Source organism: Saccostrea echinata, unplaced genomic scaffold, assembly GCF_033153115.1.
Source record: "Saccostrea echinata isolate AGI-Se365-2 ecotype Australia unplaced genomic scaffold, CSIRO_AGI_Sech_v1 ptg000001l, whole genome shotgun sequence".
Classification (NCBI taxonomy): domain Eukaryota; kingdom Metazoa; phylum Mollusca; class Bivalvia; order Ostreida; family Ostreidae; genus Saccostrea; species Saccostrea echinata.
In genome coordinates this window covers 6,117,286-6,189,374 of record NW_026889750.1, presented here as the reverse complement: position 1 = coordinate 6,189,374, position 72,089 = coordinate 6,117,286, and the positions used below count along the sequence as shown (strand labels likewise).

Below are 72,089 nucleotides of genomic sequence, written 5' to 3'. Positions count from 1 at the left end.
ACGTCTTTTTCAAGTAAAATATCCAAATATGAAACAGATGTGTCAGACTCTGTGGTATCTTTTATCTCAAGCTCACCGGGATATATCGTATCGACATAAGAATGGAAATAGCCATTGTTAATTGACAATACGTCGTCGATATATCTAAATGTCGAGTTGAAGGCCACAGCAAGTATTTTCTTCTTTTCATGTATAAGATTTTGGACAGATTCTGCTTCTTATAAATACAAAAAAGGTCTGCTAATAACGGGGCGCAATTGGTACCCATGGGAATTCCAATAGATTGTTGGAAGACCTGGTCTCCAAAAACCACATAGATATTGTCAATCAGAAACCCAAGCATCTTTTTAATGTCAACTTCAGAGTACTAGTGTGCACAATCAGAATGTTTTTTAACAAAATAATTTTGCAAATGACGAATGGCAAGGTAAGTATATTTACGAGTTCCATTTTTATTGAAAAAGCAGCTGTCAATGATATCAAAAAGCCTGGACTTTAATTTATCGTGGGGAATGGTTGTGTATAAAGTTGAAAAGTCGTAAGTTCTTAAGCTGTTGATTTTGGTAAAATCTTGTGATTTCAAATTTTCCAAAAGATCCTTGGAATTTTTAAGTATCCACATTTGATTTACACCACTTCTCGACTATATTGTTGCACAGTACTCTTGAAGTTTCTCCTTCACTACTGTTAATATCTTAGTGAGGAGTAAAGAAAGAGGCTTGGTTGAACATTTACTGGAACCCGCTATGTATCTTTGTAAGGATTTTTATGAAGTTTCGGAATCCAATGTAAATATGTTAATTCAAATTCATTTTGGTTGTTTGGAATATTAAAAATATTCAAAACTGACATACATGTATGATTTTGAAGAATGTCTTCCTTAGAAAGGGAACTATGAGTATAAGTTGGATTACCACTTGTAGAATTAAATTCAAGTTCCTCTAAAATACATTTAGTATAATGAGCCTTACAAATAAAGACAATGTTGTTACCTGCTTTGTCAGCAGGGACCAGTACGTACTGATCATGTAATCTATCTAATTCTTTTTTCACTTCTGGATTACTGAATACAGAAGGATAGATGGTTCTCATATTGCCCCTCAATCTTTTAATTCATGATTTTAACATACATCTGATACATTCTCATTATTTCCACATTTAGTTTTTAAAATAAATCCTTTACAAGATACGAAGGATCATGAAGATTGTGTTTGTGTTGAATTTTCTAAAACTGAGTCAGACAATACTTTTTAGATATATATCAGTATAAATTGCTCAAAAATAAAGTAAGATGCCTGTGATAAAGATGAATGTTCCTTTCAATTTAAATGTTAGATGTGTTATTATTGTAGTAAAATTTGGCCCCTACCATTGATAAACAGAACAAAGTTTGTTATTTCAAATAGAATCGCGTCTTTTTGTCATACAGCACTGTAACAACAATTTTTACATTTTCACAAATAGATATAGTCGCTCCACCGGCAAGTGGTGGCGTCTTCATCACTTATTTTGCACTATCTTACACTCTTTATGAATGAAAAATTCTCCTTGCAGCTAACAGCCAAATCAAGGAATGCCGCGAACGACGCAGACCCCTGGAAAAAACCAGGGCGACATCCACAATAAAACAATTAAAAGCGCGCATTGCTAGGTATGCAGAATGATGCAGAGTTAACTGCGGCTGACAGCTAAAATTTACTCGCATTGAGTCATGTTTTATTTCCGGTAATTAAGTACGCGTAAACTCTAGATGCTTAAGTTGAAAAAACAAATATGACAAAAATACAATTAAAAAATCCTATATATAATCTTGTTGTCATAAATTATTTTATATTGTTCATAAAATCAATTTTATGCCAACCAATGTACTTCTACATTATAAACAGCCAGAGTCCGAGCTTGTTTTGCGTAAAATAGACATTACTCAAATTATTGAATATTATATAATTAGCATTTCAATTATAAAACAATTTATTATTCGGTATATATGTACTGCAAAAAAATTGTTAAATAATTAGATAAGTAACATCATCGAACTTTTTAAAGTTATATAAATATATTTTAACCTGCTTAACTTGATTAGCTTAAATTATGAACTACAGACGTTAGTATACATACTTTTCATCTTTGATAATTAAACATATCATTCTAACTTACAATAAATTTTATATACATCTGCTGGTTAGAGTTTTCCACCATGTAAATTTCTGCAATGAGTCTTACGGCAGCCCATTTAGGTACTTTCAACAAATATTTTTGAATTCGTTATAACGAATTCGAGAATTCGTTATTACATACGAAAGCCGGATAGGCTCATTTTGATAAGATAAAAGAAAGTATTTAACTCGTTATAACGAGATAATCATCTTCAAAAATTTGCTCTAACAAATGAAATTTGTTTAAACAAATTCTTAAAACAGCTATATTATTTTTTAAAAATTCTTTCAAAGAAATAAAATTCATTATAACAAATTTTTGAATTCGTTAGAATAAATTCAACAAATTTGTTATAACAAATGAAATTCGATTTAACGAATCCAAAAAAAATAATATAACGATTAACAAATATGACAAAAATTCGTTTTCAAATTTGAAAATACTTTTGATATGTCCTCAAAGGGCTTCTGTACGAATTTAAGAATTTGCATGTTCATTTTGCTTATTAAACTTTTAAACCTCTGTAACTCTGCACCATGCATCAAAATTGAGGAAATCCTGTCCCAGTCTAAGACGAAGAGTGGGAACTCTCTGAATTAACACTTTGACTAATTAAATTATAGGATTTTAATTATAGGATTGACTATATAAATTATTTTGTTAGTCGAGAAATGAATCTAAAAAACGAATCACGATTCGTTTTTTAGATTCATTTCTAGATGAAAAAATAATTTTTATAGTCAATGCTTATAATTCAATTTCAGCGAAAAACATGTTACTTTTCATGTACATATTCATTATTTACCTAACTCAAAAATTGTGCACGAAATTTACATGCCGACAGCTGCGTAGAAATATATCGATTGGAAAATTACACGATTCTTGGGAGCGGATCTAAAAGCCTGTATAGTACACAAGGCGGGTATAATTTTCTTTCAAATGTTATAGAAAGAAAGAATTCCCCGGTATGTTTTATTGTCTTTATAATGATTTACTAAGTTATCGATTACGTAAGTTATGAAAATCTGCACGTGCAATTTTTAAAAGCGATTACACATAAAGCAGACAGAAACTTGCTTTGTAGTAAGCAAACGGTCAACGATAACACGTCGAGTGGTGTGCAGTGGAATATTAGAAAGATCTTCAGATTAAAAAATATCTAGAAATAAACTTGCTTGTCGATACACCATAATACACTTACAACTTGATTGACAATTAACATGGTTTATACCCTGTATAAAGTTGATGTGCAGACGAAATACGTGAGAATGTGATAATAACACTCACATCAGGAAAACTTAGTCTAAGGTCCTTCTTGTCATATAAGTTTTATAACCTACATAATATTTTTTTTTTCTAGTTTGGTTTTCAATTTGTATTAAATTCAATGAAAATTCTTTCTTTACAAATAAAAAACGCAAAACACGTGATTCTTTACAGGGTAATATCCCTTGCCATCCCCAGCAGGGAGAGAAACAAAAGATTTACAGAAGCTGAAATTAAATCATGAAAAGAACATTGTCATACGTTTTAGAGAATATTAGTTTATAACACAGTCGCGTTCTCATAATTATTGGTATGACAAACACTGAGAAAAATTATCAAAATGAATACTGAAAAGTAGTTCGGTTACTAAAATTGACATTACATTCATCGGAAAATGAACAGAAAAACTTCTCCGTAGAAATACATTAGTTAAAAGTGATGAAAGTAAGGAAAATTGAATTATATGAGGATTAGTTTAAAACACGACAAAAGCAAACGTCATTATAAAAACAATCTTTCTTAATCTTGAAATAAATAGAGAACAAATGTTTAATTAATTACCCAATCGAGTTCTTTATTTGTTGATGACATTCAGCAAACTGAAGTCTATAAAAAAAGGACCGGTTAGACAAATGAAATCACGATACTATTTAAATGAATGTATTTCTAGTTTATGTGATTTCTAGGAATTCAGCTCATTCTATTTAATCGTATTTATCACATTATGTCAACATCTTTCACCAAAGATCTTAAGTTGGGTCAAGTTTTTAGTAAATAAATTAGACAATTTTTGATACGCAAAGATAAAATGAAGTACCTGTTTAATTTCGTAATGTCAATTGTGTTCCTACATGTTCGTATCTAAATTAGACTATCATTATTTTTATTAGCATTTACCCACCCACCCCCGAGATTGATAAACACGCAATAGTTATGTTAGACACTTTCTTCAATCATTCTTGTGTATTTCCAATACATTTGACTTTTTTTAACATCAACACATCGAAAAGTTGGGTTCCATGCACCGCCTCTTGACAAAAGGGCATAAGATGTGTTCCAAAATTATCATCATGTAACCCAAACCTAAGTACAAGCCTAAGTGTTTATTTTTTTTTAATCTTAAGATTACGAGGAAACCCTTTTTACCTTTACCCCCTCTTAAAGAAGGTGAACGATCGACAAAACCCAACCCTCGTCAAATATTACATTTTGTTGGTATTTCTAATAGGAATCGAGTCTTCTTCTTCTTCTCATACCACTGTAACAGTTATTTTACTGAAACACATCGAAAAGAACGTTTACAAGTAGGTATGAATTAACTACTAAAATATTTACCTTGAGAAACAAAAATGCAAATATGATTTGGTTATTATTTTATATGAAAAAAGTATGAAGATGAAAATTAGGTTTCCAGAAAGATGCACATTTTCTTAAATTCAAATTGCCATATATATTTGTATTCAGTAAATTGCGCTAAAATAAATGCATTTTTCAGGTTGCATTTGATCTGTTCTTTCGAATTTTTATCAGCGATCTTGATATAAAATTACAGAACCATTGCCTTTAAAAAATAATGCAAGGTGAAGGAGACTATAACTTGATTTATATACGAAAGAATTTGTTTTCGTTCTATATTTATATCCTTTAAGATATTCAATTTTTTTATAAGGTGCAAATGTTACGTTTGTTCAAAATTCAGTTTGAAGCATTATTTTGTAAACTTTATAAAAAATTATTTCAAATAATTTAATATTAATAAAAAAAACATTTAAAAAAAGAATACTTAATCCCATTTCTATTAATTTTAGTATAAACGATATGTACAAACTTTGTCATTTTTAAATTTGATAATACATTCAAACTTTGTTGTTCTGGTTAAAATAAACTGTAGATTTTTCTCTTAACAAAACATTGAAATTGCGTAAATTCAGCAAAATAATTTACTTATATCGTGTAAGAAATGTCAGCAGAGTTTATCGTAAAAGTTTTTATTTCAAACAAACTCTCTCTAAAAGTAACTTGTAATTGATTTAATTATATAATTTAGTTGTATGGAAAAGTATTATTAAGCCTTAATTCATTTCATTCAACCATTATCAATGCGGACTATATAAGATGCTTTCATACTTCTCAATTTAATATATTTTTTTTACATTTGTTACAATATTGTATTCATTCGATTTAGAAATTTACAGGAGTCATTTGGAAACATACAAACAATGGTTCATTTGGAAAATTCCATGTTGATATTTTTACATAAACATACGAGGGGTGATCAAAAAGTTCGCGAACTATCTCCATATTTACAAAACCACAATTAAGAACAGAATGAAATTTGGCACACATATAGTCATACATGTGTTTTATAAATAACAGATGTTATATGATGTTTTGCTTCGTGTTTGTGACGTCACAAAGTGAAAATGACGTCAATATGTAAGTGACTTGTGACAAAAAATGGTTGACTCAGTCGTACACGAGAAACGAACGGCTGTAAAGTTTAACGTATATCTTGGAAATTCCTTTGCAGTAGAATATGATAATTTGTACAAGGTTTATGAAGACAAAAGACTTACCAGAAGTTCAATCATTAATTGGATTGATTGTTTTAGTGAAGGCAGAGAGATGGTCAAAAATAATGTTTGTTCTATTGCCAAACGAAAGCAAGCCAGGGGAAAGACGTGTCCTTAGTTGAGCAATTTGTTATGAAACCTCGCCAACTTACGATTAGAAAAATACTTAAATATCTTGACAATAATATAATTATTAAATCCCTAAAATATCGTTTACTTTAGACTTTAAACATACGAGATATGATAAAAAGAATGCGCCCATACTTTATCCACGTTGGATAAACGACGCTCCCGAGACAGAGGACTCGGGTTGTGGTGGTCACCATGCTAATTCTTCGAAGGGATATCCTTATCCACCTATCCTATTGCCGAGATTTTGCCATTTCTGACAGGTGGTCTGTTCTTGTTATAAAAAATAACTTGCATGGTAAGAAATATAAAACGGGGAAAAATCTTTTAGCTTCTGTGAACAGACCGCTCCGGAGCATGTCACGTGACCGCCTTGATCACGTGATTCGCGCATGTGCAGAACAATGGCAGATGTGCATTAAAATCAGAGAGGATCACTTTAAAAAATAATAAACACTGAAACCTCATTTTATTTCTTTTAAGGAAGTTATTCAATTAGTTCGCGAACTTTTTGATCACCCCTCGTACACATACAATCTCATGCTTTCAAAATTGAAAGTATCACGTAATAAAATCTAAAACCAAGAAACCTCCCAAAAGGCTTAGGACTGAAACCTTTTTTTTTTTTTTTGACAATGACATTGAAAGCAATTAAATGTGGGTAAATTTACTTTTGAAATTAATACTTCCTGAAAAGTACTTCATGAAACTGATATTTACATACATGTTACTATTCTTTTTATTTAAAAAGAAGTATATTCTTTATCAAAGAAGATGAGTCAATATACACATGTATATGATAAAGTAAAAAATTGGACTTTAACTAAGGTATCAGCAATCCCTTTGTACTCCCTGTCAACGACAGGAAATTCATGACAGGCGGGGCTTGCATGTTTATACAAAATAATGCAGTCATTAACAAGTATATATTTTATCAGTTGAATTGGATTTCTTATGACTAAAGTACTGTTTCAGTTCGAGGCATGTCTTTAAAGTTGGAGTCAGGGCCGGATTTAAATACTCGATTATAAAAATAGACTTTTATGCTAGGTTGGCATTTTTAGGAGAAAAATTAAACCGTAGTTTACTTTTTGGGGATTGAAATTGATAATTTAAAATAAATTATTGAATCTTTTGCTTATATTGCAATACAGATTAAATATCAATGGAGGTTTATATCTTTTAAAGTTAATGTTTATATTGATGAAAACTAAAACATAACCAAAATGAAAAACAAAGACAATTGGCCAAGAAGCAAAGAGAAACTAGAAAGTCTTACATTGCATCAAGCATTTTACATACAAAAATCATTTTGTTCAATACACTCAGTACAAATAGTTTGCACATTTCCAGTTTACAGATCTCCATCTAAGGCAAATTAATCTCTCTCTCTCTCTCTCTCTCTCTCTCTCTCTCTCTCTCTCTCTCTCTCTGTGTGTGTGTGTGTGTGTGTGTGTGTGTGTGAGGGTGTGTGTGTGTGTGTGTGAATTTTAAATATAATTACTATATTCAAGGATTATATAGACAATCTAGTATACTGCTTCTTACTGTCATCACATCATGTCAGATTAAAATTATAAGTTTCAGGGAATATCTATAAGCATTAGGGATGGCAATTTGTAATCGGTTAACCGGTTACGCGATCGGAACGATGGTAATCGGTTAGAAAATCAGTACTCGATTATTCGGAAAAAAATTAAGATATGTGTAACAGTTTCCTGAATATTCAATTCCAAAAATACAAATAAAAATATCTGAAATTAATCATTTTCACCTATCTATTTAAGCTCATTCGGAGATAATTAAGGCTCTCCGGATTGACATCGTGGGGGTAATTAGTCGGTTTTCGAGATGTTAATTGCTGTTTAAACGCCACGTGGTTACCCAGCCTGTCCTGTGTTTTTTTAATGATTTTAATTAAATGATCATTGAGAACTATGAACTGATTATAATGTGTACCTTACCTCTTCTATCCTTTGCAGTTACCTACCAAATTATATTATTAAACATTGTAAATTAAGCTATACTTCAGACTTTTTTTATTTTGGTTTACAATGCAGAATGAACTGAAGCGTGATATCGCTTCTGAGAATTTTTTGACGCATCTGATACTTCAGGCATGTTTCATGGCCTTCTTATTTTTTTCCTATTAAAATTGAAATAGAATAAATATAGTGTACTGATCAAATATAAACATAACATTACTTCATGTAACATCAAACTAGTCTTGTTTATTTGAGTAGAGCTTATAAAGATGAAATATGTTGAGAATGTTTGATACGACTAACCGATTAATCGGTCGGAACGTCTTGCGGGTAACCGATTGGCAAATCTGTATTCGATTGCCATCCCTCATAAGCATATAAATATCTGTTGTTTTACTATTATTATTCAAGGCTTGTTCAATAAGCAATGCACACGGTTTATCATACCAAACATAGAAGGATCTGAGTTGCGGAAGTGTGTTTCAATTTTAGGTACCTCTGTTAAATCAAAGATGTCCATGTGTTAATGGTAATTAATAGAAAAGAAAGGAAAAACTCAATAAATTAGTTTATTATTTTAGAAAAAGTATCAGGCCATTCCAAGTTTTTTCTATATTTAGCGTCCGAGTGCGCCTTGGTTTTTGACACCACATAGCAGAAAAAAATCAAAAGCCCTAAAATTGATTATTCCGGTCAAAATCTTTTAAATTCTCTTAATTATATCAATTTCTGTAAATATTTTCCTGCAATATATCATATTATATTTATTTTAAGCATTTAATACCTTGATTTTGCTAAAGAAAAGAACTTTCTTAGAGAAAATTAGATTAACGAAATCAAATGCTTTGAATGACGTCATTTTTAAGACTATAAAGTCTGTGTTTTATTTTTTGGCTTGTGTGTTTTTTGTAAATAGGTAGGTAGGTTTTTGAAAGATAGGTGGACGCTAAACAGAGAAAAAACTTGGAATGGCATAATGGAAAATTTATCCTTACATTTTTTCAATAGTGGGGTTATTTCAAAAAGGTTTGCAATGTGGTTTTGGTATTGAAATTATTGTCAGCAATTATTAAAATCACTATTGAAATCATTATTTCAATCACTATTGAAATCATTATTTCAATCACTATTAAAATCATTATTTTAATCACTATTGAAATCATTATTTCAATCGTTAATAAAAGTTTTATTTCAGTAATGAATATTAATTTAATAGTAGTTGCAACCTGGTTTAGGTTTTCAAATGCATTCAAAACCTCTAATGAAATTGTTTTAAAAGTGAACGCCATTTCAATAGTGGTTGCAACCTGTGTTTGGATTCGAAAAGCATTTTCAGCCACTATTGAAATAATTATTTCAATAGTGGTTAAAACCTGTGTTTGGTTTTGAAATATATACTCTCAACCACTATTGAAATAATTATTTCAATAGTTGTCGTTCTTTCAATAGCGGCTGCAACACTGGTGTCCAGATGTATTGAGAAATTCGAAAATAGAAAAAAGGAGGATAAAAAGATGGCAGTTGACCTAGTTGATTAGAATTTGTGGAGACACAGAAAATATTCCATTCTGAGTTGCTTAATTCTTAACGTTCCAGATTTATAGTGAAAGACATTGCTAATGCACTAAACATTTCATCACCAATAAACATCATATCTTTCTGACAAGGGAAATGAATCGATAATATATTCCTGCCAGATGGTTGTCCCATCTTCTTATAGATGCTTAAAAGAAAACACGCGTTAAAATTGTCAAGGAAATAATTTTCTTAAAAAATACATATATATACATTGCAACAAAAGAAAGTATTATAAGCATTATAATATGACAAGCATGGATAAACTTTTTTGAGCCAAAAAAGAAAATCAATTATCAATGTAACACCAGAAAGAAAGCTGTCATCCTGTTATAGCTAAGAGCAGCCAGAGCTCCAGAAGTCCTTGCATAGTTATTTTTTCGAGAGGTCAGTCAAGTGATAGATGTACCTAAACCCAAAAAAGGACCATCAATATTATGTTAGAAAAAGTAAGGCCATTCCAACTCAAAAATGATGGATGGCTAAACATCGCGGTCATCGGTCTTTTTCAACGATGCTGCAAACAAGCAAAGAAATGTAAAGGATATTTTGAAGAAAGAAACTGATAAAGAGAGTAGCCATTCCCTATATTCACCAGGATTCAGTCATTGTGACTTCCTTTTATTTCCAAAACTGAAAATATCATCAAAGAGAGACACTCTGTCCTGTGGAGTGACATCTATTAGTGTCTCTTTGAGCACTAAAAGGAGTATGCTGAAGTGTTCTGGTCGTGGGTAAAGAGACCTGAGATATGCGTAAAGGTTGACAGAAAATACCTTGAGGGATAAAAAATATAAAGAAACTGCTTTCCGTGTTTTTCTTAAATATTGGTGCATTTTGCCTTATTTATTGAAGGTTCTTTGTATATATAAATGTTTAAATAGCATGACTGGAAACAATATACGTCATCCAACTCATGCATAATTATGCATACGATAGACATTAGTATCTTTTATCGTAATTAGAAAATCCACATAAAAATATGCTATTCTTTCTTTCAGACTTTGATTCCTGCGATTGTAATCTAAGATGGCATTGTTTGGGGAAGTTTCTAAAGTCTTCATCATCGGATTCGTTCTACAAATCATTGCGTTGGTTATTGACATTATTGGTTTTGCTTCACCCTACTGGATTAGTGGAGAATCAAATGAATATGGGTCTAAGGTACAAACGCATTTAGGGTTGTGGAAAATTTGCTCTACCTCCACAGCAATCCTTTCTGATCAAGATTTCACCAACTGCTTTCAGATCACGAATAGTGCAGGTAAAAAACAGATTTTTTTTTTTTGGATATGCTTAACAGTACAGAGCGTCTCATACAATGTCACTTTTACCCAATTTTTTTTTATTTTTTGAAAGGTTCATTCAAGGCAGTACAAGCTTTTGCATGCTTAGGATTTATTTGCCTGCTGACTGCTGTTGTCGCATCGGCGATTAAACTTCGTCTGAACAAAACCTCACTTCTCCATTGTTCTGCTGGGTTAACATTCGCAGGAGGTACATTTTATTTATAAATTTTCCTTATATATAAAATAAGCATCTCGATTACGGACGTTAAATATGTAAAATCATACCTCAGCAAAGAAAACTACTTTGTACTCATTTAATTCAAGTTCATGTCTTTCTTTCAGCGGCTTGCATTTTGATATCCATCGCTATTTTTGCCGCTAAGAAAGACGAGACCGTAGCAACTGGTCACTTTCACTTTGCCTTTGCTTTCTGCATCATAGCCATGATTCTAGCAATACCAGCTGGGATTTTAATAATAACTGGAGGATCAAAATAATACAAAACACAATTTTTGTTGCTGTAGATGGGTTTAAAATCCATATTAAGTAAATTATTGAAAAAGTTATTGAAAAATAAAACCCTAAAATGAAACTCTTTATGAAAACTTAGTTATTTGATAAATTGATATGCTACACTTTTTTCATTATTTCAATTGACTCCAAGGTTATCACATTCAGTACTTTTAAACCTATTTTGTTTGTTGAAAATGTTACCTGTTACCTATCTACACATTATGGAATATTTGATGTGAACATTGGTTTTTGTTAAGTCAGACTGAGAAATTAAAATACTAGTAAATCGGTAGTTTCGTTTTTCCTTTGATTCTGTTGTACTCGGAGGAATACTAGTATGACAACCCAACTTTTGAGATATTTGCTTTTGATTCCAAAAGCTCATCGATTCTGAAATCTCAACAAAAATAACATGTTAAATATGTATCACAATTGGAATAACGTTCCCTTGCAGTAAACAGAAGAACAGCATAGAGAACGAGCATATGATTTATTGTAGACCTCGCAAGGAACATCTGCACACATCCACAGGTTCATTCATTGATTTTTCTGTCTGTAATCAGTAACAGAATTTTGATAATCAACATTAACTTTTTTGTTCACTGCAGCAAGGTTGATATCGATATAGCAAAATTTCGAAAATTAACATGAACGTTTTTGTTCACTGCAGCAAGGCAAATATTGTAGTTAAACAATAATAGCTGCAAAGTATGGCATTTGCATTAGTTATAACCCAGAAATCCCTTATAATGATCACTGCTGAAATAAATTTACACTGATTAATAAATCAAACTGTAGCAGCGGTCCACATACCTCGTGACATGGAAGATATCAAGCTCAACATGCTCAATATTCAATATTCAAAACCTAGTGTCAACTTTTTATTTATTAAGAATTATAAAACTATTCTCCAAGGAAAATATAAACATAGATAATCAGAGATTACAGAGCTCACCTCAATTTACGAATGTTGTCTTTAAGTAAGGCAAAGTCCCACATGCACTAAAGTAATAATATAGTAGTGTGCATTCCTAGATGCAATATTTATACAATTATGGTCTGATAGGGCTTGCAGTTACTTGGGAATGGACTTATCTAAAAACTTTAAACTAGTCACTCATCCAGAAACTGTTAGTCAAATCCAGCATCTGAAGCAAGTTTGAGAGTGTTCGTCCCTTGATGCATCATCAAGCAAATTTGGTTCGGTTAGGCCTTATAGTTACTTGGAAATGAGATCTGCTCCAAAAACTTTAACCTGGTCACTCATCTGGAAAATGTAGGTCAGATCCAGCATCCAAAGCAAGTCCAGTACTGTGCATCCTCAGATGTATCATGCAAGTTTGGTCAATATAGGGCTTATAGTTACTTGGAAATGAGATCTGCTCCAAAACTTTAACCTGGTCACTCATCCGGAAAATATAGGTCAGATCCAGCATCTGAAGCAATTCCAGTGGTGTGCATCGTTAGATGTATCATCCATGCAAGTTTGGTCAATATAGGGCCTATAGTTACTTGGAAATGAGACCTGCTCCAAAAACTTTAACCTGCTCCAAAGTCATTAACCTGGTCATTCTTTATCTGAAATACAGCATCTAAATCCTTGACTGGTACAATGAAACACACTAGAAGCATCCTCCATGCATCTCTGACTAATATAGGCCATAGAAGTACTTGAAAAGAAAACTGCTCCAAAAACTTTAACCTGGGGCGCCAATGCCGACACCGACACGGACGCCGAGGGTATTACATCAGCTCCCCCAACTTCGTTGAGGTGAGCTAAAACGGAAACAAAAGTTACGCAAGTATTAATTCTCATCAGGATCGATATGCTTTTTTGTGAGGGAATGCTCCGCTTTGCGACGCCCTTGTTATTTTTGGAAAACTTCGATAAAAATTTGCTTGAGAAAGCAGTTTTTAACTCTGTATGATCAATTTCAGTGACGTGTTTAATTCTTCTAAAGGCCATAATTATAGAACATATAACTATAAGACATCCTTTCGTCTAGAAAAATATTTAAAGTCATTGCCTAGCAGGTGTTAGTTTAGAACTTGTAATGTAATCTACCTGTTGAAGTTCAGAGAGTGGCTTAATGTACCAAAAGAAAAGGAATTGGTAGTGAGTAATAAACAATTGTTTTTAAGGGTAAGGGGACAGAGAAAATGTTATTGACTAGCCAAAAAATAAAATTTCTGGAAAAACTTATAAACACTAAAAGACACTATGTCCACTGAGGACTAGTAGCCTGTCCCCGCGAGAGTAAGGATACATGATCCATGTTCTCTTATGGGAAACTGTCGGCTTACCTATAAACCTCTGTAGCATCTGAAGCCAAACCAAACACTGCAGGTGCTGACGTTTATATACCCTTAGAGCGGAAGTCAGCGTAACTTGTCAACTAATGGCGCCAAATTCAAATTTAGTAACACCATTTACATTATAATTGTTTTTCCTCTTATTTTGAATAGTTTTATTATCTCATCTTAGCACGTAACATGTACAATCGTTTGTAATTTTATTATGGTTTAAAATTTGGCCATATACGGTATAATAAAAATACACCAAATTTTAAACCAAAAACACAGTGTAAGAAGCAGAATCAAGACTTCGTCATAGATACTTTGTGGGAACCGTCACTAAAGGAAGGCCAAAGCAACAGAACCAACAACAATATGGAGAGGGGCTTTAGCCAGAGAGAGAGAGGAATGACTAGTCCAGCAGGAGATACAGCAACAGGAAGAAGAAGAGAAATACGTCCAGGCATTTGAGATGGGAAGTCAAGGAAATTGGGCCACAGAAAACTAAGAAGAGAGTGCTGAAATGTGATATATGGAAGTACCATCTTTCGAGCACCAGATCCTACAATTTGCGCAACTTAGCCTCCTTAACTTTCGTCATCATCATCATCTCCATCATTATTATCATCATCATTATCTCATTATGTACAGTAAGGGTACGCATATTTTGTCGCCAGCGACAATATGTACATCCGGCGACAAAATATACAGACAGACGACAATATGTGCAGTTATGGGTTGTACACAATGTGATGACGACAATATGTACGAGGGTTGTTCAGAAAGTTCGTGGACTACCGTCATAACTTTTTTACTTAACGTCATATTATATCCAAATTTGGAAGAAATATTTCAACAGTAAATTCACATGATGTGTATTAAAAATTTTTAAAATATCGTGGTTTATTTCAAACTTATTTAGACTTAAAAAATGCGAAAATCGGATCACGGAGCAGCTCAAAATTTTGTAATTTACAATCAAGACACTAAATAATGTCTGAAGTCATATCCTCTGTAAAATGAGATCAAAAAAGGGAAAAATTCTACATGTTCAAATTGTTTCATCGTTTCTGATTCCAAATTATGACGTAATATTTTGCTTCGTTGAAAAGAAATGTTTCAAAAGATAGGTATTCCTCATTGAAAAAGGCAACAAAGATGACGTCGTAGAACGTCACTGAGCAGCAGTTAACCACACAATTTTGTGCTGTACTCTGGAAAACTCCAGAAAAAAACTTCTGAAAATACCGGAGGAAGTAGGTAATGTGTCAAATGCGAGCCATGCATGTGTGTGTATATGGTACAAGCGGTATTTGAATGATAAACTACTCTGCTTAGACGATGGTGATCTGTGAGAAAACGGATAATCTGTAAAAAAAAAAAAAAAAAAAAAAAAAAAAAAAAAAAAACCTTATCGAAAACATTGGGTAGAGTCTATTACTTAACCAGTCAAGCAGTTCGGGTGATGCTACTGGAACGACTGTTACAACGCACTTTGAAAAATTACGCACTTTCAAAAAAAATTTCAAAGTGCGTTAATTTTGGGACAACGTTAACGCACTTTGAAAAAAAAAATATTTCTTTTCAAAGTGCGTTAATATCGACCATATTAACGCACTTTGAAAAAAAATGTGCACAGCTTGGTCAATATTCTTGCAAATTTTCGGTATGATAAATAATTTTTTGAACCTGGTTGGACAACTTTTCGGTGGTGACGTCAGGATCTGAGATATAGACGTTTTAAATATATTTTTAGGAGTTGTCTTGATTCCAAAGGTTCTCGTAACTGTTTTAAAAGGGAAATGGGTCTTAGAAATAATGGAGGAATGATTGTTTAATAGCACAGTTTCGTTTCTTTTTTTCTTTTCTTTTTTAAATTTTATCCAGTCTCTAATAAGTTCGGTAGATGTAGGTGTCGATAAGTGACTTAAAGCATCGCATTTTTCTTTGGGAAAAGGGAGCAATTATGATTTTTCCATACCATGAAAATTCTCTCTCTCTCTCTCTCTCTCTCTCTCTCTCTCTCTCTCTCATATCTATTTTTCTATCATATCCATCTATCTATCTATTGTGAATATATATGAAATAATGAATGACCCATTTATTTGATAGTAAGAAAATAAACCTTAGCCACATTACTCACTCGACTGAAATTTTTACCTCGTTCACTATAGTAACTTTTTCTCAAAAAAGTTAGGAGTCATATTACTTCTAAATCTGTAATTTGATATCATAAAATTGCTAGACATGTCAAATAGCATGTTTTAATTACCATGTTAATGCATTTTTTTATATCTGAAGAATCATTATGGATACATTTTGAATAAAGGTTATGCGGCTCTCTTCTTTAATATAATAGGGTGCGTATTTTTTTTTTCAGGAAAGCTTATTTCAATTTTTTCATCTATTTTACGTTAACTCAAATTTATTGAGAGAAATAATATCAATGCCATACCAGTTATGCAAATACATATATTTGTGTAGGAAAGATAGGGAGTTGGGCTGAGGGACTTTCTACCTGTCTTCTCTTTGTTCTCGATGAGGGTATATCAATTCATCAGTTTTTCGGAAGAAATATTACAAATTAATGCTATCTATTATTAAAATATAGGTCCAGAATTTTTGTTTTATACGTACTTTTTCAAAGCGCGTTAAGCGTCTCCATGGTAAAAAATGTTGATGTACACTCTTAACGCACTTTGAAATTGACCAACCAACAGCAGAATCTACCCAACAACCTATATCCTACCAATATCTGACAGCATGAAGAAACTATAATAATAGGTCATAGTGCACTGGGAGATTTGATATCAAGAGGTTCACGAATGCATACGTGCAAAATATAACAATTTAATGACTGATTGCAGGTAACTAGGATGGATCTTCCCATTAGAATTGGAGTTACGAGGTTTCCCAGCAGCATCATGTTTGAGGGTGATGACTGCAATTTGATCGAGTGGAAGGAGGAAAAAGGGCAGTTGACAGCATGCAGCGGCAGACCAGATGGTATTGGGGTGGTAGTGGCTAAGAAGGGACGACAGTAGCTGTAAGCCTACCTGTCCGAGGGGGGGGGGGGGGGGTAGAAGACTAGCTTAGGTTGTCCCAAAATACCAAGGATGTTCAAATTCTATGATAGTTTTATGCAGTTAGTGATCTGATCTAAGATGTTAGATAGAAGAATGGCAATTGACAGAGAATGACACAAATTATGGTAGATTATTCTTAAGGAATCTCTATACACTGATAAAATCTTTATTGAACTTTGAGAAAATTATATAGCATAAAGGCATACCTGTCTAATCCAACATGCACTGGGAGACAATTTTGTCGGGACAGACAGAGTTTTGGATTACACAGTGTGAAGAACATGGAAAATGGGAATGAAAATAAAGGTTGAAATTCACAGTACAACGGATTGTACAGGTGTTGGATTAGACAGTTTTACTGTAAACATTAAATTTATCTAGTTGCATGCATCCTATGTCATAGGATGCATGCCCCTTTTACTCAGGAAAAAGCTTCAAAGAAAACAAACTACTGATAAAGACAAGAGGCCCAATTGCTTGAGAACATGTAGTAAAACCTACACATTGCATCACACATTTGCCTCTCTTGGTATTTGAATAGATCAATTATAGAGCCACGCCTTAACTCCAGAACCCCTGACCCAGGGGCCGTGAATTTCAAAATTTTGGTAAAGGACTCAATGCTTATTGCAATTATGCCAACAGTTTAAATGTTTGATGTCCAGGAGTAAAGATGATTTTTTTTTTAAGAATACATCAATTTTGATGGTTTTAGCCCCACCCTTCAGGCCCCAGGGGGTGGGGATCCATAAATTCATTAATTTTGTCCCCTTCACCCATAGATGTCATGCTAAAATTGGCTGTTCAAAATTAGATCAGTGTTTCCAGAGAAGAAGCTGAAAATGTGCAAATGTTAACGCACAATGCGGTCAAAAACGGAGAGCAATGGGTCACCTAAATATCGTGTTTGCTTACTCAATTGGGGAAATATAGGCAAATAAAGTTTTCAGTTACCCTATCTTGGTCTAATATAATGTTTAAAATACCTAAGGTTTTCCATCGCTAAAAGGACCTAACTCTCTATCCTTAAATATTCATCACGTATATAATACTCTGATATTAATTCAAAGCATTTTACAGTAGTAAAGGATTTACCAAGAGAAAGTTTCAAAGATGTAATTAACTAAGCAGTAATTAATTAACAGAAATTGCATTGAAGTCTATGGAGACAAGCGATTTTTTTTAAAATAAAAATTCAAATATTAAGAATGTCAATAAATACTGTTGTGGAAAGATGCATTAAATCATTAGAAACAGAATGACAATTGAAAACATTTTTTTTACCGTATAGATTTTTAAAAATTGATTTTTATGCCCCCGTATCGAAGATTCGGGGGTATATAGTTTTTGCCCTGTCCGTCCGTCTGTCTTTCTGTCTGTCTAGCTGTCTGTTTGTAAGCAAAAAATTTAACCTTGCCCATAACTTTTGATTGGTTGGAGCTATGGCTTTCATATTTCACATGTGTATTCCTTGTGACAAGACCTTCCTTTGGGTACCACCATTTTTTACCTTGACCTTGGAGTTTGACCCAGTTTTGCAAAATTTTACAAAACTAATACCTTGGCCATAACTTTTGAACGGTTGGTGCTAGGCCTTCCATATTTCACATGTGTAATCCTTGTGACAAGACCTTCCTATGGATACCAACAACTTTGGCCCTTTGACCTTGGAGTATGACTTACTTTTGAAAAACTTTGACCTTGGCCATAACTTTTGAACGGTTGGTGCCAGGGCTTTCATACTTCACGTATGTAATCCTTGTGACAAGACCTTTTTTAGGATACCAACAACTTTTACCTTTGACCTTGAAGTTTGACCTACTTTTGAAAAACTTTAAACTTGGCCATAACTTTTGAACGGTTGGTGCTAGGGCTTTCATATTTCACATGTGACAAGACCTTCATTGGATTCCAACAACTTTGACCCTTTGTCCTTGACCTTGGAGTTTGACCTACTTTTGGAAAACTTTAACCTTGGCCATAACTTTTGAACGGTTGGTGCTATTGCTCTCATACTTCAAATATGTTATCTTTGTGACAAGACCTTTCTTTGGATACCAACAACTTTTACCTTTGACCTTGGAGTTTGACCTACTTTTGGAAAACTAACCTTGGTCATAACTTTTGAACGATTGGTGCCTCTGCTTTCATACTTCACCTGTGTATTTCATGGGAGAAGGCCTTTCCTTGGGTACTGTTAATTTTGAGCATTTGACCTTGATATTTGACATACTTTTGAAAAAAAAAAACTTTAATCTTTTCCATATCTATTAAATGGTTCCTGCTAGGGCTTTCATATTTCACAGGTTTATTCCTCAAGACAAGACCTTACTTTGGGTACCAACATGTTTGATTTGCATTTGAGAAAGTTTAACCTTTGCTATAAGTTGCCATACGGGGGCATCAGTGTTTCACAAACACATCTTGCTATTACTTATAAAAAGAGGGAGATAACTCTTCAAAAGGTCAAGATCATAAATTAGGTCACGTTCCATTCTTACATGCTAATACATGTAGTAATAAATGGGAATTGTCTAAATATACTGAGTATTCCACCAGTACACATCTGTTATGTATTCAAATTCATTGAATCTGAGGCTATTAGGGATGAAATACCTTAATTACAAATTATGTAATACAGTGCATATTTTAATTTATTCCTTTTTAGATCAAATGGTGAATCAGTCTAACTACACAGAAGTACCCTGTAATTAATGTGCAGTGTAGAGAGGATCCTTAATATTTTATTAGACCACTGTGAGTTAGGTAATTGAATACATAATTTGAATTTATTTTCCCAATACATGTACATCATTGATACTTCACAATCTTTGATTTATTTTTCCTAGGAAAATATGGAAGGTACCCTATGTAGAAAATAAACTAGAACAACTCAATAAGTACACTTTAGAATGTTTTATTTTCTGTATAACAGCACAAGGTAAACTATTTTTGTGGATACACTCTGATACAAAAACTGCATTCTTGTTTACAATTATGCATACATGTATATAAGGCTAACAAAAACTCTTTCAAAATACAAACAAAAACAAAAGCACAATAAACAATGTATTACTAATAGGCTACAATTGAAAAATGTAACATATACAAAGCTTAACTGAGTATAAAATATAAAATTTAAAGCAAGAAAAGTTGAAATTATATAAATGTAATGATTGAATGACAGAATATCTATTATGCATGCTGTTATCAAAAAGAGAAAGTTGATGTTTTACAATTATTGCTGTTTTTGAGGTCAATACGGTGATTTAGATACCTGATGAGTACAATATTCCCCGAGCCCTAAGGGCAAGGTGAATATTGTTACATTGAAGGTGGCTAAATCATCGTATTGACTAGTAAAAAACAGCAATAATTGTTTTATTTCATGATTCAATGATTAAATGATATAAACTCGTTAAGCAGTTCATGCCATCGTACTTGTTTTCATTTGCTGAACACCTGTCCAAATGTAATGGAAGAAGCAGGTTAAAATAAAAACATAACCAAATGTATTAATTTGGAATTATTTAATCTACTTAAAGTGTAATGGAGAAAAAATTAATCTCACACATGTCGGATAGATTTTGAAATAGAGGACATTACAGGAAAAAAAATAACTGACAACTTACCTGAAAAAAAATTTGACTCCCCCACCCCCATTCCCAAAATAGAATTTTCCAAACTCCAAAAATTTATTTTCTTTTGGGGAGGAGGGGGAGGGGAATGTTAGGATCTATTAATGGGGAACAAGCTTTTCAATGAACATTTTCATATCAAGGTAAATATACAAATTTATGTTTAGAAAAAAGTAAGGGCAAGGGACAGACCCCCTCCAAATCACTATTTTAAATGTACATATCAGGTATCAATATAGCTTTTGAGAAATTTTTATACCTGCCTCTGATACTGATCAAGTTCTGCAAGTTTAAATCAATATGACATTTAGCAAAATAAGGCCATTGGCAAGGTTCCTGATTTTCTTAAAGAATTTTTAAAGAACTCTTTCAAAGGTGTAATGGTACCAGACATGCTATATGCTGGTACTTTGAATCCACCAGGCCATCGTATCTTTTTAGATTTTGTCAAATAAATGTTTTTTTACAATTCTCAATGCATAAACAATTCTCAATGAATAAACACAATAAATTACTAGTAATCATATGAGGTTTCTGTGGTTTGCCATTTTTAATTACATGTATGTTCTTTTAAAAATGATAATCCTCCCTTAATTAAAATACAGTCAAACCTTGTTATCTTGAAATAGTTGGGGCTGAGAAAAAAACTTTAAAACATCCGAGGCTTTGGGATATTGAGGGTAAAATACTTAAAGAATAAGTGGTTGGGACTTCCAATTTACTTCCACATATCCATGGTATTTGAGGTGTAGGTGTTCGAGATACCCAAGTTCAACTGTATGTGTAATAGTATAAGCAGCTGCCAGACTGAGTGTTCAGGCCATCTTTAAAAAATTGTTTGGTTGCCCTTTCCTGACTGACTGACTGAAAATGGCCAGACTCAAAATTTTTTTTAACCCCCAGGAAGCAATTATTTCTTATGCATTTTGGAAAATGAATTTTAAAAATTCAGCATTGAAATTGAAATTTTCTGAGGAAAAAATTTGACTGTAAATTCTTAATTCTAATCAAAGTATATGGAATACTGCTGAAAAGCACCGCTGCATGTTGAATTCCATATACTGTATCAGGGTAGTTACAGTGTAGGAAATATGGCACTCTGACTCCTTACTATAATTCATTGAAACATATTTAATATGTTCTATCTATGAATTTTTTTTTACATATACAAGTTACAATGATAACAAGATACATGTAAAAACACACATACCACATGTAAATGCAAAAAAACCCCTCAGATCTACTTTATTTTCCCTGATTGAAAGTAAAATGTTTATGCTGTACAATAATATTGGATACCTAAACAATGTGAGGAATGATTTCAAGTAACATGTATTATGAATAATCAATACACAATTTTGCGGAGATCTACATCCACCTCTAAAAACTTTAATACTTCAAATAAACTAAAAGAAAACAATAACTGTAAATTGATTACTTTGTGGAAAAAATGCTTGAGATTCCTCTTTGACAAGATAAAACCAGCAAACCTCATCAATTAAGGAAGAGGAGGGAAACTGACTGTAACAAAAGTTTGAAAACAATATCAAGTCAACTTTTTATATCTATTTCTTAAAAACTTTTCGCATGTCACTCTAGACATATCAAAAAAAAATTTCCAAATATCTATATTAAATTCCAAGTTTTTTTTAGAAAACTTTGGGTGATATAAAATCCTAGCATTCTTTGTCTCAAACAATCCCAGCATCCTTTGCCAGCTGATAAAACAAGCTGTCAGTTTTTTGTAGCAATGCTTGGGGACTATCAAATTCTCTTACTACACCCTGCTCCAGTACCATAATCCTAAACCAAAAAGAAAAGAATTAAATCAATATTCTTTTTCAATAGGAATGCTTCTTTACAAAAGAACAAGAGGCTCATGGGCCTTGAATCGCTCTTCTGATAAACTGTACAACCTATCACTTCTATTTGAAGCCTCGAAGTATCCTGTATATTTACATAAACCCTTGAAATTCCAATTCACACTCTGAGAACCCAAGATGATTCTAAGCCAATTAGTACCTGAGAGTTGGTCATGGTGACCTACTTATCACTTGTCATTCTCTGAGGACCCATCAACTAAGTTTGATGATTCTAAGCCAATTAATACCTAAAATATTTTTTAAAATTATAATCATAAAATTTTATAAGTAGGTCAAAGTGACCTACTTTTCAATTGTTTTACTCCAAGGACCCAAGATGCATCAACTGACAAAGTTTGATGATTCTAAGCCAATTAGTACCTGTAATATTTAATTAAAGCCATAAATTTTCAAAAGTAGGTCACCGTGACCTACTTTTCAGTTGCTGTACTCTGAGGACCAAAGATACACGGACTGACAAAGTTTGATGATTCTAGCCAATAAGTACCCAAAATATTTAATTACAGCCATAAATTTTCAAAAGTAGGTCACAGTGACCTACTTTTCAGTCAACCTACTCCGAGGACCAAAGATACATCAACTGACAAATTTTGACGATTCTAAGCCAAATAATTCCTGAAAATATTAAATACAGCCATAAAATTTCAAAAGTAGGTCACCGTGACCTACTTTTCAGTTGTTGTACTCCGAGGACCCAAGACGCATCAACTGACAAAGTTTAATGATTCTAAGCCAATTAGTACCCGAAATATTTGATTAAAGCCATAAATTTTCAAAAGTAGGTCACGGTGACCTACTTTTCAGTTGTTGTACTCCGAGGACCCATGACGCCTAAACTGACAAAGTTTTATGATTCTATGCCAATTAGTACCCGAAATATTTTATTAAAGCCATAAATTTTCCGAAAGTAGGTCACGGTGACCTACTTTTTAGTCAACCTACTCCGAAGACCCATGACGCATCAACTGACAAAGTTTGATGATTCTAAGCCAATTAGTACCCGAAATATTTAATTAAAGCCATAAATTTTCAAAAGTAGGTCACTGTGACCTACTTTTTAGTCGACCTACTCCGAAGACCCAAGATGCATCAACTGACAAAGTTTGATGATTCTAAGCCAATTAGTACCTGAAATATTTAATTAACGCCATAAATTTTCAAAAGTAGGTCACTATGACCTACTTTTTAGTCGACCTACTCCGAAGACCCAAGATGCATCAACTGACAAAGTTTGATGATTCTAAGCCAATTAGTACCTGAAATATTTAATTATAGTCATAAAAATTGAAAAGTAGGTCACAGTGACCTACTTTTCAGTTGACCTTTTTTGAGGACCCAAGATGCATCAACTTACAAAGTTTTATGATCATAGGACTTAAAATGTCCAAATTATGCCTCTAAAACGCTTTGAAATCGAATGCCTGCAAAGTTCAAAAAGTAGGTCACTGTGACCTACTTTTTAATAAATATGTTTTATGGCCCCAAGATGCATCATCTTACAAGATTTAATTATTCTAAGCCTCCCCGTATTCGAATTAATGACCTTAATTGTTTTAAAAAAGATTAGCCATAAAATTCAAAAAGTAGGTCAAGGTGACCTACTTTTTAGTCGACGTACTTTGAGGACCCAAGATGCATCAACTGACAAAGTTTGATGATCATAGGCCTTAAATTGTTCAAAATATGCCTCTAAATCATTTTGAAAAAGAATGGCCACAAAATTTAAAAAGTAGGTCACCGTGACCTACTTTTGAGTCAACATGATATGAGGTCCTTAGATGCACCAACTGACAAGATTTGATGATCCTAGTCCTTATAGTAAGCAAAATATCAACATTTTCATAAAATGTAATTTTTGGTCAACTTTGAAGTGACCTTGAGACCACGCCCTTTGCCCCAGGGTAAATCCCCGTGCAAATTTTAATCTACAACATATCCTTATCCTTTTGTGTAAGTTTGGTGATAATCTGCCCAGTGGTTCTTGAGAAGAAGATTTTTTAGAAACCAGTACTTTTGTTTCTATTTTCCTAATTATCTCCCCTTGTTAAAGGGTCACAACCCCAGTTTTAGTATAAAAGGGAGCCCTTGGGCCAAGGATACCCTGTGACAAATTTGACAATAATTGGCCAAGGGGTTCTTGAGTTATGGCCCATATTCTAAAAAGTTTACGCACACCGCACACCGCACAAATGGCCATAGCATTAGCTCTTTGAGCCTTTGGCTCAGAAGAGCTAAAAATCGACAGAATTACAAAAAGTATAAGTAAAACAAGAGGCCCATGGGCCACATACTCACCTGAATCACTTTGCTGTTCTTCATCATCAGATTTTTTCCCTTACATATTCCTACGTAAAAGTTCACCTATTGTGGCCCCACCCTATCCCTTGGATCATGATTTAATTGAACAAACTTGAATCAACACTACTTGAGGATGCTTCCATATAAATACATGACTAATCATGGCATTGCTGTTCTTAAGAAGTAAGAAGATTTTTAAAGATCTTTTCCAATATATTCCCATGTAAAGCCAAAAAATTTAATAGTTTCTCAGGCCAAAAATTTCAAAATCCAATGTGGCAGGCAGGTTCTTTTTTTTTTGGGGGGGGGGGGGTCTTTGGGGTTTTTTTTTCTTTGTTTTTTTAGTCCCCTACCGGTGAAAACAGAGGGGACTATAGGTTTCCTCTGAGTCTGTCTGTCTGTCTAGCTGTCTGTCCGTCTGTCTGTCTGTCTGTCCCACTTGGTTTTCCGCATTTTTTTCCTAAACGCTTGCAGATATTGAGCTGATTTTTGGTATGTGAGTGTATCTTGATGAGTTACAGATCAAGTTTGCATTTCGTTCCGCTTCATTGATTTTTGACAGAATTACAGCCTTTTCAACTTTTAAGGGTTTTCCGCAATTTTCTTCTAAACGCTTGTAGATATTGAGCTGATTTTTGGTATGTGGCTTTACCTTGATTAGTTATAGATCAAGTTTGCATTTCGCCCTGCTTCATTAATTTTTGATGGATTTATGGCATTTTCAATTCTTAACTGGAACGGAACCAGATTACACTTGCCGGTAGGGGACTAGTATTGCTAATGCAATACTCTCAGAATGCTTGTTTTTGTTTTTGTTTTTTGTTTTATTTTTTTGTTTTGGAAGCAGGTGTTTTACTATTTTTTTCATGTCAGTCATTCAACAAATTGATGATATCCACTGATTCTTACCTTTTTTGTTCTCTTACCTTAATTACTGTATTCAACTTTAATTAATATTATTCCAAACATTTATTTAAAAGTTATATCATAAAATACCACATTAACAAGAAATAATATTGCTTATCTAACTAGTAATATGTCCATAAGACATGAATTCCATGCCCAAGGTATATAAGTAATGCAACATGAAAATTTGTATTAGTATATGGCGTTTGATGAGAATACATAAAATTGAAATTGAAATCTAAAAAAAAAAATGGATATAGATGGTAATTTTCTCAAGTGTTGAGATACTGAGCCGATTTTGGGTACATGAGTGTACCTTGATGAGTTACAGATTAAGTTTGCATTTAATTTTGCTTTGATGATTTTTGACATAATTACTTCCTTTTTAAATTTTACAGGGAAACCAGATTTCCCACTTTTTCCCATTTTTTTCCTACAAGTTTGCAGATACTGAGCTTATTTTTGGGATGTTTGTCAACCATAATGAGTTATAGATCAAGTTTGCATTTTGTTCCCCTTCATGATTTTTGATTAAATTATGGCCTTTCTAATTTTTAAGGGGAACCAGATTACACTTGCCAGTAGGGGACTAGTAATGCTTAAATGCAATATTCTCAGAATGTGTGTCATTTTTGAAAAATTGGGTGTTTTGGGAACCATTAATATCATTTTAAGCATAAAAATGCACTGGCAAATATATTAATATAATTTGAGCAATTATAACCATTGATGATTAATTGTTTGCTGTAACTTTGTACCTGTCATAATCTATAACTGTGTTCAGACGATGTGCGATGGTCAGAACTGTGCAATCACGGAACTCTTGTTTGATGGTATTCTGGATGAGTTCATCTGTTTCCATGTCAACTGCTGCTGTAGCTTCATCCAGAATCAGAATTTTGGTCTTGCGTAAGAGTGCTCGAGCCAAACAGAGAAGCTGCTTCTGTCCAACACTACAATCAATCAAATCTCAGAATAAAATCAAGCAATATTTATACATTGTCTCTCTTCATGAATACAATATCCAAATAAATACAACCTATTTCTTTACAAGACTTAATAATCAACAATCCTGTATGACCAACGTAACCTTATTTTAATTTCATTGTACATATATTTAATTGGTATTGAAACTTTATCTCGAAAAGTTTCTGAGACATAAAATTTAATTTACAGTTATTAAAATACCACTTCATATAATTCAATAATTATAATTTTAATGTTTTTTGCACCTGAGATTCTGCCCCCCTTCTCCGCAGTCGTACTCCAGGCCAGTGGGTAGTGTCTGGACAAAGTCCTTCAGATGGGCATGCTCCAGGGCCTCCCATAATGTTTGGTCAGTGTATCGACTCATTGGGTCCAAGTTCATTCTAAGGCTCCCAGAAAATAATACTGGGTCCTAACAGACCAAGCACAGATAATGAACATTTACATGTACTGTACCGGTAAGTTTAGTTTACAAGAGAAAGAATAGAGACTTCAAAAATTATTATATATATTTATCTAATCAACATAACAATGAAACCCAAAAGGAAAGGTCACTACAATCAGTTGCTTGTACATGATATATGATTACAAGACAAAATAAAACTAAAATAAGATGGCAGTCAAGAAGTACCTGTGGAAGTATTGTTAATCGTGACCTGGAGTCATGCAAACCCATGTGAGAAAGATTTTCTTTATCAATGATAATAGAACCGGATGTTGGTTCAATTAACCGGAAAAGTGCCAAGGTCAAGGAAGACTTTCCAGCTCCTGTTCTTCCCACAATTCCAACCTAAAGTCCAAAGTACAAAGCTTAACATTCAATTAACATTCACTGCTCTTGAAAAGTTTTTTTCAAGGAGTCGTTGATACTTTGTAAAACTTAGTACATTTTCATTGTTAGGATAATTATAAGTTTTGAAATATTTTTGGCTATTCTGTTAGGATTGTTTCCTGAGAAGGCCTTTCAGTCTATTTTCAAACTGCTAAAATTGACCCATTTGTGTACTTTTTTTAATAATTAACATACAATTTTCTTTTAATAAACATTTGTTTTCAATATAAAATTATTTTCAATTTTCCTCATTATTAGAAATAAAAAGCAATATGTAGATTGAAGTAAAATGTTACCTTTTCTGAGACATTGACCTTGAAGTTGACATTTTTCAGTACCAGGTCAAGGCCACTTCTGTACCTAGTGGAGTAGTTTCTGAACTCCACAACACCTTTTGTCGGCCAATCATGTGAAGGTCGATGATAGGGGTTAATGAGGTCAGCCTGTTTAACAAATTCTTTTATCAACACTGATGCACATAGAATATTCAAGTGAAAATCTGACTTCATGATTGCAGTTGAAGTGAAATATTTCCATTTAGCATTAACATACATGTAATCATTTTATTAACTTCAATCACTTTTAAAAAAAATACCAAACAAAAGAGTAGTTAAACTTTCGAAAATGATCTGCAAAGTGACTGAATTCAACAGTTTTGTATAATATGAAAAGTAAATGGCTGTATGCAACTTTCCACATTTGATCTGTACCTCTGTTGGTGTCTTAGTGTATTCTGATACCCTCTCCACAGCTACAACATTAGTCTCCAGCTCCGAGATCATCCTCACAAACCAGTTTAGATTGTCAGTGACCTACAAGTCAATTTCAGGAGAATGTAATCAATGAGTGTCATCAGTAAAATGAGGGGACATTATGAAAATACAGTGAAACTTGTCTAATCATGATGTTGTATAATCCAAAATTTTGCCTAATACAATGTAAACTTTAAGTATTTTTCAGCAAATTCATTTTTTAAAATGTTATCTAATCTGGAATGTTATCTAATCTGGCCAATTTCTTTGGAACCAGTGGTTCCTGATTAGAGAAAGTTTTACTGTATTTCAATGTTATAGGATAGTCTAAGAAAATCCATCTTTTCTACTGTATCAACAAAAAGAGCTTGATACATGTACCATACACAAATAAATTGCATTACCCCAGAAAAACACATTTTTTTCATCAAGATGTTGTACATGTACCCCCTACTGGTAACAAAAAAAAGTTTCTACAAATGATACAAAACTCTTTCTGAAGTGGATCAAGTCATTGACAAAAGAGTCTCTGGTTGATCCAGACTATTTGGAGTAAATTGATGATGCCTTACCTGTAGAGCATATGAAATTGAAAGTCCGACTATTCCTCCCTGTATTGTATCTCTGGCCAGAACAGCAAAGATGGCTGCTGCCAGAACTACAAAATTTCCCAGGAGCTCCAACCTGAATCCAAGCCATCTACAATGAAAGTCTCCATAATAATAGGTCACCCTACTGGCTTGTTTTATAAGAATTCTATGGTTTCTATATAAAAGATTTAATGCATATGATATGGCACAAATTACCCATTCGTGGCACAGGGAGGATGTGATGCAAAATAACAATATAGGACTCTTTCAAGGTTCCATAATTGAATAATAAGTATATACTGAATTCGAACCAACATTTTTGTATCAAGGTTGCTATTACAGAATAAATTTGAAAACAAGATCACCTGACCTAATTTGGAAGTTATTTTCAGGATAAAAAGTACCCTGCAACAATTAGAAGATGTCTATTAATAATAAGTGCTTTAAAGAAAGTTTTTACAATTTTTTTTTTTTTGAAAACTGTTTAACAAGCAATGCTGCCAATAATGCTTCACCTATTAGCAGTGTTGCTGGCAAAGGTGAACACCTGGTTTTTGTCTACTCGTTTTTGGGACTCGAGAATAAACTCGTTCTGTAACCCAAAGGCTCGGATCACACTTGCTCCAGTGACGGTCTCACCAAAATGGCTGTAGATAGGAGAACGTGTCTTGGACTCTAATCGTTTTAGCTGACGGGAGGTTGCAATGTAAAATCTCTGCAAAATTAAAGTAGAATTCATCAGCCTTTTGAAAAAGCTCAATGAATTCTCTGTGCATAAAAATGATATCCTTATCAGAATCTTGGAGCACAAACATGTATGATTCTATGTGTCTAAGAACTGAAGTATTTTGTCTCCCTACTCAAAGGAAGAAGGTATATATTTACCGCTATAAATGTCTGTGTGCAATGTTACAAATTATGACCAGTCCATAATTTAAAACTTCTGATTTGAATACATTCAAATTTATTTTGATGTGAATATTTGACTTTTAATCATAGCTACTCCACAAAGATAAAGTACACTGGGCATTTAGATACTAAGAACATTTCAGACTTTACCTTGGGATTTTTCAAGTAAAAGAAGAACTGGAAATTAACATTCCATTGCAAATATTTGTGTAACTCAAACCTCCAATAATTTCACAAGCATTGGAGAAAATTATGAAAGTTTGTTTTCATGAATGATGGCTATGAATGCAGTATTTGCATTTTGTATGTCTTGGTAATTCAAGGAATTGGGGAAAAAATTGCTGTTTACATGTACTAAAGGAGCCATGATAAAAAAAAATCAAAGTTCATTTATGCCAAGATATGTATACCTGTGCCAGAAAGTAAAGAATCCCCAAAGGCAGGATAACAGTCATAAATATTGGGGTACTGAATGAGATGACGATTAATGCTCCCAAAACCATCAATAGGCTGTCCGCAAACATAAAAAATGTATTAGGCAACTCTCCATCAATGGTGCTGATGTCGTCAGAGAATCTATTTACTATGCGACCCACAGGGGTCGTATCAAAGAAGGACATGGGTGAGCGCACAATGTTGAACAGCATTTTCTGGTGGAGAGTCCTTGAGGCTATAATGGTGCGGATCACAAAGACGAACTGTATGATTACTATGAATGCAGCTGAAAAGATAAAACAAAATATCTATTTTATTCAATAAAATATCCTTCATATGATGAAATTCTAAGATTTAAGTGTGTTTTTCTTTTTTCAGTATACTGATCGCTACATTTTTTGAGACAACTATTTGAATAAGTTAATTATTTGATATTTATAAGCAAGAAAATTTTTTCATAAATTTTGGTTTTGTTGCATATTCAATACGAATTTAAGAAGAAACAGTCTCAATTAATTTAACTAAAATAAAGTTTTTGCAAATAACATGAGATATAGGGTACTTATTTTGAAAGCTTGTACAATTACTAGTTTTCTATAAACAAATTATTAATTTTTTTTCCAACTATTATCATGCTTTTGACAATTACCCTGTGCTGCTCCCAAGCCACCATAAATACCAAAGTAGAAGTCGTTCCTCTCCCTGCGCAGTGAACTGTTCCCGAAGACGGAGGAATTCTTCAGAGTGGCATCCTCTGTCCAATAACTTACCCAAGTCGTGGAAAATATATTGACGGCAATGAAAATAATATACAGCACTATATATAGTATGAAATAAGGCATTCCTAAGGCTCGTGCATACTCTAAAAACACACTTAGCTTCACCTGAAAACAGAAAATAGGCATTTATGAGATAGGTATCTTTTAAATTGACAATTTGATTGTCATTATATAAGTCTAGCTCTTTTCTTAAGGGAGATCGACCCTCTGCTGAATGAATCATTTTAAGGAAGTTATTAAGATAATTTTCAAACATGAAATGGAAATAAATCTATAATATTTACATTTGCAAATATTTTCCCTTTTATAACACTATCTAAGCAAGGTGTATTTACTACTGTGTAAAAATAAGTTCGTCACATGTTCTTTAATTCATTGTTCAGTCATAAACAATTGACATAATTTCACAGTGACGTCATAAGCGGTAGACGAGTTCAACACACTAAATTTAAACTGTTGAAGTTTGGAAAAAAATTAAATCATTTTATGGGTTTAAAACTTTAGTACATAATATACATTGTAAATCAATCTCAAATGTAAATACAAGTAATAAGGTATAATTTAAAGTTTTATCGGGATGTAAGTACGGGTTGGCAGTGATCAAATCTACCATAAAGCCCTCAGGCTTTATGGGATTTGATCACATGACCAACAGGTATTTACATCCCGATAAAAGTTTTAAAATGTTACCTCATTTCTTAAATGTAAGCAGATCTAACATTATCAAATAGGGCCAAATTTGACTAAATTATTTTTGAAGATGAAAATTTCATAGATTTCAATCCAAGAGTTACATGTATCATTCTAACCAGATGTCATACTTCCTTGAGGAAAGTCTTAGTTTTCATTAATTAAATAAAAAAAATCTTCTCTTCAGGAAATTCTTGAAGCTGCAATGATAAAGTCCTCTCCAATTTTTTTTTTTTTTTTTTTTTTTTTTTTTTTTTTTTGGTTTTGTTTTTTGTGGGAGAATGTCAAAAAATTATGAAAGCTACATTATTGCTTCTAGATGTTTTGTGAGACCTTTAATAATCTCAGTGTTTTACATGTATATTTCGTATTTTAAAAATTCCTTCGAGTTATCAAGACATTTGATGCAAACTATAAAAATCATGAAAACTTAGTTCTTACATTTTTTTTCACAGAGAAGGGTACTGAATACTTACACTGCCTATTTCAGCTTTTTCCTCTTCTATAAGTTTGTGGGTCTCTGTAGGTTTATTCTTTTTCTCCACCGTTTTCTCGTCTTTCTGTTTCACACTACGCTGACGAAGCAAAGTCTTTTTTTCACTTTCAGACTCCGACACCCTGAAAAAATTTGAAATCCTCAATTAAAATTCTTCAATATCTTTTGTAGATTTACTTTTTTATTTTTTTTTGGGGGGGGGGGGGGGGGGGGGAGAGATAAGAAGAATAAAGAATGGATTTAATTTTGTCAAAACAAATAGCCATGCAGTGCAAGAGCTTTTTTTTCATTGACAAAGTTTTTTTAATACACAATGAAAAATCTGCATAATAAAGTAACCTTTTCCCTGTGAAGAATGCATTTTATCCATGCAGTTTTAATATTTGTTTATTGTTTACTTTTAGGAAATAGTTCCATCAAGAGTAGGATTTTTTCATAATTAAGAAATGAAATTATAGGTTATACAAATAGCTTTATGGGAGTTGGTTAGATTTTATCAAGCTGGACGTTAAGCATTATAACAAACAGGCCAAAATGGAGTCAAGCTTGATAAATGTTTAGTTAAGTGTTTCAATACTGCATAGCACTGACATAAACAATTAGTGTCCATCAAAATATAAATAAATCTTTACCGAGATGAGCAACACATTTTTAAAGTTCTAACTTATAATAAATTATAAAATATTGATAAAGATTATATTCTCTGAAAACCTTCTGCCATCACCGTCCTCATCCGACGTTACTGATGTCACCGATATCAGTCGCTGTAGGATTTTCTCCTTGGCTTCTCGCACTAGTAAAAATTTGAAAAAAAATATGAATTATTTCGTCAGAAGAAAACACACTATTTTTTAATAAATAAAGATTCTTTGAGTATTTTTTTAATTGATTCAGAGTATTTTTGATACTTTTTTAAAGAGAGGGAAAGAAAAAATTCTGATTCTAGGACCACAATAATGTTGCAGTATTACTTCTTGTATAAAAGTATTTTCAAATTTTATCTTTCTTATATCTTTACAAATTACCGGTATTTTAATCTGTAAAATATAACATCTGGTTATTGCATGTGTAAATTACAGTGTACAAATATGTTACGCTTGTGTAAAAAAAAAAACACAAGGCCACTAGTCTCATCATTTATTGTATAGTTACCATGGAAAAAGTTGGTAAAAGTATGTGAGCCAATGTGAGGCTGACTTGGTTGAACTACAACACTGTGCAACTTTAAAAAAAATTATATTGATGTGCAATTACATTTTATTTTCCCTTGGATTGAAATGTCGCACATTCATTGGTTTAAACCCAACACGTGACTGCCAGCTATATTTTTATGTCCAGTAGGTGAGAATATCTCGCAATATGGTAAATGATTTGCATTTACATTATGATATTGGAAATCATTTATTAAGGAAACAACTTTGATGTCAGATTTGTTATGTTTGCATCACAAGTGATGGTAACTTTGAGATTTGCTCAAACCAGGGACAAGCATTTAAAATTAGGACTAGGCATAAACAGAAACAAATTATTTAAAGTAAACAGAGGTACCTCAAAGATAACTAATGGCAGCAGAAGGTGAGATTGATGATTTTGAAGAGTTTGACTGAATGATATTGGACAGGACTTGATAGTCGAGATGAAGGGACATTAAATTTAGACAATTTAAATATGTTGAATTCCATGATCTTGATCATCTCTTCTTGCAGGCCTGTCTGTGGTACTAGGGGGTCGATGAGGGCTCCCATTGTCTTAAGAATATTCTTTTGCTTTAGATTCTGTATTATTTAAGTGCTGTGCAACCCTTCCGCCCCCCCCCCCCCCCCACACACACACACAGACACACTTTTTCTTGCAGTAAGGAGGAAGGTGTGTCAGTGCCATGTAATTGCCTAAAAAATTTCCAAAAATTTAGAGGAAGATCCTACCACCTCCCAAGTTTTGTCAATTATTTTTCTCTTGTTTGTCAATTATTTTTGGCTGCCCCCCCCCCCCCCCCCTTGATAAACTGGGGTTGATACAGGCCTGTCTTGTGTTTATGTGTCTCAAACTATAATCCTTATAAAAATGAACCACATACATGTATTAGGTTTGTTATTGACTGTCTACAGAAGTAAATCGGGTGGATCAATTTCATAGATGGCTCAGCTCCACCTCGATGTCTATGAAATTGATCAACCCAATATATTTCTGTAGACAGTCAGTAACAAACCTAATAAGTAGGGATGTCAATTTTTAACCGGTCAACCGATTATTTGATGGGAACGATGGCAATCGGTTAGAAAATCTGTAATCGATTAGTCAAAAAAAAATTAAAATATTTGTAAAATTGAACGCAATCTTCTTAAAATTCATTTTTAAAAAAGAAATCCTTGCTTAAAACGTTGATAATTTAGATTTTCAAATATCTATTTAAGCTGATTTGGTGATAGTTATGGCTCTCCAGATAAAAATTGCGGAGGTAATCGGTCAGTCTGTGATGTGTAAATTACTGTTAAAACACCATGTCGTTAATCCTGGTGTACCGTTATTCATTAATGATAATTTAATCAACGTTGAGCACTGTGAATTGGTATGTATATCTTTTGCAGTTATCTATCAAATTAAATTATAAAACAAGCATCATAAATTAAGTGATACAGTTTAGACTTAGTTTTGATTTTGGTGACAATGATGAACTTGTGTGCCATCCGCTTGGAAAATTATCCATGATTTCTCAGGCATGTTTCATGGTTTCCTGAATTTTTTCTTGTCTATTGAAATAAAAAATATATGCATGTAGTTTTCTGATCAAGAATAAAGACAAATAGAATGTTTTTAACTTCTAACATCTTTTTTAAGTCTTCTTGTGCTTATAGGAATAGAGCTACTTGAAAAATAGTCAAGAAAATGTTTAGTTTGATACGATTAACCGGTTAATCGGTCGGAATGTCTTGTGGTTAACCGATTAGCATTTCTGTATTCAATTGCCATCCCTACTGATAAGTAATATTGTTAGCTTTAATTGTGATGTGTACAAACTATTACCATAAACACTCCATACCATTCACATCTCTGCCCTCAGATTGAATATTTTCGAGTGATGAACTCACACAAGAGAAACCTGGAAAGCTATACTTTCTATATCTGTTTATGACATTATGTTTATAAATCTTTATTGAGTTTGTAAAATCTACTGTACTAAGACTAATACTTAGCACATAATTTTTTACTGTCAAACAAGTAGACACACCACAATCAACAATATCTACCCAAGATTCAAAACAAATGCATGCAAAGAAAACTTTATAAGACAAGATAAGCACTTTTCCAAATACATAAACCTTAAAATCCTACAATTCCTATTTACATGTAGACACTTTTAGCACATAAAATCCCACCTTCTGGATCCTCCTCAGTTTCCTCTTTCTCTTTGTCAGCAGTGAGGTACGTGCTGAGGAACTCGGCAAATGGTCCAGCATGGTCCACTAGCTCCTCATATGTCCCAACCTCTGATACACTGCCATTAACCAACACGACAATCTTGTCTACTTTTGGCAGCCAGTGTATTCCATGAGTGACCAATACTCTTGTCTACAAATATTTGTAGTCACTTCATCATACATTAATATCTAAGTCATGATTCGATGCATAAGAATATCAAAACTTCAAAACTGTGTCATTTGATTCTGATGATTAAACATACACATGATAAGAGGTAGATGTACACCAGATGGAATGAATATCTTGAAAAAAAAATACATAATACAGAATCTGGAGCACTTGGCAATATAATTCAATCATATTCATTCAGTGCTTAATAGAAAAAAAATGGCAATCTTTCTCTTGGGGTCCTCTTTATATATGTTCACCTTGTTTTTGAGCATCCCTGTATTTCCAATGACTTCATCAAACAAATGTTTGCCAACATGGGAATCTACAGCAGACAGAGGATCATCTAGAAGATAGATGTCTGTGTCATGGTATACAGCTCTGGCCAAACTCACCCTCTGCTTTTGTCCACCACTAAGATTAACTCCCTGAAGAAAATTCCAAATATTTTTCTTGCATCAAAATTAAACTGAATGTTTCTCACATGTAACACACCAAACTTCTTACAATAGAGATAAAGATTTTAAAATTTTGATGAATTACTGATCTTTCATTTTAATGAATTTGACAAAAATATATATCTGGAAACAATTTAAATCACAAGTCATCAAGTCACAGAAAAATAACCTACATTTTCTCCTATTTCTGTCTGGTCCCCAGATGGCAGTATATCAATGTCTGGCTGTAGAGCACACTCTTTGATAACTTTCTGGTAGAAAGCAGATCTCATCGGCCGACTGAATAAAATGTTGTTTTGCACACTGTTGTTCTGAATCCAGGCTTGTTGGGGAACGTACGCCACAGTACCCTGTTGTAAAGAGGGTCATAAGTGTCCGTGTCAAACTTTTTAAACAATTACAGTGACCACATAAAGCAATTTCAAATAGACCAAAAAATATTGGGATCTCTCGGTTTTGTTCAATTCAAATTCCCTTACCCTGACATTAACTTGACCTTTGACCTTGATCATTTCTCCCAATATGGCCGACAGTATGGATGATTTTCCTGATCCCACCTGTCCTACTATGGCCACTAGACTGCCCTCTTCAACAGTCAGATCAATGCTGGAAAACGATCAAAGATGTCTAGAAACACTATCAAAAATAAGGTGCTGCACATTTGGAAAAAAATATATATAAATTTGATAGCACTGTTTGTGCCTAATACATGTATGTCTTTTTATCATACAGTTTGTATTCATGAATGAAGAGGAAGTCTGTATAAAGTGACTGCATTTTTAATCTTACTTTTTCAAGCATTCACCAACTTCAGGATCCCACATAAAGCTGCCTTGATTTATGGTTATTGCATCATCTGAAACCAAACCCTAACCATATACATTTCATGCAACACACACAGTCAAATACAATGTAATTACATTGTATATATTTGTGTTTACTTCAATGTTACTCTAAACATTATTGTAAAAGAAAAAACGGTAATCAATCAATAAGATACCTCCCATACGACTGTGTGATACACACTCAGGGTCCAGGTCTTGATTGTTCAGGAAATTCTTCAGCCTATTGAGTGAGACAACAGCTTTCACTACCTCTGTCATTATGTATGGGGCCATATTCACAGCAAAACGTAGAATATTAAGCAGCGTAATTCCAACAAAGGCCACTTCCGGAGACAGGAAATGTGTGTCAATGGTATAAACGTAAACACCGAATGTTAGCATTGAAACCTGGCAAAAAAGTCATTACCATGAAAGATAACTAGAAAAATAGATGAAATTTCAACAGGATCACATTTATTATTACTTTAACTTACTGTAGATCACCATATATTTCTGACACCTTATTTTTGTGAGATTGTAATTTGGTATTCATATGCGAGACATAATTTTCACAAAATTTGATTTTTGTTCTATATAATCTTTACTTACACAAATTAACACGAGAATTAATTTTCGCGAGGAGATCTAGCATAATTATGCGAATGTAAAGTTCTCACAAATAAAAATTGATTTACAGTAATACATGTATAAGCTTTTAAGGAGGAGAAGGACCTTGAGCTGAAAAAATACTTGTCATTCAATTTTTTTCATATTTTGTATATTTCTAATTAAGTATGTCCACATATCTTAAAGCAGTTATATCATTAGGTTTCTTATCTTATTTTGGAGATATTGATTGACAAATACTATGCCCTACAGTATCTAAGTGGAGTTTTAATTCTCCATGTTTCCGGGCTCATTACTCTGTCCATAATGGGATTTTTTAAGCATATATAAAAAATATCAAAGTGGACATGTATCTTTTAAAATATTTCAGGGTATAACTAGGATTTAAAGTTCGAAAAAGCAAGTTTTGACTATCACACTGCATCTGGATAGGGAAAATTACGCACTTTTTAAGACAACTTGAACAATAAAAAACGTTATTTACACAAAATTCTATCATTCAATATTTTTTAATTTACGTTGAAATGCAAATCCTTCAAATTGTTGATTAACTGTAAAAATTTCGTATGATGAAGCTGACCTCATTATTTCACAGGACATCGTTAAAGAGGACATAAGCATGACAAAAACGGGTCATGTTACATTTCTCTAGTACGGGAAAAACCAACTATGACGTCACACGTAAGCTTAATAAGCGAAATAGGATACCTACATAAGATTTCCATCATTAGCCATGCAAAAATAATTTTTGTGTTCCTCGTTTCTCAAAATATTTCATCATATACTGATTAAGACCTGTTTTTACATAATAATACCGCCCCTGTGTTCACCGAGTATGATCTTGCTGTACTAACAGATCGTGTATGACGTCACCGACTTGTTGGACGCGCAGTTTAGGGAAACAGAGGAGTGGATCAATCTTTTTCATAATTTGTTATTGTTTACAAGAATGTTAAAACTTTTTTATTTTTTTAATATAAGATGCTAATTTAAGATTAAAAATTGTCAAAAAATTATACAAGAACAGATGCTTTACACGTTTTGCACTTATATAAACGGAGACTATGACGTAGTTAAACAGAGTCATGTGACCATGTGTCCTTCATTCCCTTAATGAGTTCTCAAAAATGGCATGTTAATTTAAACCATACATGAATACATGAATGTACATGTTGCAATTTACATGTACAACAACGCATTATTGAAGGGTGTTGTGTTTACCATATATGGAGCCAATATCCAGGATAGCCAGAAGAAGAGACCAATCATGCTCTCCTTTTTTAAGATGCTTAATTCCACATTACGAATAGCCTCTATCTTCTCTTTGAAGGACATTTCCCAGGCATATAATTTCAGAATCTACATGTAAAAGAAAAATGATAGGTTTGCATGATTATACAGTGCATGTTCTACAAGTGTGAACCAATCCTACCAAAGAATATGATATGCATAAGTGCTAATCTTAAGAAATAATTAAATATTACGTGCAGTGTATGTAAATATTTAAATTCAAATAAAGAATGTAAGAAATGTTCACGTTTCTGTAGAGCAATTACTTGTAAATGAAGTATACTCCCTCAATAAGAAATAAATCAACTAATTAAATGACTAATATGATCTTATAGGCTAGTACTTATGCTGGTCACAGACAAAACACAGCACATATACATCATCTAACTTAACGCTGCTGTGGACAAATTAAGTCACCGAAATATAGTCGGTCAGATGCAACATCCCAACCAGTCAATGAAAGAGATACTGTAGAAGCATAAATTTTCATGTGGATAACATTTCGTTGATTTGTCATCTAAAAGATTTTGTGGGCACTAAAATTTCATTGTTTTGAAAGTAGCCCTACTCAATTTATAGTCATATAAAATTTTGTGCAGGATTTTTTTTTGTTGATGATTGTTAACAACAAATAAACAAAATTAAATCCCCAACAAAGATTTCTGCTTTTACAGTAATTGAACCATAAGATGAAGATTAAATACAGACATGTATCACAATAAACAACATAAGTGTTAGTTCAGTTTTAAAACCACTTCTAAAATAAATTTTAAACTTAAACTTCAAGTTACAGAAAAAAACTTGTACTGTGAGTACTGAGATCAAAAACTGAGTGGTATAGGAGGAGTTGTAGATAAGAGATGGGTACCCAAATATTAGAGAAAGTGTCGTAGTGTCCATGTTTTGCTATAGAAAATCTGCTGCAGATCAAAATATAAAATAGGTGGTGCACAGTTACACTATATAATAAATATTCTAAAAGTCTCAATAAATTTTATTCAGTGATATAGGAGGATTTGTGAATGAGAGATAGATATCCCCAGGTGTTACATATCTCCTGCTTTTCAAGATGATGGGGGGGAGGGGGTATAAAAATGTTCATAAAATGCTTGACAGGCAGATATGGTGATTCTTGTACACCCAAACAACTTTGTGGTGTTGGTGGTAGGGGAGGGGGGATATAATGAAATAATACCTTGATACCATTCAGAACTTCTGTCAGGAGTTTTATACGGTTGTCTTTTTCTTTCATCTTGGCTTTCTGCAATGTCTGCATTTTACTCATGATGAATCCATTGAAAGGAAACAAAAGAATAATGAATCCTAGACCAGCAAACATGGCATATTTAAAAGTGTCATACAGGAAGTAGAGGGCGACACCTGTCTGCAGCAGAGATGACCAGGCTGACCACAGATAAGGGATCAAATGTTGAATATTCTCTGTGTCCACTGACATCAAGTTAACAATTTCACCCACAGTTGAACCCTTTCTTGCTTCGTTGTTCATTGTTAAAGCCTAAAATATTGAAGAAATCAGAAATTAGATCTTCATTTATATTTAAAATATTTTCCAGATTCTTTTAAACTCACAGCTTGCATAAGAAAAAATTAAAGCTAAGCACCCTTCCCCACTGTTGAAGCAGTATAATAAAACACTTTATAAAGACAAGTACCCCACTCCACCCTTATACCCTCCAGCTTAGGCAACCACAGAAAGGACAGCTTTTAAAGAAATCTGCCATCTTGTAAAACATGCAACAAAAAAGAGCTTCCCTTACCTTTTTATACACAGCTGACACTAAACAAGCCCTGATTCTGAGTCCTAATGCCACACTCCAGTAGAATAGCTGATGGAAGAAAACAGACTGCAGAAGCACGGTCAGGAAAAAGCCGGCCGCCAACACATAGCCTTTCCAGTTTTCCCTCCATGTGGTGTCATTGGGGTCATTCTTAGAAAACTGGATTAGGTACCTGAAACAAAAAAAAATTAAAGTTTCACAAAGAGTTTATTTTTAGTACTGCAAACATACTTTTTAGGTCACCTGAGTCACTGCGTTAACATTTGAACATTTTTAGCTTCTTCTCTGAAATCATTTAACCAATTTCAACCAAATTTGGAATATAGCATCTATGGGTGTTGTGAAAATTGTGAATTTCATGGTTCCTGCCCCCCTGGGGCCTGAGGGGTGGGGCTAAAACCACCAAAATTAATGCAATCTTTAAAAATCTTCTTCTTTACTCCTGGACATCAAGCAGTCAAACTGTTGGCATCATTGTAATAAGCATTGAGCCCTCTACCAAAATTGTGAAATTCATGGCCCCAGGGTCAGGGGTTCTGGCCCCAAGGTGGGGCTATATACCGGTAGATCATACAGTGAAAGTGCATTATTTCTTTGAAAATCTTCTTCTCTGCTCCTGGGTATTAAATAAACTAACTAAGTACATAGTTATGATGAGCAAGAGTGCCTCTTCCAAAATTGTGAATTTCATGGCCCCAGGGTCAGGGGGGTTCAGGTGTTAGGGTGGGGCTCTATTGATTATATAGTGAAAATGCCTTAATTCTTGGAAACTCTTTTTCTCTGCTCCTGGGTATTAAATAAACTAACTAAGTACATAGTTATAATGCGCAAGAGAGCCTCTTCCAAATTTGTGAATTTCGTGGCCCCTGGGTCAGGGGTTCAGGTGTTAGGGCGGGGCTCTATTGATTATATAGGGAAAATGCATAAAGTCTTTCAAAATTTTCTTCTCTTTCAAACAAAGGAAATGCATGGTTATGATAAGGAAGAATGCCTCTTCCAAAACTGTGAAATTCATTGCCCTAGGGTCAGGGGTTCTGGTGATGGGGGGGGGGGGGGCTCTATTGATTATATAGTGAAAATGCATAATTTGTTTCAAAATATTCTTTTCTACTACTGGTTATAAAGCAAAAAAACAAGTGTATAGTTATGATGAGCAAGGGTGCTTATTCCAAAATTGTGAGTTAATGGCCAATGGGTAAGATGTTCTGGTGTAAGGATGGGGCTTTATTTATTTAATGATATAGTAAAAATGCATTTCTTTGAAAATCTTCTATGCTTCTTGGCATATTTGAGGCAAACAGAGAAAAGTTTTAGTATGCAAGGGTATTTTTACCAGAATTTTGAACACCTGGACCATTCGGTCAAGTGTTCTGGTCCTGGCCAGTGCTCTATTAACTTGTATTCTGCTGAGAGGAGTTATTCCCCTTTGCCATTCACCTTTGATAATAAATCACTGTAAATAATGTGTTTGAATGCTTAATAGAATAAGAGAATTATGCAAGAATATATATTGTATAATACAAAAAGTACTTTCATAATTTTAATGATCAGGTAGACTTGGAAATAATAGATGAATAAAACTGAGACAAAAATAACTTATCTTTTTTAATTGTTCTTCAAAGGCCAAGAGAGGCCAATGTGAGAAGTAATAATATGGGGTTAAAAAATAGACATTTTGTTAAATAGTCTGCATGGTAATAGTGATAAATGGAGGACAGATAGATACTAGACCAATTATTTTGTTGATGCAAGTCATACTATTTTTCTTGCTTTTGGATCCTCTAAATTGTTGTATTGTACTCAGGTGACCATTAAAGCCCTTGGGCCTTGTTTTCCATGGGGTCATGATTCCATAGAATCACGATTTCTGTACGATGCACAAATAGAAAATTACACAAATCTCTTGAATTAGCCTGATGTGTCCTAAATGAATTTTGAGTACTCTCTTGACGAATTTTCGTAGAAAAAATTGTGACTGTGTACATAGAGTAAATTAATTCCATGCGGAAAAAAGTATGCTTACAGTATTACCGTTATGTGGGAAATTTTTTCTCCCTATTTACTCCACGTTGTAAAATTTAAGAGCCCTAAAGCATCTAACCTTTGTCTAAAAGGCAATGATTTTGTCAAATTTGAATTAATACTAAATGAGGATATTTTCATTGTAATTTGACAATTTAGACCCTGTTTGGATTATACATAATCATAAATGTCATACATACATTTAGGTTCATAATCACTAAATAATAGATATTTTGTATACCAAGTAAGTTTTTAGGTAACTTCTGATTACACTTACTTCAAAAGTTGAGGAAGAACAAAAACAAGAACATCATAAAAAAGCTTGAAAATCTGTGCATGGAGCAGTTCCCATCCAAACGTTTTAAAGAGCACTTTTAACAGAGAGGGGCCTGGAACATTTGTTTCTTTCTTTGATTTTTCTGCTTCACTTTTAGGCAGAAGTGGTGATTTCTCTGACGTTTCCTCCTGTATGCTGGTATAGTGACTTGACTGCTGAGTCACAGTGGTGGAACCTGGCACAACAGAAACTGTCAGGGATTTTCTGGAAAGGGAGATAATTCTAATTAAATGTTAAATCTAAACTGTATGTAAAATTTAAAATTAGCTGCATGTTCTACTTGTATGACTCTCATTTTTTCTTTGGCAATTTTTTTTTTCATGCTTCATTTTCTACTCAGTACACAAGAGAAATCTTGTTATCTATCTTACATTTTATTGGAAATGATTTTGAAAATTTTAAAAGATCTCATCTACATGTATAACAGATGTTAATTCTCTTACTTATTTTTTTGTTCTTGCTTAAATTTGTCCTTTTCTCTCTCCCATTTAGCCTCAAATCTTGGTATGACACTTTTGGACTGTTCTCTTGGATTTAATGAAAATATATCCTCTGTCACCGGTGTTTTGTAGCCAGAAATCATCAAACTGTTAACAGACACAGAATGTGAAACGATTAATAATAATAAAAGTGAAGTGAATTTGAGATTATTCTTAACATCTTGAAATTACTGAATTTTCTTTCAATTTATTGTGACCTGTTTATCCACCAAAACGTTATTCGGGATAAAAATGATGCACGAAGCTCTGGACATTCTTTCTGTAAAATAGATGTCAAATTTAAGTATGAGTATGTAACATGTTAATGTGGTTCTACGACTTTTTTTAATTATTAATTTCCTATATATTCCCTCCTTAAACTATGCTGCCCAATCCTAGCCCTTGGGGCCACAAATATTTTCTTTGCCATAAATAGCATAGAGTTTATTCAGCTACAGTGTTCCTAAAATTTCTTACTGTGACACTCCCTTTTTTTCTTTATCTTGAAAATTTTTATATATACATTGTATGTACATTAGTAAATCAATATGCAATACACGCAATTGTACACCTTATCTATAAATCAATGTTTATATACATGTATTTCAAATTGATTTTTTTTTAAAGATAGCATTACGTCACAACCAGGAAGTTGATCATTTCAAATTAAATGTTAACAATTAATAAAATGTGTGATCCATCTCTTATACGCAACTCCTTTTATACCACTGAAATAAGTTTAATGTAAATACATGTGTGCACTAATTTGTTTATATTTTAAAAATTATTTAATTTTCAATGCCTCCACAACAGTTGAAGTTCCCTGCTGTAATTATAGCTCAACCATCGTGTAAATGGCACAGCAGCAAAACAATTTCTCATTTATACAAGTCCGAAGTTGTAACGTGTCCTAAGTAACAACATTGTCCGAAGTTAGAACCTCACTACCTGGCAATGTTTTAGCCTGTTTACAAGTGATAAATATCACGAAAAGATCTGACGAACCTTGAAAAAGTTGCAGATTGTTCCCAACATCGATCAATGTATCACATGCCTGTGATCAGTGGTAAATGCTAAGTACGAAGCATATTGAACTGTCCGAAATATCAAAACTTTTCCCCCTGACCATTCCCAAAACAATAAGTAATACATTTTGCAATTATCCCTGCTAACTTCCCAGTTCATACTCCTCTTTGAGATTTATTTTGATCAAGTTTAGGGGTAAAGTTTAGCCTCAATAATCTGTATGCTAATAATTCTGACACATGTGACACTTCAACAAAATTTGTGGAGAATCAAATTCATATGTAACGGGAGAGGAGAAAAATGTGACAGACCAGACTGGGATTCGAACCCGTGCCCCCTGAATCTCCGGTCAGGTGCTCTATCGACTGAGCTATCTGGCCACTGGCGATTGAACCCGTCTGACCACCACATTCCTCCCTCCTTAAAGGTCTTTGGCCCCCGAAATGTAACAGCACCAAATGTATTGAGAGAGGAGAAAAATGCGATAGACCAGACCAGGATCTGAACCCAGACCCCCTGAATCTCCAGTCAGTTGCTCTACAAACTGAGCTCTCTGGCCACCGGCGATCGAATCCGTCCGACTGCCATGCATATACATACAAATTTAAAAAGGTTACTTTTCAGTAATATAGAACCTTAATTAACGATAAGCTGGGAAACAAAAGCATCTGGTCTAGTGATGTTTCCTTATTCTCTGTGAAATCACAAATGACAGAAATTTTACTAGCCTAATATAAACCTGATGAAACGTATATTGTTCAATGCCATTTCAAAATGGCCTGCAAAGAACATGTGTAAAGTTACCAATCATTTAAATGTAGCTTTTTCACTTCATTAGTAATCATTCATAATAAATATTCCTTGTTATCAGATGACATGTATGGTTATATATGTTGGACTCAAATAATTTTGACAAGGAGGTCATTTTTTTTTTTAAACAAAGCTATGAAGAATTGCAAGAGTTCATTCTACTTGTACATACCTCTGTTTGTGGTCTGCTGGTTTTGTCTGCTGTACAGTAAAGTATCCACTGAAGAATGGCCAGACCGAAATAAACATTAAAGACACTAAAACTCAAAGGCTTATCCTTGTATTCCTGAAAAAAGATAGACAAACCTTACAAGTCAAATACAATGAACATTCTTCACAAGACTTTTGTAGAAATTGATTGTTATTAGGCAAGTACTGTAAATTATTTGCAACAACTTTAGTCTGTGATTCATCCATTTGAAATCCGTCAGATACTACTGATACTTGCAAATAAGAAATATTCTACATAAATACAATAAATGAATCATCTACAGCCATAAATATTCAAAATTAAAAGAAGGTTGTGAAACTTGCTGCACAAGTGGTTCAATTAAAGACCAATAGGTGCAATCATGAATAAATATTTTTCCGTGTTTTGATGCATATTGTATTCAGATTAAATCATATACATGTACTTCATCAATGTCCATACTACAAATCTAACAATAAAAGCAATAAAGGTACCAAATGATAAAATCTGCTAAAATAACTACCAGTACAAGTCATAATACACATTTACGATAGAGAGTATTTGCTATTATATACATGTACACTGCATTACCTTTGTGATGATCATGTGGTAGAATGGAATAATACATGTTATAATGTTAATGGTCCAATACATGAACAGTACCCCTGAGGTCACAAATCCTTTCTGTCTTTCTAGGAATATGTACAGCAAAACTAAAAGCTATAAAGTAAAACATCAAAAATTAAATACTGTATAGGAAAATTAAAAATGCATTAGTTTACATTGATATATCGGTTGGCAAAATTAGTCCAAGATCACAATAAAAAAATTTATTCCCATGAATTCATAATTTACAAAAATTTTAAGAAAAAAAATTTCCAAGATAATATTATGTTCTTAAGGAAGTATAGTCTGTTAATCAAATTCATAATTGTCTCAAATTTTTTGCAATGTGTATACTTATTATGCATTTAAAACAGCTTCAAAAAGTGTTCTTTTCAGTGTACAATTCTCACAAATGACTAATTAAAAGTATGTATATTTATAAAAGCAAAGCAATGCCAAGACTTACCAGTGTAACTGCTTCTATACATGGCCCAATCAACCAGGCTTTCAAATAAGAGTCTGATGCTGACAAATCATGAGCCGTCGATACTATTTCTATAATTACAGGGGTTAGGGAACATAGAGTTAACACCTGAAAAATAAAAATATTCATAGTAATTATTCATAAAATCAAACAAGATAATTAGTATGTACGCCATTTACAAAACACGGACAGGTCACGGAATCACGGATGTACGGAAATATAGAAAATAGTACAAATCACGGATTGTTTTTGCACGGATGATAAATTTGTCCGTACATTTAAAAAATTATACCTATCATTATGAATATTATTCCGTGAGTTCTGTAATTAAAAATAAAACAATAAAACAATGCACGGAATTTATTTGTCCGGAGAAAAAGTTACAAAATTTTATAACAAAGATTTATAGGATAAACATCATTTATGAACTCTTACAATCCATACATTTGATTGTTTTAGACTTTCTAATTTGTTTTTCATTAAGTGTCGTATTTTGACATCGTGGATGAAACCACTGGCGGCACTTGGTACAATTAAACATGAATCCATGTTCAGGCATCCTGCACGTGCAAAACAACTTCATGTCATATGTAAACTCTATTGACTGTTGTCGTTTGCACAGAGATGACGGAAATTTACGGAAAATTCTGTTAGTTATACAATTCAACAAATGGGGCCTCATTGCTTCAGTATCGAAATGAATATTTTCTGGAAGTCCACCGAAACATATCTCTACGGCATTTGCAAATGTACTTAATTTTAAAATCGAATTAAACTAAATTTTAAAAAATTTAACTTACTACTTTTGTGACAAACTTGAGAGTTACAGGGTTGGGACAGTCTTTTTGTATTGTCAAGTAATAGATATAAAAAGGGGAGGTAATCCACAGCCAGCCACTGGCCACCCAGATCAACACAGTGAACTGGAAGCAGTCTGTGAATTCTGGCCAGCTGTTCCTCCATGTTAGGGTGGTATTCTGAAAAATACATGAAAATTAAATAATAATTCAGCATACTTTATAATGGATCGATGAAATTTCTACAACTTAAATATATTGGCACAAATGTTGACAGAAGAAAGTGTGAGCTTTGAGTTCACAGAAAAAACGTATTATGACCATCTCACATACACATGCAATCATTGATAGGTTAACACTGTGGAGAGAAGCAATTAAGTGTCGGCTGATTCTATTAACAAACATATTTTACCCTATATACCTTATAAAGTAGTAATTTTTTTCTTGTATTTTAAAATTATGAAATATTATTTTAACAAATATTTCATGGACATTTCAACATGTTCAAATTTAAAAATCAAATTAAAGCCTTATAAATTTGCCTATGGATATTCTTGGAATTTTTTTTCCTTTCTTTTTTTTTTTCAAAAAGTGATTTAATATCAATTCTTTGATACAAAATAAATATATGTTATCTCCTTCCCTGAATAATGTAATCCTTACATAACATTAGATCTGTAGTCATTTCCAGACCAGTTTATGTGGGATTAATGATTTATGAGTTTACTTGCAGGGAAGATTTATATATATTTATTCACTCATGGTTTTTTTTTACAGAAAATTTCAAGGTAAAGACCGAACTAGCTAGCTAATATATTTTCATTCTTCAGGTCTGCATGTTTAGCATTTTTTAAAGTTAGGATGCCAGTATAATATAAAGAGTGTGTGTTGGGGGGGGGGGGGTTGGAGTAGGTACATTGACTAAATTAAATACCGTACATCCGTATAAGTGGAATTTTTAACGAGACGTAAATTTAGCGATTTTTCCATAAAAATAGGTAGTTAATTTTAGCGAGAAATAATTTTAGCAATTTGTGATGTCTAGAATGGTAACGATTAAGCCTTCAGTGTTGAAATGATCGAATAGTTATAGTGTTGTTCAATTTTAGCGACCTCAACATCCTCGCTAAAATTGCCAAAATTGAATCCCCACTAAAATTTCTGCTTATTGATTTTTTTTTTTTAAATAATTTAATTCATTGATACAAAATAATTATATGTTATCTCCTGACCTAAATAATGTTATCCTTACATTAGATCTGTAGTCATTTCCAGACCAGTTCATGTGGGATTGATGATTTATGAGTTTACTTGCAGGGAAAAATTTAAAGTAATTAAAATTTATATATTTATTAACTCATGGCTATTTTTACAGAAAATTTCAAGCTAAAAATCTATACTTTCATTCCTCAGGCCTGCTCAGCACTTTTCAAAGTTAAGATGCCAATATAAAGAGTGTGTTTTGGGGAGGGAGGTTTAAAAGAAGATGGGGACCCTGCATACCATGGCCATGGAGGTATTTCTAATATATTGCCTGATTCACATTTACAATTAAACTTTATCGAAAAATATTCTAAATACTTAGAGGATAAATTATCAGAATCCATTACTGAAACATATTTATTTTATTTTTTACCTTGTTATCTGAACTCAGAATACATTAGCCTAATTCACTGAACCATGTAGTATTTTAATTGACATTAATCGAACCATAACTTGAATCTGTAGACTTTGCATTATTCAGTATTTTTTTTTTTTTGCAAAAATATAGTATTATACTACAGATGCAGTTGACATGATACATTTTTCTTTCATTTAACATTATCAAAATTTACAATGTACGTTATTTAAACAATATGAATTATATCAAATAATAACTCTTTAAAAATTCTGGAAGAGCTCGATCATTTAAATAAAATATTCTCCTTGGTCATCATTTCCTCTTACATATTTAATGACCTTAAACCATGTACTTGGAAATTTTGAACTCACTCTCTCTCTGGTGGAAAATAAATTTAAACCAACATGTCCTAAAATTTCAACCTAATGTTCCAATGTACTAGATCTTTTATTGAAATATGATACCTATTTCATCATTTCTAGGAATACACCATGTTGGCTTTGTTACCCAGTACATATCATTTATAAAGCATCAACCCTTTATGTGTCAGATTAACCATAAATCTTTGAAGGTTTTATAAGCGTTGAATAAAAGTATTTAAATTTTCTGCTTCCTTGCAAAACATGAAAATGTAACCATTATCAGGTTATTTTGTGTAAAATTTAGAACATGTATAATTTAAAAGCACCCCGAATACTACTGTTATACATGAACTAAATATACCAATATTGATTTTGTTAAGTGTCAATTATACTATGTAAATATAGCAGCCATGCACAGTCCAGTCCATTACGAAATATCGTAATATTACGAATTTTCGTAATATTACGAAAAATCGTAATATTACGAAAAACCATAATATAAGAACTGTATTACGAGATTTGATAATATAGCTGAATTACGAATTTTCGTAATATAACTGAAAGAAGGGAACTACATTACGAATTATCGTAATATAAAACAAAAACGCCTCAGAAACAAAGATGCACCATGGGTGGCTGCCAGTGACGTCAGCAATGTATCTGGTTCCATTCGCTCTGATAACGTTCGGTCAGTTTGGTCAGATTATATTGCGAAGCAACATGGCATCACCGGAAGAAAGTAGTATGGATGAAGGGTAAGTCGATATTTTGTATCATACATCATTTAAAAGAATTTTCCTAGCATTCTTTATAATTTTTTATAAAGGTTTGATATGTTGTTAAACTATTCTGACCAATAGATCCTTCCCGTCCGTCCTCGTTTTCTTCCGACCGTCGGTGTAAAAATCGCACCCCCTGTCCGACGACATAAGAAATCGAGGGAAGTAACTCGAACGACGTTATTACATCTCTTATTTGAGCAATATATGCGAATAAGACATGCCTATACATTTATTTGGAAAGTCTACATAAGAATAAAACTAATTTCTTAACAAGATCGATTGAAGATCACCCTCGCTTTGTTTGAGCATGATAAACGGTCTCAAACTTGTAGAATAAAAAAAGCTTTGCAAATTAGTATAATGCATTTTATCGTATTTATCGTATTTACCCAACTAAAGAAGTAAATACATGTAATACACATGTATGTTTAATTTTTGTTTGCAGAGATATATCAATTATTTTGTTCATACCTGGTATAGATAATTGAATAGCCAAAGTTAGAATAATTATATTATGTGTAAAATTTTTTATTATTATTTTTTTTTTATATTTTCTAATACATGTAATGTCATTTAATCTATGGATTTTTTATGTATACATATTTTAAAAAGAAAACAAAAGGCATAAAATTGAGTATTTGAACAATTAACGAAGATCTACAATTCGTTATCAATTTAATGTATCGGGAACAAATAAAACAAAAAAATAATACAACTAATGCAAAAAAAAAAAAAAGAAATGTTTACTGTTCCCAAACAGTTGAGAAAAGAATATTCAAATATTTTTTTCTACGTTTAATTTATTTACACGCTTTAGAAAAATTAAAAAAAAATATATATATATTTTTTGATATAAGAAATAGAAATTGATTTCCTGAATTTCAATTCGATCCAAGGCGTAATTGTTTCTACTTCGTTCTTTTGTACAACAGGACGCTTTTCATCACGAAACATCGTAATATTACAAAAAATCGTAAGATTACGAAAACCCATAATATTACAAGATATCGTAATATAAGAAATGTATTATGGGATCTCATAGTATAATTGAATTACGATTTTTCATAATATAGAAGATAGGAGAAGGGAACTACAAGTAGATGACTTTCTTTCATATTTTATAACGTATGACAAATCAAAACACTGAAATATTAATTTGTGTGAATTACCTTTAATGTTGGTGCATTTTCCCCCATATTAGTTGTGTTCATTTATTATTTCCATAACTTAAATAAAATATTATTCTTTAAGGTTTATGAAATATGCATTGATGAACATAAATGATGAATAGACATCGGGGAAAAACTGTACACTGTATATCTACCGCATCGATCTCCATAATACCATAGCAACTTTTAAATTTGAAAACTTAATACAATGTACATTTTTCATGTACAAAGAATAGAATAGAATGTACAAAGATACACGGAAGGGTTTCAGACTGCTTTGGTGTTTGGGAACTGAAATACATTTTTCAAAAATCTAAAATATGTAGAAATAATGTCATTATTAATTGGGAAGCGGATGGAATCCATTTTATGAATCACCAATATAATGGAAGAGAAAAAAAAAGGGGGGGGTTAATTTTTAAAACGTGTGATGAAGGGCTGGATTCATCACAATTAAATAAAAATTCACTTAATTTTACATGATTATGAGAAATCATGCTTTAAAAAAGAGTTCGTATGTGTTATAATAACCGAGAAACAGCAAGTTGATATAGCATAATTTAGGTGGTTTGAAAGTGCAGGAAAACGTATAATCTTCCTTAATCTGTGTCCGCTGTAAATGTTAACAACGTACAAACAAATATAAATACCGGGGGTAAATAAAGAACAATTACAGAGTGCATATTTCAAATTGTATTTATATCCAGATGTCGATAACGAGAAAATTTACTTTCTTCTCAGCTGGACCTTCAGTTGAAATGAGTTTTCACAGTATGTGTCCCGATCTTCTTTCGATTGATCCCTTGTTTAACACATGTAATACCTTATCGATTTCCTGTGATATAAAGTGCCCAAGTGCCAGTCTTTTGTCCCGCAGAGGTGCCATTTTGCATTTATGTACATGTGGTGTACATAAAACTAGACATTTATTACATGATAACAAGTTGAATTTAGAGACTGTACATGTAAATTTCGTTTTTCCCCAGATACAGTGTACTAGAATTTTTCCTTGCATTTGGATAGTTTAATTTGCATAGAATGAAGCAGAGTGTCGATGGACAAAAAACAACGAACCACAAATTTCTTGAAAAATAAACATGACAAAATGCATGAATAACTTGCGATTCAAAGAGGAAAACGTGTTTCCAGTTTACAATTAGTTTAAGTCATTCCCTTTCTTAGATAAAATATAATGTACAGCGTCGAAATTAAAAAAAAATTGTTGAACATTGTATCCCAAACTATAGTACATTCTAGACAGAAACTAGTAAATTGGCAATTATAAACATCATATTTACACGGTGTCTATTACATATGAACGATATGTAGAAAACAGCCAGTTCTCAATAAGTCATTTTTGTTAGGGAAGTGCCAATCAAATCAACGTCCTGTATAGTAAGACAGTCCATATGCAAAACCCTATCAAATTTTTTGTAAGACAGATCAAAAGTTATACAGGTCATTATATCTTTGAAAAAGGCGGATCAAGGTTTCTTTTGACCCCCTTATGCTTAACCCTTGGTCCTTTGACTCAGCATTAGTCGAAAAAATTAATCTTTTGACGATGACCCGGGATCACATAACTGTCTTAGGCTTAAAGTCCTATATGACATGTTTTTGATAAGTTCAGATACCAAAGCTTAAAAATATCTTTCTTTCTGTTTTATTACTTTAATATAAAATGATTGGACGCTCCTGTAAACTTCACTATTTGAATCAATCCGTTTCAATATATCAAAAATTTTAAACAACTGATTGCGATTTATTTACCGACTCCACATTTAGATAAAGAATTGTTATAATTACAATTTTAAATTTGAACGTAAATAACATACATCATATATTTCAACACTCAATTTCTTATTATTATTTAATACATATGCAACAGCAGTTTTTTTGATGCAGAGTGAAAAAAAAATATTTAGACTGCTTGAGTTCTAAATCATTTCGACGTAGAATACAGTATTTGGCTTATGGCTGCTTAATGATCCCGGGCCAGATTATCAGCATTGAATTTTCCAATCTTAATATATGTCAAGCATATAGACGACTGTCAAGTTCCTCCATAGGGACATACTGTTCTAAAATGTGCATAACAGACTCAAAGTTATTCCTAGAAACAGTTAGCATGTAATCACATTCAATGTCAACACCTCCACCAGGCCGATCTCGAGCATTGATATTGCGCTGGTATCTCTGCTGAACCGGCGGGTTCCTGCTGTGACCAATCACTCCGGTGTATTTACACTGGATTCTTTCTGTGAGGTTTCGCTCCAAAACGAAGAAAAACGCCTTGCTTAGATTTGCTGGAACTCGGCCCACTTGCCGGCCTATAATTTTACATATAAATTGAAAAATCAGTCTTTGCAAAATGCATTTTTTTTTATCATTCATTCTCTACTAGATAAGTATATTCTAATTTGAAAAAACTTGGGACAAATCAGAGAAAGTAACTGTATGAATATATTTTAAAAATTATTTTTTACACACAGTACGCAATTATGATAAGTACTTATTTATATTCCGTTATTCCATATCACTTCAATTCATTCAAATATCAACATATTTCTATTGTATGAAATATATATCGCATGAAAATATAGGCTGAATGTTTTCATTAGAAAACTAAGATGCGTTCCATAATGTATAAACGGAAAAAATGACAGGGTTCACATATTTATCGGGTAGAAAAGAGGGATAAGAGTAGCAAGTTTCAAAAATTACTTAACAACAGCAAATCAATTTTAACATTTTTTTTTCAAATAAAAATATATATATATCCGATTCGTAATTCAATTGGTTTTTATTTTCTCAAAATTTCGCAACCATTATATAACACGTTTATATACAGAAGTGTGTATAGAAGGTTTTAATATCATTCATAACTAAGTGGTCTCTTCATGTTCATAATTTCTCTGACCCTTGCGTCGAATAACGGGAGAACAGCAGGATTAACAAACTTGTTAATATCCTTATCAAGTTATCAGATTCTCTGCCTTCACGCCACTCTTCTAACCTATTTATTACATGTATTTGATTATGTTAATGAGCGCCAATAGATCTTCAGGGAAGAGAACAGGGAAGGAAAATTCATCTCCATAAATGTGTAAATTTATTTCGTATATACAAACAGAATGCCGTTAAATTTGCAAAATATAGGTCATTATACAGTGTATTTTGGAAAGGAGGTCTTGTTCTACGAATGATTTATGAATCGTTTTATATTTAAAATGATTTATAGCCTTTTTAAAATAAGAAAAAATGGATAAACATAAGATAGGATTGCACCAAAACCCCATTCTTATAAGTACGTACTACTTTTTTTTTTTACTGACAAATTTCAAACATGTCAAATATTATATCATTCAACTTTGATTACAAATTAACACAAACATGTAACATCCCCCCTCCCCCTTTCATCAATTCGTGGCCAAACGACAAAACTACATGCACACCGTCTTTGAATAAATATAATTCTGCACTTAATGCAGTACGAAAAAGAACGTTTGGTGTCAAAACCCCAATTTTCAATGCATATATTATGTTTACCTTTGCAAAAAGGGGGGTGAGTCTCCCTAACCAACCACCCCCCCCCCCCCACATCCGTTCCGACGCCTATGCAGTATTATAAACACTTTCTTGTGTAAAGTTTTTGTTTTCAGTAAATATGAGTATAATTATTATCGACCGGAAAAGTACTGTTTGTTTTACTAGTAATTCGGATGTGCAAGGCAAATTGAGAATTAAAAATTGTCTTTATTTAAGAGTTAACCTATTAGCAAATTAATAAAATGAAATGCCCGAGAAGTATATTCCAATATTTTTCACTTCAATATGTTTTCATAAAATTACAAAAAAAAAAAATATGTATATATTGAAACATTCTTTCTTCCTGAAGACAGATGACAACTGAAGAAAACTTATTATGAAACAAAGAGTTCAATAAACTTTATAAATAATAAATTACACAAAGACATTATTTAAATCAATTAAAAAAAAATAAATAAATAAACGACTGATCTCAACATTTTCAAAATAGCAAGTCAATTCTAGTTGTAAGTTGTTTAATTTTTCAACAAGGGGCAAATACATATTTATACAAATTTTTGATCTGCAGATAAATTAATAAAAATATAAGGTGCTCTGTTGTTACCTTATGCATAATAATAGTGCGACTTTTTTTTACGCATAAAAACATTTTAAAATTTGAGAACAAGAGCGGTTTAATTTATTTTCAAGGGTGTAGTGTAAAATCAAGATTCGGAGAAGACATCACCAACAATAACACCCTCTTAACACAAAACAATATCTGAAGACGCCGTATAATTTTTCATACTAATTTAATTACTATGTTTTTTGGGGTTTAATAGCTCAACGTTTTGTAGTCTAGAACTCAGACTAAAACTGTTAAAATATTAAAAAAAAAATTGTTAGAAAAAAAAATAGGTCTGGCCGCCAATGTATGACAAATACATTCATTCATATGCTTACCAGCTATCTGCCTAACAGTTTGCCTGGGACGCGACGGAGTTCCATCTCTTGTTATGTCATCATGGTACTGTGGGGGAATCTCTTCGAGTGCAGGCATAGAAACTTTAACAGCATATGGGTCGCGTGGATTGATCAGTTCTCGTTCCACTTTCATATTTATTTCAGCATGTGGTCGTATATGAAAGTAATGGTATCCTTTGATACTCCATTTAATTCGAATTAAATTTGGCATGAGGAACGGTTAAAACTTGTATGCCTTAAATAGTTGTTAGCATTTAAAAAAAATGAATGCCTACTGTCCACTACGGAGGCTGGCGCGTAAATTATGCAGAAAGTAATCAGCTGATCTATTTATGATAATTGCAAAACAATCCTGACCCCATTCACTTCAAGCAGAGTTCAACTGACAGAATTTGTGTTATAAAATGGAATAATGAACATATGCACCACATACATATATTTCCAATTTAGTAAAAAATGAACGTTTTGTATGTTTTTATTATTTCATGTGTAGAAAAATAATATAAAATAAAATTCTAATATTGATGTAAAAAAAAAAAAAGAAGTCGAGATTGAAGTGTTTAACTCATAGGCAAAATGTATATACAAAGTAATTGAGTGGGGACTGATTTAAGAAAGTTAATTATTAAGGGAATGTATTTTTTACAGAACAAATCTCGATCTTCACGTATCGAAACTTCAGAAATCGTGTCGAGTATGTGGGAGTACAGACTTGCAGCATGCTTCTCGTAAAAAAGCCGAATTTTTACAGGAATTTCAAGAAATGTTTGGTATTGATGTATCAATGGATGATGTAAATATACACCCAGAGGGTTTATGTCGTGCACATGAAAAACTCCTCCTGAAATGCAGAGACCATAGGCTTTCCGGAAAGACATTTACCACCAGCGTAATGCCCATAGTTTTCAAAAAACATGATGAAAAATGCAGCATTTGCAGCGTTCCAAAAGCGAAAGGGAGAAAAAGAAAGAAGCCAACAAGAACAAAGCAACAAATTTTCAAAGAAATCATTCCTGACACTGGGGCTGAGGCACATTCAGAAGACGTCGTCAGAAATACAAATGATGACCTTCGTAACTCAGAACAAAATCAGGTATCCTTCTCAGTGGAAGATGAAACCCTTACATGCTCAGACACTCCATTTCAGTCGAGCAGCAAATCTTGTCTAAAGACCCTGCTTGAAAACTTTACGACCCTTTCCTCACAAGAAAAAAGGACATTTTTTTCTACTGTATTGAAATCATTAACGTCGGAAGAGATTTCAAATTTAGCATTTGATCTGGGAAATAGAGAAGAGAAAAACATAAGGGAAGACATCGAAGGAGTGTCCAAAGAATACCTGAGTCATTCTGAGCTACTAAATTTCGAGAGTAACTCTTGGATAACACAAAGAAACAATACATTGGTTAGCTTTATCAGCGGATTGACTGCCTTTAATATTGAAACTTCGACAGAACAAGACAAAATTACTCTTTGCAGGGCAATAGAACAGATTTACTCACTCCGTTTTCAAAAACTGGTCGCTCCTATGTCTTTCCTACTGTCATTAAATATCTACACTAAAACAAGCAGTAGACAGGTTGTTGATATGCTGAGCAAATCATCACCGAGTGGTTCTTATTCCACATTATCAAGCTGGATAGCCAAGTCTGGATCGTCAATTCCTAAATGCCCGTCTGGATCCGTAATTGCTGGTTTTGACAACGAACAAGTTATCGGTTACAAAAGGGGTATTGGTCCACACCAAAAATCTCGATCATCAATTATCACAACTCAAGTATTTGTTCCCTTGTCAACTCCAGAAAACACAGAGACAACTGACAGAATGCAAATGCGGGAAGATTTGAAACCTCCCAACTGCTTTTCCAGCCAGTATTTCGATTTCAGAATACGGCATGCAGAACAACATCAAATGAATAGTGTCAGAGAAGAAATCCTTAATGAAAAGCAAAATTTTGAAAGAGAAATAACCAAAATCCGAGACCAAGCATCACCTGATTACGAAAAACTAGAACAAATTCACTATCAACAACTTCACCATTTCATACAAAATGCACTAGACACAGTTATTTCAGAACAGTTTTCCGATTCAAGCCCATTCACTGACAACATAGATGAAACAATCCATACAGAGGAAAGAAAGAAGGATGTTTTAATCTGTACTTCATGTGGAACTGAGAATGCAAGAAGAAAACTAATCTGCACAGGCTGTCAAAAACGAGATGGTTTGAAAGAAGCACGGGGAAGAAAAGAAAAACAGCCGTCGGGAAATAAGCAAAGAAATGTTAAAGCTGTGCACATTAATGTAGAACAAGGTCCAAAGGAAAACACATACGAGTCAAGTCAGCGATATTCATATGTGCCAACTAATCACACGTCTGCAGCTGATGTTACTGTAGGGATGCCGACCTTTGTCAACCCCAACAGCAACGAAACAGTAGCGTTGGTTCTTCGGCACATTGGTATCCACGGAGGAATTAAAAGATACAGCGGAGAGGAAAGACAGTGGATGTTTGTGTGTTGTGATGGTAGACCTCACAGCCTTTATCAACGCCTGTTAGAGGACGCCGTGATCTGTGACCTGTGCAAAGCATCCTTTATGACCTTGTCTGCCTACAGAGAACACCACAGAAATCTCCATAAAGATTCCTCACCATCATGTTCAAGGGAGTTTGATTGGCTATATATGAGAATAGGCGCGGGGCATTACGAAATGAATGCAGTCAAAGCATTTTTTGAACTCAACTGGATTCCATTTTTAGAGAAGATGTGCGAGTTGATGGGATTTGTTTCAGAAAATGCAAAACAATTTGCAAAATCTTGCAAAGATCATCACGTCGCTTGGCAACTTCTGCTGACATTCCACACAACTGCATTACAAGAAATGGTCGTCCCATATGTTAGATACGCAAAAGGCAATAGTCAGCCAATATCTGTAGAATCCTTTATTACATTCTACAAAGAAAAAATGGCAGAAAACCCGAATTGCGCTTATCTTAATATGCAAGTATTTAGATTCTCTCAAGCAATAATTAACTTCAGAATGGGAATCAGAAGAAACAATGCTGAACTTGTCCGAAGTGCCAAATTTCACATCAAAGAATTGTTTTATGGCCGTTTCCATCCTCATTATCAAAAGATTGAATTATTCGACGCAATTCAATATCAGTTCATGCCCAAAGAAGTCAGAGAAGTGTGGGATAAGAATGCCTCATTTACTGTTAGCGGAGACAAATCAAAGGGCCAGGATCTCGACTTCATTTTAGAAGAAAAGAACAGAGCAATAAAACAGTATTTACCAAGTGGCACAGTACCCTCAGATGAAACATGGAAGTCAATATGCTGCAATCTTAAATTTTTTGAAACCCTCCAAGAAAAAACAAACCAGCTATTAGGAATGAAAAAGCCCACTGAATATGGATCAAAAACTATAGATGTAGACAGTGCAGTGCGCGTATTTAGACCAACTATTAGAAAGTACCTTGCCGCATCACCAGCATCATTCGTAGGACTTAATGGATCAAAACTGCATCCGGGGCTTCTAGAGTTCTTGAAAATATCAACACAGAAGAGAATGGCGAAAATTAATATAGACGTTCTTGGACAGCCATGCAATGTATCTTCAGAACCAGTGTTTGTCACGGAAAATGAAGAACACAGTTATCAACATAAACTTACAAAAGCCGAACTTTCTGGAAAGATAAAAACTTTCATCAATTACTTGACATCTGATGAACTTCTTCGTGGGCACTACGCAGAAATCCTGAAAAGCTTAGAGGACCAAAATGCAAATAAAGCAACATACGCAACGCTTTACTTTGAGTTGAAAGATCTAACGTCTTCACTCATAGATGAGGAACAAGAATCAGACGAATAGTGGCTGAAGAATGATGTATAATTTTGGACACTGAAATTTACAGATTTAAGGGGGGAGGGATTACAATGGTGGACAATTATTTAATAGGAAATGTAAAGCTCACTTTGACTGAAGTATAAAATAACACTTGAAGGAATCTGAGCCTGATCGATTAACAGAATTTTAAAGATGACTTGTAATATGCAACTCCAATCCAGTCCATTTTTTTTTTATCTGAAAGAATATTCACCGAAATGGTAAATATTTTTTTTTCTTTTTCACCTGGAAAAAGTTGTTCAGAAATAATAGTCATACTTAAAAAAATATTTAATCCAACATGATAAATAATTTAAACAAATTAAAGTAAAAAAAAATATAAGCTGGACTTTGATAAATAGGTATTTCTCTGATTTGCATCAATACCATATATATATTTCTAATTTCCACAGTTTTTTTTTTTAAATTGTTTTACCATGATCATGATGTTAACTTGTTTATGTACTTATTTAATCCTGATAATATCCGTAATGAAGAAAATTAAATGGTTGATATTCAGCCATAAACATATACATGTATGACATTGATGTATATTTTTTCAGAAAAAATACAAATATTGTAAAGAAGCATCAATATCAGTAAAAGTGTCCTGACTTCAATAATTTAAAAATGGAAGTATATCATTAACAATAAATGGTTTTTTTTTTTTTGTAGATCAACCAGTCAATTAAAAAATAATAGTGTTTGCCAGTCCAAATCTTACAAAACGGAAGAAGAGGAAGTTAAAGCAGTAATCTCAAATGAAAGGCGCATAAAATCAGCAGCGATAATGCAGATTTTTAAGCAAATGAAGAGACTGACTTCCCTCTCAAGACTTCAGATGTCCTTCCTATTTGTTTATAAGGATGAGGGTCAGCAGAGACAATTAGTAAAATTCGCAGGATCTGGTGAATTTTTAACAAAATTTGAAAGAGCAGAACCTCTTCTGTCAGGAAAGGAACTAAAGAGATCAAAGAACGTCGATGAAAAATACTTTCCAAAACTTAAAGAGCCAAAGGAAGTCCATATGGCCACGCCTTCTAAAATGCCATGTGGGCCCGGCGTGTCTAAAACAATTGCGGAGGAACAGAGGGAAATGCTGTCTACCCCCGCAATTCAGACATTGTCGACTGACGATTCCATTGTCATTGGTAGGTAAAACTTCAAGCACATACATTAGATATATATACAGTAGTAAATTTTATATTCTACCATCAGTTGCATGTTGTTTTTTTGTGGTTTAAGACTAAGCCCCAAAGGCCATCTCGGGATCATGCTACGATAGTTCAATTTTGCTCCTGAGAATTTCAATCCCTGTTATCAAAACGTACCCCAAATTTCGTTACTGAATAAACATATGAAAATGTTAAATGGCATGAAATTGAATTAAGGAATAATACATTAAAGATTTAGATATCAGTTCTTTTACTTACTAGTAATCTTTAAAAGAAATGCGTTAAATTAAAAAAAAACTATCTGATTTCTTCTTTACTGTAGATGTGTCCACCCCTAAACGAACACGAAGAGGGCGCGTAAAGAAAACAGTCGAAGCAGGACGTAAACACGGTAAAGGTAATAACTAACTTAAAGATAAAAATATACATCCTAAATATGGTAATAATAATATAGAAAATCACAGAAGGGCCGTTAGGTAAGACTGTATCAATGTCTCGTCTTTTTTTTCTTAGACAAGAAAAAAACACGAAAAAGACGGAGGAAAGCCAGTTCCAGCGAAACATCAAGCGAAGGAGCTGCGAGTGACGAATTAGTTTTTGTGAGTTTCCCTTGTCACATATATATATATATATATATATATATATTAAAAATAAAAATCCAAAAAATCACAAAATATTTTCTGCAAGCGCTTTCGCCATGTTAGGCTCTTCAGGCAGTTATACAAATGTCATAAATGTTATACATTTGTATAACTGCCTGAAGAGCCTAACATGGCGAAAGCGCTTGCAGAAAATATTTTGTGATTTTTTGGATTTTTATTTTTAATACACCCAGGAAAACTGTACCGGTTCTTCATTTTGTTTTTGAAATTATATATATATATATATATATATATATATATATATATATATATATATATATATATATATATAGTTGACTCATATGAAGGAAGATGACAAGCAATTGATTTCAATACCATACAGAATCCTGAATTTATCGTTTAATAGCAAAATATCTCTTTTTACATTACACCTGGTAGCTACATGTGCAATGTAAATTGTTATTCGTTTACCTAGTAATTTGATTACAGTTTTTTTTTTTTCTGAAGGAAAAGTTGCGTGAAAGTGAAGACAATGATGAAGAGGAAGACCCTGAATCACCGACAACAACGGTGAATACTAATTTATTTAAATCTTGTAAATGAAAAGATTTTTTTCCAAACATTTACCTGTATAATTTATGCTCTCAGAGCTAGAATAACTGGAATAGTATATAATTGAAGTATATCATTGAGGGAGTCAGCAAGATTCCAGTTCCCCAAGAGCAAGTTTATTTCCCGAGGCGCAGCCGATTTCATATGATTAAAAGAATATGTTAGGTGTTCCTAATAGGTGTATCAGTTCATCAAACTGTCACACCTTTTTGCAGGGAATCAGTCCATTTACGGTGATTTTCAGGGAATCAGCAAAATATATCGATTTACTCTTATATAGTGAAAAAAACAGTAGAGGTATAATAATATATTTTAAGTACTTTTAAACTATCTATGAATAATTCAAATTATTATGCAAGGAAAAATTATGATCAATGCTACTATTTTTTTTTGCATGTGATAAATTAGGCAGTCAAAGAGACGGAAAAAAAGAAGCCAAAAGAGGACAAGACACGGCAAAGAAGTAAAGGTACGATGGCCAATGATTCTTTTGATTACCATTAAATCAAAACATTTTACTCTAATTCCTTGAAATAGTTTTTCACAGCACATTTATAATTACAGGTAATGAAAAACAAATTGCGCCATGCAAAGAGGGAGAAAATCTGTCGCAAGTCGAGGACAGGGCATTACAGCCCAATATACAGGAGGGAGAGAACGCGGAAGAGGAACAAGATAGTTCCGAAGGTCAGTTTGAGGTACTGGCCAGCCTATTATTAGAACCGGGATGGCAGGCCCCGGAAAATGTGAACTTAGAAGAGATGCTGCAAACTGATACCGATGTGGGGACGATGGAGGAGAGACTGGAGGAAAGACCTGACATGACAATCGATAATGTACAGCAGCAACAAACCGAAGAAGCGGAATCGGGTAAGATGAAAAGCTATAAAAAGAGCAGTTGCATTGCTTTTATTAGGAAAAGAGTTTTGTCAAAAGTGATCTTGCATAGGTAAAATAATTGTTATTTATAAACTGAAACTAAATAAAAGAAAGCAGTCCAGATTTATATAATCTGTGATTCTCTTCCATGACATTAACGAGTCTGGTGCAAACAAAAAAGAAAGGTTTTTTTCCCATTTTACTCTGTTTGATTTCTGAAGTGTTTTTTATCATCTACCTATATCAGAAAACCATGACACACTCATGCAAGATCACACACAATCACGCAGAACAGTTCTACAGATCATAATCGTTTTTGTGCCGTTATACATGTAACCCGCTTATAAGCTGGCGTATGTGCATATCTTGAATAAAATTATTTAGCAAGAGTATTAATGAGAGTTTGATGTATTATCATATAGGAATAAAATTTGTAACTCTTCATGACTTTTCGTGAAAATTTTTACAGAGAAACACACTACAAGTACACCAATACACTAATCCACATCTAATTTTATGACGGAATTCGCGTACCTAAACGAACCTAAATGTACGAGGGCTGTTCGGAAATAAGTGAGACATTTACTTTTACTCCATAAAAGACAGAGATAAATTCATGAAAATTCATCAACATTTTATAAAGAACGAATAAAACAGTTATGCAAAATTTCTAATTTCCAGGATAATCAGATAAGTTCCGGTGAAATTATAAACATGCATATGTCAATCGACAATGATCTCCATATTTCTGAACAAAATTCTAACAAACTTGCACAACATGAAGTAAAAATAAAATTGAAAAATTATATTTATAAATTGAATTATTTTCGCTTTTATTTTGGGTCCACGGGGAGTTTGAACGTTGGTGTTACATATTTTCAATATCTGATTTCGTGACTGCGCCGGGTACCCCCTACCATTGGCACAATTATATACCATTGAAAAGAAGAAATGTAATATTATTAAAATATTTCTTGCTTTTATTAATTCTTAGTGTTTGTCAAACCTAAGTGCAAATTTTCATTTGGAACGTTCATTAGAGAGAAAAATATACACAATGTCTCAATAATTTCCGAACAGCCCTCGTACATTTACGTACCATGACCAAAACCCAATGCGTTATTGATAATTTTTAGATATTGAGAATAATATTTATATATTTAATCATTTAATTTTTATATATATATATATTGTATAGAAAATTTATGCTGGGAAATTGGAAGGTACTATGCTGTTGGCTTTGAGGATCGATGGTACCCTGGGTTAGTCCTCGAAATCAAGGACGAAAACACTGCCGCTATGAAATTTCTGCACCCAGCAGGAAAATCTTTCAAGTGGCCGTCAAAGGATGACATAATTGATGTAAACATTAAGACTGTTTTATGTGAAACAGATGTTGCACCAAATCCAACTGGAAGGTTATGGTCAGTAGCAAACCCTCAGGCCATTCAAGATCTGTTTGATCAGGGTGTTGCTGAGTAAATTAAGCATATTATTGTTCGTTTCAAGCAAAACATGTATAAATTTTCCGAATTTCATTTTTAAAGCATATTTTTTTTACACATGTATTATAGAAATATTGCGTTTTTGAAAAAGGTAACATGTGAAATTGATATCCCGCAAAAACTACCGCGTACTGTTGACTCAAATATGACAATTTAACATGAAACTATAGCTAAATTCATCTTTAATCTATTAGCTTTTAAATCGGATTCTTGCAATTTTTTAGTAGATATACATGGATAATATTGGTGTAATTTCAAATCTTGAACATAACTATAATTTTTTTTTTAAATATGTGCTTAATTTCTTTTTTCAATTTGGTTTTTAACTGACATTGACGTTGCCACAAATTATGGTCATTTGAGGTAGACTATATAAGTTTTTTTTGTTTTGTTTTGTTTTGTTTTAAGGGTTAATCAATTTATTGATCAAGTCTCCCTCATTCAGCTTTAACTTTGCTTGTGATATTTACTATTTTTGAAATGTAACTTGTATGTAATTATTTTTGTTGGTGAAGAGGCCAATGTTATCTATTAGTGCCAATGCGTTTTTCTCCGCAATATTGTAATTGTTATTAATTATATATGAATACATGTCTTTTTTTTTGCTGAATATAAAATGTGAAGTTTCAATTTTTGTACATATTAATGTTTGTGTGCATGATTTATATGGATTTTGTTTTCTATACTTTACATACTGTAGTTTGTTCAGAAATATAGGTCTGTAATACATGCTAAAAATGTTAATTGTTATTCTTTTTAATCTATTATTTTCATTGGTTCAAATTGGAGCCATATGCTGAGAAATGTAGCTCATTTAACGTGTAAAAAGAGTGCGTTAAGCATATTAATAACCTCCAAGCAAATTAAAAATTAATGAGGTTTCCTCCTATGAATCTTCTTACTAAATTGATTTTCTAAGGTATCGGAGTTGAATATGAACAAACTAAAGTTAGAAAGAGAAATCCAGGCACAAAGCATCGGGGGGAGCCCCCCCCCTTTTTTTCCAGACATAACTTTACTATAGCAAATGTTAATTGACCCCCCCCCCCATTTTTCGCTGCAGCATACAAATAAGGGTTATGTATATGTAGTACGTATGTGTAAAATAATTTGATATTGAAAGAAGTTGGAAACTATCCCATCCCCCTCAAATTGGATTTTTTTTCAAAATTTCAGACAAGTTGAATTTCTTTTCTCTGTGCTGCACCCCCACCCCCAACTTTCATAAACGATGCTACGTCCCTGTCGCCAACCAAAATTGATATGAGATGAACACTGTATAAAAAGGGGGTATGAATTAGGTAAATTTTATGGAGGTTTTATGGAGGTTCCAATCGAATGACTAAATGTTTATAGAAACATGAGAAATGTTACCGTTTTCGATAATACTGCTATTACGTTTGTACATTCGATTTTTCAACGCACGCGTGTGTGTGGAATGTGGTGAAAGGGGTGGGGGTAAGCGGGTTACAAAATGTATAACTGACATGCATAGTGCCTATGGCGGTAGTAGGAACCCAATTATTTATATTTTTCCTATTTTTTAGATATGTATAAGTAAAAGGTCAGAAGTGTTACCGACAAATCACATATTTAAACATTACGATAAATGTACTCTATACACACAGGCTTGTATTAATTCGGTTATATTTTATATATATTGTTTCGGTAATATTTTTTTTTAACCCATGGTATAATACATGTAAGTGTTATTATTATACTATGGGTTAACACTTTAATACCGAAACAGGTGCCTGTGATTATACATCAAAAAAAACACGATGGTTTAGATGAAGCCGACAAAGACTAAAGCGATGAAAATTTATCCCCCCCCCCCCCCCCCGTTTTTTTATCACCTGAACGTAGCAGTCAAGGTGGTTTTGAGTAATACGTTATTTATAGTTGGTGCACGAGCTAAGCATGGCAGGTGACACGTCTGCTAAACCCCGAGGTTATATTGTAGAACTCTCGTGGGAATGCGAATCAAAAGAGTGTGTGTTTTTATTTTCCAAGTCATGTGTATATAGAGGCCAGATACTATTCGTGATCGCAATCAAATAAACAATATACTTTTCATTAAAACTGACCATGTTCATTTTCCAAGCCATGTGTAGAGGCCAGAACTATTCGTGAGAACGTGACCGCAATCATATTATTTCTTACCTATTTTTAATACATGGCCCTAATGCAGTGAATTTCCGTTTTAAAAAAGGAAAAAGATCTTGCTCATTGAATGCTACATGTAAATTAGCTATAGTTTGTCGACAATGTTGATGCAAGTCATTTAGTTCGTTTTACGTCACCGCTACGTTTTACGTTTTTTAGGTTACAATTAAAAAATAAAACATTTACCTCATTATTTATTTATTCATTTCATTTTATAATTATTATGCTTTATTTTGTTAAACACATCTAATAACTTTTTTTCAACTCTACGAAAAACATTTATTTCATACTCCCCCCCCCCCCCCCATCATTTAACCGTTCTGGCGGCCGGTAATCAGCCTTGATGGAGAGAGAGAGAGAGAGAGAGATCTGATCGAGTTATCAACTAAGTAGGTCAATCATTTGAATAACCTCTCATCACCTCTGAGGTTCACTATGTTACATACATGTGTAAATCCATTCGGATAACCGCACAAAATCGCTCATTAAAGGACCAGGTTGTTAATTTACACAATTATATACAAGTAATTGTAGGAAAACAAACAACACTGCTACACTATACAGTGTATCATGCAACTTCTGTTCACAAACATCGAACACAAGAGAAAGGGAGATAACCGTTATTGATAAATAGAAATCTGTAATATTACGAAAATTCGTAATATTACGATATTTCGTAATGGACTGGACTGATGCACATGTGAGAGTTTTAAAACACCATACCATGTTTGCATGTCAGCAGTTAAACTGAAGTGTTTGATTCACCCCACTTACCCATAAAACTGATCCATTGCAGAAATCCTCCATCCCAGCACCTTTTCATGTGTACACAAGAAAGCACTGGGTATGCAGATGAAACCCAGTACTTAAATAATCACATATTGCACCATACAAACACAGCAAAACGTGTATCCGTTCTGCTACAATTTTACAGTATTACTTCATCGCTAAGAATACGAGACAACTTCCTTTACATATACAATGTTAGAGTTACCTGCCCTTAGCAATGTTCGAACGCGCACCTGTCAGCTAGCACAGGTCTACATCTATGGGTATTGAATTGCATAACACCTACAGGCTTAATCATTAAAATAATGCATTAAGAGAAAGCTATATAGGTAAACGTGGATTTCTGATACATTCTAAATATATTAATTTCCCAGAAAAACAAAACGGCGGTCAAAGTTACTGTGACTACAATGTAGTAAATTATATAATTGGGGGAACATTTCCCCCACTCTTTTACAAACATAGCATTTTACTGTTGAAATGTTAATTGAAAGGCCTGCCCCCCCCCCACCACCCCCCCCACCCCCACCATACCACCACTTTTGATTGCAGTATAGTCAATCCATCCCTTAATAAAGTTAGTGAAAAAAGTTGGAACTTACATGTAGCTACCCCCACCCCCATCCACGAAATAGGATTTTCGACTTTGGATAATGGATGGATAATATTTTTTCTTGTCAAAGATTTTTCAGATAAGTTGTCATACCCCCCTTTTTTATGAGCTTGTTTTGAAAATCAGTCAAATTGTTATTTCCTTTGAGTGCCTCATAGAATTAAGTATAAGTAAAAGCCTAAAACAACACTATATTTCTTCACAATTACACGTTATCATAGTACATACTGTTTCTGATAAGGCTATGCTGTCTAGAGAGAGATGAATATTATATTTGATAATGCTTTAATTGAATTGACAAAGTGATCACGTTGTAAAGTTCTTGTTTGATAACTAAGTCACTTGCAAAACGGGAAACAAGTCGAATGAAAATCGCTTGAAAAATCGCATCGTGTGACCGCACCTTTAGAAATCTTCCTTATCACGAAAGCCCTCGTTATATTTATTTATAATACTCACTATATTCATATATTCAATAATTATTTGACATTTACAATGACATCAAGAGAAAACGCTTAGATTTCCAACATTATTTTTCATTAAGGCTCATAAATGTGTTACATTAAAAAGATATACAATTTAACATGCCCTTGATCCATTTTTCATCGCGGGAAAAAAGTCCGAATTCTGAAAAAAATGAAGATTGAAACATGAAAATAAAATGTGTTTTAAGAGATCTGGCATGGGTTTATTCTTTTTTTTTCAACTGACAAAGCAATCTAATTGCTATATATTTAGACAAAATTTTGCCTTCAGAATAATTACACATTTTAGTGCATAAAGTCCGTCGCTTCTAAAACCTTTGTGACCGTACACTATCAAGTATCAAAATCGTTAAAAAAAAGCCTGGAAAACGTCAGAAATTTCGGACTTATTGTCGCTGTATATAAATATTGTGGATGGCGACAAGATGTAACTACCCTCAACGCACATATTGTCGTCCATCTGTACATATCGTCACCGGCGACAATATGTACCGAAACAAGCCCTTTTTTTCTACTGAAGAATATACGCAAAATGTACATGCAGTTATACATCAGCACATATTGTCGTCGGGTACAATTAATATGTACAGTGAACATCTGCACATTTTGTCGCCAAAATATTAAAATAGTTTTGAAAAAAAAAATTATTGGTGACTTGGAGAGAGAGAGAAGGGAGATGCCCACACAGAGACAGACAGACAGACGAATAGACATAGTTTATGGCAAATATATGTTATAATTAACAAGCAATAATGTGTAATAAAAACCTTTTTGGTTAGAAAATCGTGTCCAGGGACGGCGTACAATAGAATGATTTGCCAAGATACCGGGATTCTGGATTTATCTGATAAGTCAGCATATTCTCTTTTTTCTGGTTTTATGTATTGGAGATTGAATGGTAATTTTTCTGTTAAGAAGTAATAATAATCTTCATGAATTATATTTTTGTCTGATTCTTATGCATGTATTGATATTATTGGGCCAGTTGGAAGGCGACTATATACATGTACATTTATTGACTGTGTTCGAGGGCAACATTGCGTTTTGTCGGACCCAAGAACCAAACTGTTTGCCTGACGGCCTCAGGCAAACAGTTTAGTTCGAGGGGTCGACAAAACGCATTTTGCCCGAGAACTCAGTCAAAAAATGTTTTGTTATACCTTTTATTTATTTATTTATTTATTTATTTATTTATTTATTTCTGTCACTGTCGAGCACCAACGAATGCAAATAAGAAATAGCTAATCCTGCCCAGAGTGTAAGCGGTCCAATTTCTCATCGACAGGTCCAATATCTCACTCTGCGGTCAAACATCGATTTTTTATGATCGCTCAGCAAAACATTGGATTTGTTAGACTTTTGTAGTATAGATTTATATAGGAACCAATTTTAAAGGTACAACAATGCATGTTTGTGCAGCTAGTATAGGCACATTGTCGCAAGAACAATATGTGCAATTTGCACCCACAGGTACTTGTGGACAGGACCCCCCCCCCCCCCGATATTCAACCCCGGGGCTTGTTGGACTTTTTTCACAAATTATATTTATTACACTTATTCATCATGTGTACCATATAGGAAAAATCGTGAAAACCCCAAAATAATCGTTCCAAACAAAAATACCCCACTACTCTCTTATAATGTTAAGTGGGGTATTTTTGTGTGGAACGATTATGCGAAGCGTCGCATTGAAGATAAAGGTGCAGAAAGGAGGGGGGGGGGGGGGTAACACTTAATAATAAAAACAGGGGGAAAATTATACAAAATCTCACGATTTCATGTGTCAAATTGAAAGAAATATTTTATTTTGGTTTGATTTATTATCTAAATTCTTGTCTTAGTACTACAAGTAACGTAAAATAAATTAGGTTTGTGCCATCAACGACATTTAGAAATTTTGTGCGAACTTGAAGACATCTATGATGGTCATTTAATAAGTAAATTAATACAAATGTTTTTTCAGTTTATACCATGAAAATTAAGATCGTCACGATCACTTTAAAAAATTCAGAATTTTAACCGTACAATTAAACCATGTACAGTGATTAATTGTGAAACTTTCCTTGATATTGCAAAAAAAAATCTGAATACGAACAATACTTTGGTTTACAATACCAGCAATCAGAATTACATGTAAAAGTGAATAAATATAGAACATGTGAACATTTGATGGGTAAAATGTGGGTTGCTAGGAATATTTTTTCTCATCCGATGTCAAACTTGTTACAAGAAAAATAAAATGATAATTATACGTTAGACAAAATTTATTATCATCTCTCCCCCTTTTTTCAACCAAATATACAAGTTGTACATATTTGAAATTTTTAACCTTGATGTATTGATATTCAGCTACAGCCTTTTTGTCTTTATGGAATATATACGCCACTGAACAAATTTTACACACTTTTAAATTCTTTACTGTGCCAAGACGTTTTCTCTTCATTTGTTGTGAAAACATGATCTTTTCTTCTTTATATCTTTATTTATATAATACCAGTGGCGGATTTAAGGGGGGGGCGAACTCGGCGCCCCCCCCCCCCCAAAAAAAAATGTCAAAGCGTAAATCATAGTTTCGTTGAGAAAATGTAAAAATTGTCTACTCGGTAGACCTTATTTTTACTCTACAAAATTTCTAAAATCGAGAAGCTTCCGGGGGCTTCGCCCCCTGGGCCCCCACTGGACCCACCGGGGGCCTCAAGGCCGCCCCCAGACCCCTGCCTACTTTTTGCGCCCCCCTAACTTCAATTCCTGGATCTGCGCCTGAATACATATAAAAATTACATGTTTGAGGTCTCATTGTAAGAAATTCTCTACGATTTGATCGTTTATATTGAATTTTGAGACGATTTCTATTGAATAACACCGATAGGTGGCGATAACCAGAACAACTTGAAATTTTCGAAACTGTTTGAATTCAAGCATATTTAATTTAGGAAAGTTCCGAAATAAAATGTAATATTTTTAACAAAATGATATTAGGGGTTAAAAAGGTAGGTAAAGGAGTATTTGATTCAGTTTAGAAATCAAGTACAAGACTTAGTAATTTACGCAAATAATGAACCGAGCGTTTTCTTAAAGCATAGTCATATACATGTAATTGTAGGTAAATATGTGGAATCATGTGAAATTCCATTTACAATTATACAAAAACTTTAATACTGTGATGATATTCATGTATTTCCTATCTAAACGTTTGATTGAGATGAAGAAATGTGCATATAAATAAGACAAAATCCCCATGGGCCACAACGCTCTTATGAGTCAATATTGCCCTGCCATTTTTTGTCTCCTACAGTGGCGTAGCGCCTTTTACGCAACAATGCAAAATACACAGACTTTTCAACAAAAATAATCAAATAAAATTAAAAAAAAAAAAAAAAAGATGTCAAAAGTTCAATGACAGATCAAAATAAAATTGGTTTTAGAATTTTAAAAATTCTAGATTTATTTTATCCCTACGTATAAACGATTATTTTCAGTAATGGATATATGCCTCATACAGTTCTGTATGAAAAAAATATCAGA

The 72,089-nt window shown here is 33.1% G+C and overlaps 1 protein-coding gene across 1 annotated transcript; it reads right to left on the bottom strand.

Annotated features, from left to right (window-relative positions):
• Nucleotides 1-19,769: 19,769 nt before the first annotated feature.
• LOC133184268 (multidrug resistance-associated protein 1-like) lies at nt 19,770-67,631 on the bottom strand. The gene is made up of 29 exons (XM_061319247.1): nt 67,452-67,631; nt 47,404-47,580; nt 46,586-46,711; nt 46,105-46,233; nt 45,496-45,609; nt 43,706-43,767; nt 43,452-43,595; nt 42,949-43,212; nt 40,629-40,821; nt 40,046-40,366; nt 38,782-38,919; nt 37,110-37,341; nt 36,899-36,965; nt 36,589-36,715; nt 36,283-36,459; nt 35,912-36,079; nt 35,441-35,633; nt 32,775-32,856; nt 32,044-32,185; nt 30,748-30,982; nt 30,074-30,384; nt 29,270-29,469; nt 28,737-28,863; nt 28,123-28,224; nt 27,709-27,855; nt 27,212-27,370; nt 26,826-26,992; nt 26,352-26,546; nt 19,770-22,309 (listed from the first exon to the last, which is right to left on the bottom strand). The coding sequence occupies exons 1-29, from the start codon at nt 67,482-67,484 to the stop codon at nt 22,198-22,200; spliced, it is 4,644 nt and encodes a 1,547-aa protein (XP_061175231.1). The 5' UTR covers nt 67,485-67,631; the 3' UTR covers nt 19,770-22,197.
• Nucleotides 67,632-72,089: the final 4,458 nt, after the last annotated feature.

Coding starts and splice junctions, on each gene's coding strand:
- LOC133184268 (XM_061319247.1), bottom strand. CDS start 67,484: ATGGAGGATTTCTGCAATGGATCAGTTTTATGG. Junction 45,610..46,104: donor ACCACATGATCATCACAAAG/GTAATGCAGTGT, acceptor ATCTTTTTTCAG/GAATACAAGGATAAGCCTTT. Junction 28,225..28,736: donor CAATTTCATATGCTCTACAG/GTAAGGCATCAT, acceptor ATTGACTTGTAG/GTCACTGACAATCTAAACTG.